The sequence below is a fragment of the Lepus europaeus genome, chromosome 8, assembly GCF_033115175.1.
Source record: "Lepus europaeus isolate LE1 chromosome 8, mLepTim1.pri, whole genome shotgun sequence".
In the NCBI taxonomy this organism is placed as follows: Eukaryota; Metazoa; Chordata; class Mammalia; order Lagomorpha; family Leporidae; genus Lepus; species Lepus europaeus.
This window is the reverse complement of record NC_084834.1, coordinates 65,157,182-65,229,270: the sequence shown is the minus strand read 5'-3', so window position 1 is coordinate 65,229,270 and position 72,089 is coordinate 65,157,182. Positions and strand designations below refer to the sequence as shown.

The following is a 72,089-nucleotide window of genomic DNA, read 5'->3' as shown; positions in this document are numbered from 1 at the left end:
TGAATTTTTATGTATTCTTTGAAGGAATTCTTTATCCACTTAACAACTTAAGCCTTCTAATTCTATACATACTTTGATTAGATTATTTCATTTCTCTGTACAGAGTTAAAATACAGGCAGCTAAAAAAAGCATGAGCTATTTCTGTCAGCCCTCCTCTAGGACTCTGTTCCCTAGTTAAGCAGTAATTCAAAATTGAGCAATTGTACTGTCTGTCTTTCTAATAGTTGTCATCTTCAAAGCCTATGCCACTTTTCTTTAAAAACAGAGTAAGATAAACTCCCTCTGACTGATCAATCTGTTACTTTCCAAAGCAGCAGATACTCTTCTAGTTGTCTATACTCGGACTTGAGTATATCTGGTCAGCACCTTCATCCTAGGAGCTGAGAACTTTGCCCTCTGAAAACATGTGTTCCTCTGTTATTCATAAAAGAAACGTACAGTCTTTCTTTCCCACTTCAAATAAAGGTATGGGGACTAAGAAAAATAAATAATTTGATTACAAACAGGAAGAGAGGATAAATAGTAAGAAAAATTTAATAATCACTGCAAGTTAAGTTCCTCAAGTCTGTTCTTTCCATCCATCTGCTCTTCACAGCCTAGAGAAACTTGCCCCAGCTTTTCTCTGCATAGCCATTCCAAGTTGCTCAATGCTTACCTTAATCTGCTGTGCGTTATGTTACTTAGCTAAATGTCTTCCCTATGAGAACTGTATTTCCTGGAGCTTTGGGTCAGGCTATCATTGAGTTACACTGAATACAAACCCAATCATTTCCAAATTTAAAACTCTCCAACTTCTAAAACAGGGAGTGGTATATGAAAATTTTTTTAAAGTTCACAAAAAATAGAATTAATACTTTAATTTGGTGAAAAACATGGAAATCTATCCATACAGGGATCTTCAAAAAGTTCATGAAAATGCATATCATAAAATCTGCATGGATTTCAAAATTTTTGCACCATAATGAACTTTTATTTCCATTTCCCAAGAACTTACTGAAATTCCTTCTTATTCCCTTATATCTCTTTGAATAATGATTCATAAAGTGGATTCTCAATATAGTTTGCTGATTCCCCTGTGAAATCATTCAGCTAAACCATAGGAAATAGTTATTTCCTCAGGTTAAGTATTGGCAGGAAATATGTTACTCTGGCTGAAAGGAATTTCAGAAACACACTGTGTAGTGTTACCATTTTCCCTTCCTGTAAATGAGCTTTCCTATCAAGTACTTAACATCTAAGAATTTTGTCAATATTTCATATGGCTTAATTTGTTAACTTTCATTGAAGAGTTTTAAATTTAGAGGAGTCTATTAATTATAAAAATACTACTTGAAACTAGTTTTCTCCTGTCTTATAGATTTGATTAATAAAGAGCATAATAGGGCCAGCAGGGATCAGGAATTTATGAATGGACATATGGTGGGTCAATGATTCTTAGTCTTTTAGAGAGTTACAAATATGACAAGAAAATGTGGATACAATTCTCAGGGAAATGCACACACACACACACACTATTTTGCAGGTAATTCCAGATCAATAAATCTTTCTTTTGCTACCAATCCATCAATTAACATTTCCTCATCTAGAGAACCACATCCAGAAAAAATAAGAAAGTATTGAGCAATTGTCCAGCAGTTCCAACTATTTTCCTAATTTTAGAACAAGAATAAAATAATCTATTTTGGAATCTAACCAGTCTAAAATTTACCAGATCGCTGCTCCTCTGCCAGTATAAACACAATTAAACAGGAAGAACACATATTTCCCAAACTGAAACACTTTTGAAAGTGAAAGGGGCACCAATAATACATTGGGATCATGAGCTATATAAAGAAAGTATCATGAAATATTTGAAGAGCTTATTTTAAATATATATCAAATCTTTATTGTCCGGGTGGTTGTCTCATTTTTCCACTTTCCATAAAGGGGTAATGTCCACTACCATAAAAAAAATCAAATTCATGGATTTTTCTTCCTCTTATACTTCAAGTTGGAGTAAGCCAGCTAAATTCTACTGAGTTAGGGCTAACATTGTGGTGCAGCAGGATAAACCATGTCTGCAGCACCTTCATCCCATATGGGCACCGGTTCCAGTCCTGGCTGTTCAACTTCCAATCCAGCTCCCTGCTATGGACTGGGAAAGCAGTGGAGGACAGCCCAAGTCCCTGGGCCTTTGCACCCACATGTGAGACCCAGATGAAGCTCCTGGCTCCTGGCTTCAGTCTGCCCCAGCCCTGGTCATTGCAGCCATTTGGGGAGTGAACCAGTGGATTAAAGATCTCTCTTTGTCTCTCCCTCTCTCTGTAATTCTGCCTTTCAAATAAATAAATCAATCTTTAAAAAAAAAAAAAAAGAAAGAATCAAAGTTAAAACCCAATCTGACTGCTGAGTTTGAGCTCTTTACTACTGAACAGAAGTTCATGAATTTGCAAAGCATTATCTCAGCTTTGAACTTAGCCGTCATTCTGCCTGTGGCCCTGACATAGACAAAAATACATTTCCTAGACTTCACATCAGATATCCCCTGCATCCTAACTTAACTGCTTATTATCCCAATAAATGATAATATGAACTCTTGGCTTAGATGATGGGGTGATTAGACTTAGTGTTTGTTAGTACACATTTAAAACATCAAGGCTGTTGAGACCAGTATCTAATGGACAGTCATAATGAACTATGCCCTTGAATATAAAACAGCTGCAATTGGGAAGGCTCTGACACCACCTGAAATAATTTTTAAAGCAATCTAAATGCTACACCATATTTTTATGTATGACACTTAAAGCTAGATGCTATAAAGTTTTTTGTTTGTTTTAAATCGTTGAGGAGCCAGCATTATGGCAATGCACATTAACTCTCACTGCTCCACTTCCAAACCAGCTCTTTGCTAATAGCCTGGGAAAGCAGTGGAGGATGGACCAAGTGTTTGGAACACCACACCCACGTGAGAGACCCAGATGTAACTCCTGGCTCCTGTTTTCAGTCTGGCCCAGCTCTGGCCAGTACAGCCATCTTGGGAGTGAACCAGTGAATGTATTATCTCTGTCTCTCCCTCTCTCTCTGTAATGCTGCATTTTAAATACATAAATAAATAAATATTTCAAAGGGGAGGAGGGGCTCTCCGAATCCTGTGAAGGACAGGAAATGAATGCCATTATGGCACTGATACATTCTGGGGCTCCTTAACTCTATGGCTGTAAGGGGATAGAAGTGCCCAACATTGGTTTTTGCTGTTGTTGAAATGCTCACTCAGAAGCCAAAATCAGGAAAAATTTTAGCAGATTATGGTCTCCATGAGAGCTGCAGGAGGTATACTTATGGAAGCCAGAGCTGCCGACTAAGCCCAATAAAGATAACAGCCCCCCCAAAGCACAGAGACTTTGTGGCATAGTGCATGGAGGGGAAGGTCAGTGGGAATTCTAGTCAGGACTGGTATAGTCTTGTGCAAGAATCTGGGAGGAGTTCCTTTGACAAGCCTCATGAAGTCTCTTGGCCAGTTTCTGGTGCTAAAGAAAGCTGTAAACCTCTTCTGCAAAGGGCTGAAGGACATGATTCGGGTGTCTTCCCCAGTGGTGTGACATCTTCTTGTGATGCTCTCTGGGTAGCCCTCCATCCCCCGCCCCACCAGTGAGCTTTCACAGTTTGTGGCTGAAAGGATACTCCCACCTGTCGCCCACAAACGAAGTGATTTCTGTTGTCATACCTACCTCTGATATACTCCAAGCTCTTTGTGGAATTATCTTCCCTCACCATTTCAGTTTCCCTGGAATTCTTGCACTTGCAGGCTTATCCCTTCAGTTTTGCCTGCTAGTCACCAGCTTTCCTGAGTGTTTCCTGGTCTCTGTGCCATTCTCACTCTCACCTCTGCTCTGCTTAATGTCATTTGGCTCCTTTTTTGGCAGAACAGTCATCGTCATCCTGAGGTTTTTTTTTTTTTTTAAGATTTATTTATTTATTGAAAGTCAGAGTTACACAGAGAGAGAAGGAGAGGCAGAGAGAGAAAGAGAGAGAGAGGTCTTCCATCTGCTGGTTCACTCCCCAGTGGGCTGCAATGGCCGGAACTGCACCAATCCAAAGCCAGGAGCCAGGAGCTTCTTCTGGGTCTCCCATGCGATTACAGGGGCTCAAGGACTTGGGCCATCTTCTACTGCTTTCCCAGGCCATAGTAGAGAGCTGGATCACAAGAGACACAGCCAGGACTCAAACTGGAGCCCATATGGGATACCGGCACTGCAGGCGGAGGCTTTACCCAGTACACCACAGTGCCAACCCCTTCCTGAGGTTTTTTAGATCAATGAAGTCAGGGGCCTTCAAAAAAAAAACCTTACAATTTTAAATATGTGTATATAATAATAGTGTACTGCAAAAAGTTTGTGAAAGTGGCATTAAAAGAAAAGCTTATTTTGGTGCAAAACATTTTTTGAAGTCTAATTTGTGCATATGCATTTCCCATGAGCTTTTTGGAGACCCCCAATACGCTTGGATTTTAAAAATATTTACACCAAAGTAAATTTTTTTTGACAGGCAGAGTGGACAGTGAGAGAGAGAGAGACAGAGAGAAAGGTCTTCCTTTGCCGTTGGTTCACCCTCCAATGGCCCCCACGGCCGGCACACTGCGGCCTGCTCACCACACTGATCCGAAGCCAGGAGCCAAATGCTTCTCCTGGTCTCCCATGGGGTGCAGGGCCCAAGCACTTGGGCCATCCTCCACTGCACTCCCGGGCGATAGCAGAGAGCTGGCCTGGAAGAGGGGCAACCAGGACAGAATCCGATGTGCTGGCACTGCAAGGTGGAAGATTAGCCTGTTGAGTCACGGTGCTGGCCACCAAAGTAAATTTTTTTTAAAAATTAATTAGTTTGTTTGAAAGGCTGAGTGATGAGGAGGCGGAGGGGGTGATTAGAGACAGAGAGATAAAAAGGCATTCAATCCCTGATTCACTCCCCAAAATGGTTAATAGCTAGATCTGAGCCAGGCTAAATCCAGGATCCCAGAACTTTATCCAGGGCTGCCACACAGGTGGCAGGGACCCAAGCACTTAGGCCATCTTCTACTGCCATTCTATGCACATTAGCAAGTAGCTAGATCTGAAGTGGAGCAGCAGAGATTTGAGCAGACATTCAGATATGTGATGCCAGAGTCAGAAGCACTGGCTTAACCCTCTGTGCCATAATGCCAATCCCAAATTTATTTCTTAATTCCATTTTTTATAAACTTCTGGAAATATTCTTATATTTATACATACATTTATGTAAAATTGTCACTTTCAACTTTGAGAGCTACAGTATAGTAATAGTTACTGCTATTGCAACTTTTAAAAATATCACTTTATATTATCTACATATATTATAGAAAATCATAATCCTTGATGAATTTTTATGTTAACCAATATTAGACTTAAATGTTTGACCTTGAAACCTAGTATTTAAGTTAACATATGAGATTATTATGCAGAGCTTCCTGGAGGTCTATGGAAAAGTGAAGCAAAATTTGGTGTAGGATATTTCATTAACTAGCCCGAGGGAACCACCTCACTGACACTTAAACAAAAATTGCTAAAGACTGGGCCATTTTACAACCTTGAGACTATACAGTAGCCAGTTAACAAATGCAAATAATTGAACTTGCCCTCTTGCTCTTACATGAATCAGCCAGTTTAGACCTGGGTCAAGGCAGAACAAAGATATTCTTTGGGAATAGAAGTCTTTGAAGCCACTCAATTTGTTCCATTTATTTATTTTGACATTTTCCCAACTCCAAAACATTTCTTTGTGGTTGTGTAAATGCTTTACATTCTGTATTTCTTTTTTTAAAAAAAATTTATGTATTTATTTATTTATCTGTTTATTTAAAAGGCAGAATGACAGAGAGCGGGGGACAGACAGGCAGACAAATACCTCCTACCTGTTGGATCACTCCCCAGATAGCCACAATTTCCAGAGCTGGGACAAGTTGAAGCCAGGAGCCAACAACTCCACCCTGGATCTTCCAAGTTTGTGGCAGGGACCTAACCACTTGAGCCATCTTCTGCTGCTTTCCCAGGAGCATTAGCAGAAAACTGGATTGAAAGTAGAGCAGCCAGGACTCAAACTAGCACTTTAATATGGGATAATGGTGTTACAAGCAGTGGCTTAACCCACTGCAGCACAGTGCTGACCAAAAATTCTCCACTACATTTTAGTTAACTGAACACAAGAAGGATCTATTAAGCTAATACGTGTTGCTAGCTAGCAAAAAATAATGAGAGCAGAAAATGTAAATGTTGCATTAGTCCACATTCTCAATGACTTAAAAGCTATAAACTTCTGAAAATAATTGAGAAGGAATGTGTATTTCATGCCTTTCATCTATAATGTAACTGAAGATCACATAAGTCATAATAGTGATGTGAATTAAAACAAATGTATTTTCCCCCACAACTAAGGTGATGGTAGTATGAACTTCCATTGGGAAAATCATTGGATTTGTACCAAATTACATAATCAAAACTAAAAATAAGATATTTATACAACAAAGTATCTCATGGGAAAACCAAAGCTAGAGATAAATTATCTTGTAAAATACATCAAAATATAGGTCCAAAACCAAGGACAGTCTTTAACACAGGCCTGAAATATTAAATCAAAGGCAAAACTTGACAATTGTTTTCACACTATCATCCAGAAACTTAAAACCAGCTGGGTACAGGAAAAATACAGGGAGGTTTCTTCAAGACCACCCACACGATGGCTGTCTTCCTGCTCCCAGGTCTGCTAGTGGAGACCAGCTTCCTGCTGGAGCATGAGGAGCACACGGTGCATATGGAAAATGGTGGAGTCAGCCAAACCCCCACCCACGCCAGCTCCTCTCAGCAGCAGCACCCGACTGACTCAACGTGATGGCAAGAAGAAATGCAGGGCTCATTCTCCCACAAATGCAAACCGTTAGGTACCTTACAGAGTCTTAACGAACCCACAGAGCAGTCACATGAAGGATCATGAATTTTAAAATGCAGAAGCTGGAAAAGTGAGTATCATGAAGAAAGGAGACTTGAAAATGCAGTTTTCCTAATTGTAAATGGAGGAAGGAACAAAAGATACGAAAAAGTAGTCAGACACAAAACCAATGTGAAGAATGAAAGCCATTCCAGAGTAGTTAAGAAAGAAGAAAAGTAAATGAGTGATCTGAGTAAAAAGTAAGACCTTATCTCTCCAGAATCATTACTGAATGAATTACTGTAGTGTATTCAGTTTCCTGTTTGCATTTGAAACAAATTTAACCATCTTGAATGTAGATCTCTCTAAAATTTATTACATATTGTTTTCGCTTCCTAAACATGATTGTTCTTAAAGGCTCATGAAAGGAAATGTTTTGCAATGATTTACAAACTCCAACATGAGAACAGGTGCTGTTGACTTACAAAAATCACCTGGGAAATGTCATAAAAATACAGAGAAAATATGCTGATTTTTCTAGTACAGGCATGAAGCCCAGAAATCTTGTTTTTTGTTGTTGTTGTTTTGTTTTGTTTTTTGACAGGCAGAGTGGACAGTGAGAGAGAGAGAGAGACAGAGAGAAAGGTCTTCCTTTGCCGTTGGTTCACCCTCCAATGGTCGCCGCGGCTGCCACGCTGCAGCCGGCGCACCGCGCTGATCCAATGGCAGGAGCCAGGTGCTTCTCCTGGTCTCCCATGGGGTGCAGGGCCCAAGCACTTGGGCCATCCTCCACTGCACTCCTGGGCCACAGCAGAGAGCTGGCCTGGAAGAGGGGCAACCGGGACAGAATCCGATGTCCCGACCGGGACTAGAACCCGGTGTGCCGGCACCGTTAGGCAGAGGATTAGCCTATTGAGCCGCGGCACCGGCGAAATCTTGCTTTTTAAACTTCTCAAGTAACTCTGATACATAGCCAGTTTCAAGAACCAAGAGCAAGAACGCTTGCCTGGCCATTGGTATTGTGTAGTATTGTCTCTGGTAGCTTGTCCATGCATGCAGCACTCATCTATTGAGCATCCAATATGTCCTAATACTGAGCACTGTCTTAGTCCATTCAAGCAGCTATGACAAGATCCCATAGACTAGGTGGCTCATAAGCAACAGAAAGTGATTTCTCACAGCTCTGGAGGCTTGGAAGTCTAACATCAAAGCCAAGGTAGATTCAGTGTCTAGTGAGGTTCCACTTCCTGGTTCTTTTCACTCTGTCCTCACTTGGCAAGAAGAGCAAGGGTGTTCTCTGCTATGGATTTTGTAAGGGAAGTAATCTCATTCAGGAGGACTTTGCCCTCATGACCCAATCACCCAAAGGCCTGACCTCCAAAAGCTATCACAATGGAGATTGAGTTTCAAAATATAAATTTCGGGCAGAGGGGTGGACATGAACATTAGTTCAGAGCAGGCACCTAAAACTGAATTCAGCAGATGAAGATGAATAAAACATGCTTTATCAAAGAGCTCACATTTCTGTAGGGGAGCCAAATACACAGTTGTAAGCAAATGAGATCACTCCAATAATAAGATACAATGAAAATCTATCCTGGACTGTGAAAGAGATTCTAACTTACCCTGGGATTCCTGGAGGAGATGACACTTGAGGTGAGTTTTAAAGGTTGAGATATTCCTATCAGCCAAGGGAATTTGGAGAGGCAATAAGAGGAAAGTGTTACAATCTCCCCAAAATTAAACACACAGTATCAATTGATATAGAATACAGTAAAAGGGTGGAGAGGAGTCTGAAGTTCAACCTGCTATATGAGTCCATAGTTTGTGTTTCAGTCAGAGGACCATGGGAATGTGGAATAGAGATTTAAGAAGGATCAGAAATTGAAAAGGGAAGATGAGTGGAATCTATGGAAGAATTTCAGGGAAAAAAAGCAGCGAAGGTCTGACAGAAGGCAGTGAATATCAACAAGGAAAAGAAAGACACATTTAAGGAAAATGAAGGCAAAAGAACAAAGTAATTGATTGCAAGAGAATGGGAGGGGGCAGCACTGTTAAACAGCAGGTTAAGCCACCAGCTGCAGCACTAGCATACCATATGGACAACTGTTCGAATCCTGGCTGTTCCGCTTCCAATCCAGCTCCCTGCTAGTGTTCCAGGAAAAGCAGTGGAGGGTGACCCAAGTCCTTGGGCCCCTGTACTTGCATGGGAGACCCAGAAGAAGCTTCTGGCTCCTGACTTTGGACTGGCCCAGCTCTAGCCATTGCAGCCATTTGGAGAGTGAACCTGTGATGGAAGATCTCTATCTATCTATCATCTCTGCCTCTACTTCTCCCTCTCTGTAATTATGCTTTTCGAGTAAAATAAATAAATCTAAGAGAGAGATAGAGAGAGAGATAGAGAGAGAGAGAGAGACCGGGATGTGGGAAACCTGGAAAAGATGAGAGGAAAGAAAAAGGTAGTCAAAGATGACCATCTTGCCTAGACCATCTTAGCTAGGCAAGTCATTACCCTTTCTTACTACCATTAATAAGATGTATGTAGGGACAGTTGTGGCACAGCAGGTTAAGCCACAAATTGAAAAGCCCCCATCCAATATCTTTGGGATTGAGGCCTGCCTCCACTTTCAATCTTTGTGTCAATGCACCAGGGAGGCAGCAAATGATACCCTAAGTACTATTGTTCCCACCACCCATGTGGAAGACCCAGATGGAGTTCTTGGCTCCTGGCTTCAACCTGACCCGGCCGCAGCTACTTGTGGGCATTTGGGGAGTGAATCAGTGAATGGGAGATCTCTGTCTCTCTATCTTTCCCTCTCTCTGTCACTCTACCTTTCAAATAAATAAGTAAAGGTTTTAAAATTGTATGCAGAAAGTCACTAAGGGAACTTCTAATTCTAAAACTGTATGAATCATCCTGATATTGATTTCTGTATGATTCAATCATGTCCTCAAAGCCTTTCAAAATGTACCCTTATATTAACTGGCTTCTGAACATTAAGTTCAGGTCCTGCTTTCAGTGTATCGAGTTCTCACTTGATGTTAACTCATCAGCTATACTACAAGTTGAATATCCCTTATCTCAACTGCTTGAGATGAGAAGTGCTTTAGAATTTGAATTGTTTGGGATTTGGGAATATTTATCTTGGGGATAGGATCCGAGTCTAAAGAGGAAGTTAATTTTTGTTTCATATATGCCTTATCCATGTAGTTTAAATGTAATTTTATATAAGATTTTTAGCACACCTGCATTGCGACCCATCCTGTGAGGTCAGGTGTGGAATTTTCCAGTTGTGATCTTATGTTGCTGCTCAGCAGTTTTCAGATTTTGGAGCATTTTAAGTTTGGGGTTTTAGATTAGGGATGACCAACCTGTGGCAACTGCTGACAGCATGCATGATTATAATGGTTGTTCTATCTTCTAAGTTTGCTATTTCGGATGTACCCTCTAGGTATGGAAGTTAGGTAATTACGTGAACACCCTGCCTACTGAACAGAACAGCACTTTACATGTAATTGTGAGATGTTCCTCACTCTACACTGCTTTACTCTTAGATGTGTAGATGCTGTATATGTTCTGTTAAGGTTTAAGTGCTTGGGAACAAGAAGGGTTTCTATATTCTTTGTGCTCCTTTACTTGAATTGAACCCTATGGTGCCTTGGATATAGAACTTAAACTATACATAGGTGTCATTTTTGCATGAAGTGTGTTATATTACTGAGTAGATTGTGACTAAACAGCCTCTGAGTGAAGATGAGAGAACTATGTTTTTCCTGAATAAATGAGCTACAATGCTCAGGCAAGTTCAGCAGTCACTCAGAAGGCATTCTTCTCAGTTCCTTGTTCTTAACTGTGTTCTGGATAGATTTGTTTATTAAAGGTAAAGATATGAACAGTAAGACATCATTAAAGCAGAAAAAATGGAATATAACCCAAGTACAATTTCAGAAAAGATACAACTACAAAGAAATAAATATAAACAGTCACATACTTTTTCATAAAATATATTTTGGAAAATCTATGTGACAGTCAGGTGTATACATTGTAATATAGCTAAAACTATAAAATCCTTTGGATAATCTTATAGTAATAATTTTGGAGGTATGTACCTCGCAAGTCACATCAATTTTTTAAAGATTTATTTTTTCATTTATTTGAAAGGCAGATGTAGAGATAGAGAAAGAGAGAGGTGTCTTCCCTCAGCTGGTTCATTCCCCAGATGGTCATAAAAGATGGAGCTGGGTTGATCTGAAGCCAGGAGCTAGGAGCCTCTTCCAAATCTCCCATACTGGTGCAGGGGCCCAAGAACTTAGACCATCTTCCTCAGCTTTCCCAGGTGCATTAGCAGGGTGCTGGATGGGAAGTGGAGCAGCCAGGACTTGAACCAGTGCCCATATGTCATGCTGGCATGGCAGGCAATGGTTTTACCTCCTCTACCAAAGCAGTGGTCCCAATCTGTATCAATTTTTAAACTTCATTATCTTCCCTGATATTTAACCACATAGATAAGCAAGTTAAAGCAAAACAGCATACATATTGTTGATGGCAAATTGGCTGTTATGGACATCCACAACAATTTTGATCTTTGCTCAACTGCTATTAAGTTTATGAGACCTGTAACAGAATTTTTACTTTCCTGGGACATTGCCCTTTATATCTATAAAATTTTATGACATAATTAAATTAAATTATGAGAATGTCATAATTATTCAGAAAAAAAGGAAAGGAAAAAAATGATCTCTTTCTTCTACTGACTCAGAGTAATTGTTACCAGCTTCCAAATGCAACAGTACACATTTTATTTAGCACTTAGTGTCAATTAATGATGTGGAAAGAGAAAGCTGGACAAAATTTCAGAAATTAAGAGCTAAGGGCTGCCTCTAATTTAGACATTGAAGAATACAAAGAATCATAGAATTTTGATTTTTTTGCTCTTTTTAATAGATACCATATTACCTAATGAGTTGCAGAAGAAAGGAGCTGGTTAGTTTTCACAATATATACACTAAAATGCATATTTCCAGGAACCTCATGTCTTCTATTTGCTACGTAAGTTCTGTCCTGTGTTAGTTCTGAAAAAAGTCTTAGCAATCATGGACATACTGCTCCTTCTATATATTGATTAAAATCTGGCAATCACCTTTTTGCTCTTTGTTTACTGGAGACAATACTGGACTTTTCCAAATATATTTTAATAAGAAATTAAGGAGATAAAGAGGCACCAACCTAGGCAAAAAATGAGGTGAGTTAGGGGCAGGCATTTTGTTCAGTGGTTAAGTCTCTGGCCACTTGGCACACTTGCATCCCATATCAGAGGACCTATTTCAGGTCATTGGTTCAAATCATGGATATTTCACTGCCAATCCAGCTTCCTGACAACGTGCACCCTTGGAGGCAGTATATGATGGCTCGAGTACTTGGATCTCTGCCGCCCACATGAGAGACCTGGTTGAGTTCCCAGGCTCTTGGCTTCATCCTGACCCAGCTCTGGCTGTTCTGGGCATTTGGCAAGTGAAATAGTAAATGAAAGATTTGAAAGATACCTCTCTATTTCTCTCTCTCTCTCTCTCTGCCTTTCAAAAGAAATAAATAAATAAATACATTTTAAAAAAGAAATTGGGTGAGTTTTGGAAGGTAAGGACTTTTAACCCAAAATAATATAAATGTAGATATAGCTGAATTAGCTCCATTGTCAGTTATGGCTTACTACATATCTGGCACTTTGTAAACCACAGGGCTAATAGTGGGTCTTCCTTCCAGAATCTTTTACTGTAATTGGAGAAAGAAATATATAGACAAAGGCATTACTATGATGTAGTAAATGCTAAGATAGACGCATACACATATTACTGCTTTATTAACAGACTTGCTTGAATATTTTATTTCAACCAACTAATATTTTTCTCCATTCTGCCTCAACAGTGTCAACTTCAACTCCACATTTCTGAATCTTACCTTCTTTGTTTTTCATACCTAGACCAGAATTAGCAAATCCATGTGTCGTAGTCCATTTTTGCTGCTATAACAAAATCCACGAAATGGGAGCATTCATAAATGATAGAAATGTATTTCTCATAGTTCTGATGGCTGAGAAGTCCAAGATCAAGGCCCAGCAGCACCTTGAACTCTGTGTTTTAACATAGCAGAAGGAATAGAGGGAACAATGGCGGTGAATGCTGTGTCCTCACGTGCCTGAAGAGCAGAAAAGAATGAACTTGTTCCCTCAAGCCCTTTAGTTAGGGCCCTAATCTCAGCCATGCAGGCTTCATTATCTGTTGTTGGTCCCACATCTGAATATTTTAGCATGTGGACTGGGGAGGTGGGGCACGCACAGACCATCACATGTGTGCCATCACTCCTATCTCGTATGCCATGGCAGTTGCTCCTTCTTGACTGGTTCTCTCAAGCCTTTTTGTACAGTGTACCAGACAGTCACTTCCAGTAATTGGCACATGAGATGAAACCCATCTGCCTCCCTGCATCTAAGCTTACTTCCTCTAGAACCATATTGGCAGATGCTATTTGGGGACTGGTTCCCAGCCCAGCTAGAAATGCATATTATTTAATTTCTGTTTTAGCTTTCTGCATTCGTTTTAAGCCAACCACTGAGTTATTTCTTATGTGAGCAAATAAGTTCATTTGCAGAGCAGAAATAACTAACTTTTCCCTATGCAATGTAGAACTCTTATCTTATCAGTTGTACTCACATAATAGTAATGCAAACTAACATATTTGAGTATGAAGGCTCATGTTAATAATGCTTGTTTATTACAAATAAGAAAACTGAGGATTTACAGAAAGCCAGGATTGGAATTAAGGCAGAGTCAAAGCATAGAATTGTCTATCTCTATACTTCGTCACCTCTGCTTCTCAAGAGCCTTCTTTATTTATTTATTTATTTATTTTTTTTTTTTTGACAGGCAGAGTGGACAGTGAGAGAGAGAGAGAGACAGAGAGAAAGGTCTTCCTTTGCTGTTGGTTCACCCTCCAATGGCCGCCGCGGCCACCACGCTGCAGCCGGCGCACCGCGCTGATCCAATGGCAGGAGCCAGGTGCTTCTCCTGGTCTCCCATGGGGTGCAGGGCCCAAGCACTTGGGCCATCCTCCACTGCACTCCTGGGCCACAGCAGAGAGCTGGCCTGGAAGAGGGGCAACCGGGACAGAATCCGATGTCCCGACCGGGACTAGAACCCGGTGTGCCGGCGCCGTGGCTCACTAGGCTAATCCTCAAGAGCCTTCTAACTGTTCCTAGGAAAAGCAGCGTTCTTCTCAGAAGTCCTAAATTGTCTTCATATATATAAGACATCTCTAAAATGTCTTGAGACTAACAGACTTAGGAAAGCACACACAGGGAAAGGCTCTATATGTGTTCACTGGACTATTTTCACAGATTTTCTGAAAATGTGATATTTTTCAATACAAGACTTAAGCAGTAAAAGAGTGTTACATCTAGGTTGTGGAGTAAAGGGGAGCTATTTCTTTGTAGAGTCTCAAAATTACAGATGTCTTAGAATTATAATAAGACTTCTTATATGTACCTCAAAACATGTTAAAAGATCTTTGTTGAAGAGGTATGGTGGGAAATAGCCTTAGGTCACTTAATTATAAGTGAAAAAGGAACAGACAGCATAAAAAGCTGCTTCTATCCTTTGGTTTTTTTTCAATGTCCCCAATCCAGAACAACTTGATTAACTGAAGTTCAAAGAACAGAATCCAAGGCACTCAGATTAGTTCTGCAATCAAAGTCATACAGGAACAGTAGAATTGGAAAGCAGAAGAGGGTGTTTAAATTGTCCAGCTCAACCTGCTTGTTTTGCTGATGATGAAATTCAGTACCAGAGACAAATGAACTGCCCAAATGTTTGCAACCAGATAGTAGCAGAACTATGCACTTCTACATCCCAATTTGGAGCCGGAACCATTCTGACTTTCTTAGTAAGTAGTGAAATCCAACCCAACATAGTTTATGAGAAAAAAATGTGGGAGGCAGCATTTTGATAATAAATTTATTAGCTTTTATGTGACTGAAAAGGGCATTCAGGGGTAGCTTTAACTTTTGGAGTAGCTAACTATAAACATCCATCTCTCAATCATGTGTTCTACTAGATCAGCTTAGTTCCTATAAGGTGGTCCTCCTGCCATTCCAGTCTTATATAATCACATACCAATCCTGTAGACAAGACTTTGTTTTTGTTATTATATAAACTAAAGTGTTACAATTGGATTTGCTCTGTGCTGATGGGGCTGATGGCTCATGTAGCCGCGGAAGGTGGCAGGGTGAAATGCAGTTTACTTAGCAAAGTTCACATTCTCCATAACTGGATCCAGACACAGATTCATCTTTACTGAAATCACAGATGAGAGTGAGAGACAAATGGGTAAATATAAAAAGCCTGGGTACTGTTAACACAAGATGTAGGTATACCTTGCTGTTTATCTGTAATAAATGTATTTTGCCTTGAAAAATCAAGTAGGTATCAATAACAAAGGCAAAATCCAATGTCTATTAATAAGTAACAATTGAAAGAATAAAGTCTAAGAAAAGACAAAATCAGTTGTTTTAAGACCAAATCACTTTAAAAAATTTTTTATTTAGGGGCCAGGGTTGTGGCACAGAAAATTAAGCCGCTGCCTGTGATACTGCATCCCATATGAACACTGGTTGGAGTCCCAGCTGCTCCACTTCTAATCCAGTTCCCTGCTACTGTGCCTGGGAAAGCAGAGGAAGATGCCCCAAGTTCTTGGGCCCCTGCAGCCATGTGGGAGACCCAGATGAAATTCCCATCTCCTGACTTCAGCCTGGCACAGCCCTGGCCACTACAGTTGTTTAGAGAGTGAATGAGCAGATGGAAGGTCTCTCTCTCTGCCTCTGCCTCTCCCTCTCTGTAACTCTACTTTTCAAATAAATAAATGAATCTTTAATTTTTTTTATTTACCCATTTTCAGTTTATTTGAAAGGCAGAGAGATGAAAGGCCCCCATACACTGGTTCACGCCTCACTGTACACAACAGCCAGGGCAGGGTCAAGTCAAACCCAGGAGACCAGAACTCTACTTGTCCCAAGTGGGTGGCAGGGAACCAAAGACTTGAACCATCACCTGCTGCCTCCCAGGGTGCACTTCTGAAAAAACTGGATAGGATGTAAAGGAACCTGGACTAGAACCACACATGCTGATATTGGAAGCGGGCATCCCAAGTGATGTCTTAATTCCTGTGCCAAACACATGCTCCACAAAAATCATTTTTTAAAAAAATTTCTGGGGCCAATGCTGTGGTATGGTAGACTGAGTCTTTGCCTGTGGCACCAGCATCCCATATCAGCACCAGTTCAAGTCTGCTGCCCTCTACTGATCCAGCTCTCTGCTTATGGCCTGGGAAAGCAGTGGACGATGGCCATGTGAGAGACCTGGAAGAAGCTCCTGGCTTCAAATCGGCACAGATCCACCCATTGGGCCATTTGGGAAGCGAACCAGCAGACAGAAGACCTTTGTCTCTGTCTCTCCCTCTCTCTGACTGTAACTCTACCTCTCAAATAAAGATAAATAAATTTTTTAAAGTTTACAAATGACTATCTTGAAGGAGGGAAAATAGATTAATTTGTTCTCATACTTCAGGAATGAATTAGGACCAATAGTAAGAGGGGATAAGGCTACAGATTCAATTGGATAGACAGAAAAAACTTTCTAACAAGTAAAGTTACCACCGCACAGGAGGTATTACGAAGTAATGAGTTGCACATAGTTGGAAGTCTTCAAGTGGAAGGAGGGTGACAATCTATCATAAATGTTATAGAAGGGGTCCCTATACTGGGTGGGAGTTCACTCAAAATGGCCTCAGATTCCTTGCAACTCTGATTCTAAATTATTAAGAACACCATGAATAAAAGATCCAAACCCATTCAAGAACTAAATTATTCAACAAAAGGTAATAGAACTTTCAGCTATGAAGTTGAAACAACCAGACTTTGGGTGGCAGCAATCCCACTTTACATGGAAAACAGATAAAGAGCTTGAAAAATAATTTATTTTTAAATCTTAACATTAAAATTAATCTTACAGGGAAACACATTATCCATGGTTATATCATCCAAAAAGCCTTTTTAAAATTTTCCCTTCCAAATTTGGCCTACATGCACACACAGTTTCACTTCCATTAAGACTTACTCCCTATGCTGGGCAAAACTCAGTCCCATGTTATTTTACATATCTACCCCTGGAATATGGGATAATTGAAGTGCTATGCCTTCATCAGTCTGTATTTTTTCCAATTAATATTATTTGAAACTTTATCATATTGACACAAAATCTTCATCTTTACCATTTTAAAAAAAAAAAGATTAATGTATTTGAAAGTAGAGTAATAGAGGAAGGGGGGAGACAGAGAGATCTTCCATCTGCTGATTCCCTCCACAGATGGCTACAACAACCAGAGCTGGGCTGGGCCGAAAACAGGAGCCAGGAGCTTCATCTAGGTGTCACATGTGGGCGGCAGGGGCCCAAACATTTGAGCCATCCTCTGCTGATTTTCCCTGGCCTTAGGCAGGGAGCTGGATTAGAAGTGGAACAGGCCGCAGCCGCAGCTCAATAAGCTAATCCTCTGCCTGCGGCGCCGGCACCCGGGGTTCTAGTCCTGGTTGGGGCGCCGGGTTCTGTCCCAGGTGCTCCTCTTCCAGTGCAGCTCTCTGCTGTGGCCAGGAAGGCAGTGGAGGATGGCCCAAGTGCTTGGGCCCTGCACCTGCTTGGCAGACCAGGAGAAGCACTTGGCTTCTGGCTTCAGATCAGCGCCGTGTGCCAGCCACAGTGGCCACTGGGGGGTGAACCAAGGGAAAAAGGAAGACCTTTCTCTCTGTCTCTTTCTCTCACTGTCCACTCTGCCTGTCCAAAAAAAAAAAAAAAAAAAGTGGAACAGCTGTGACTAGAATTGGCACCCACCACAGGTGGTAGCTTTACTGGCTACAACATCAGTCCCATCTTTACCACTGAAAGATCATGGATACATGTGTCAATACATCATTGTTTATTCAGCCATTTCCCTACTGGAAAACACAAGGTGATGTTTTGATAAATGTTTATATTGTGGAATGATCATCAAACTAATGAATATACTTATCACTTTGTATGTCAATCTGTTTTTGTAGTGACAACCTTTAAAATCTACTCCTAGCAATTTTGAAATAAACAGTACATAATGATTGAGTAGGGTTATAGCAAGTAACAGGTTGAACACCGATTGCCCTCCTTGGACCCGCGTCTCCCTGTTTCCTGGCATGCCCTTTTTTGAATGATCTTGAATTTCCCAGGTCTGAGTTTGGTGGGATCCAAGCCATAGATATCTTTCTGCTTCAGAATATGTATGGCCAAAAGAATGCTAGTAAAGTGCAATGACTGAGTTTAACTATTTTCCTGTAGTATTGCCCAAGCTAAGGTTTAGTCAACATTTTAGAATTGCCAACAGCTATTTATAATACTTCACAATCGTTTGCTATTCCATTTTCCCTCTCCTAGTGAGTTTTAATAACCTTCTTAAAGCTTTTTTTTTTTTTTTAATAAATACTACTCTTAACCTATATCCCTACTGGTGGGAGAGAACTGAGCAATGCGACTGGAAGCGAAGGAGCCACAACAGACAAAGGGAATAAAGCAGAGAAACTAGAAGCTAATTCCACAAGGAAAGGCAAATTTCTCCTTCTCCCAGTCACAATGGAGAAAGCTAGAGAACACTGAGGGAGCACTGGTTCAGCATCTCCCTGATGCAACTTCCTTACATCAAAGGAACACTGAAGGAAATGCAGGTTCACCAATAAATTCCTCTTCCTTTAAATTCACATAAAATGTCCAGAAGCCACAATTTCCTGGAATTTTGGTTAAGATTTCTAACTTCTCAAAAATAGCTCCTCATTCCGAAATCTCTCTGAATAGGAAGAAAGCTGATGAAAATTTTATGAGAGGCAAAAATTGAAACAGGATGCTAATAATAAAATATCATAGCATGTCAAAAATCAAACTGAAAAATGACAACTATTTTTTTCTAACAATGTATTACCAAGTAAATACAGATCACTCTGATTTGTTCTTTTGTCTCTCTGGAAAGATGTATAATTGAAATAAGTGTGGAAGTATACTAAAGATATCGGGGTGGGCATTTGGCTTAGTGATTAAGACGTTGGTTGAAATGTCCATGTCCCGTATCAGAAGGTTTGAGTCCAATTCCCAAGTCTGACTCACAATTCCAACTTTTTCCCAGTGCAGACTCTGGAAGGCAGCAAGTGATGCTGAAGTAGTTGGGTGCCTGCCACCCACATGGGAGAAACAGATTGAGCGCCAAGCTCCTGGACATTTGAGGAATGAACAAGCAGAAGGGAGCTCTGTCTGTCAGTCTCTCAAAAATAATAAAAAATAAGATATGAAAGGTATAAATGTTAAGAATTAAAAGTCCTTTTCACAACAGCAACTATACAAAGCACATTTGTACCACACGGGCCATTCCTTCAGTATGCATACATTTCTTGCGACTTATTAATTCCTGGGAAAACACAAGGTAAATACCCTAATAAAACCACAGCTAAACTATACACGATTTGAGACCTATGTGTTATGGTTGCCTAGGTAATAACAACCTTATATTTCCTATGGGAGACTGGCAGTGACAGCTTTATGTGTGTGTTATTCATACTGTGCAGCAAAGTAAAAACAACAGCCCACCACTCCCATAAGATGTGCCTGAGTTATCTAGGATGTAATCACAATAATGTCTCATGTGTAAAATGCCATTAGATTTGTTTAAAGGGTTGGTTCTGTAGATCTCCAGGAAAAAAAAAAAAACAACTCTGAACAAAGAAACAAGTGTTCTAAAAGAATTTCATTCATCAATTCAAAGATAAACAATACTAAGAAAGGGTTCTGACTGGAGTCCTCGGTGGGGCTCAGAGGACTCTGGCCACTCCTTGATGCAAGATCTTGGCATTTGTCAAGAGAAGCAACATCAAATCCAAAAGATATTGAAATGAACGCTGTTTGAGAGTGAGGCTCTCGACTTGGGCCTACTGTCTAGTGGTGTGCAGTAAATACCTGTTAACATGCCGAGCGAATACATTTCTCGAAGAATCGAGAAGCAGCCTGAATCTACAGAAGATCAGGTACTGTATTCTCGAACAAAGGACTTCTGTAGGACTCGTCACCTGAGAGGAGCCAGGCTAAGCTCTGCGTTACTCTTTTTACCTTGCGCCTCTCTCTGTATTCTGCGCCGTCTGCACTCCCACATACACAGCAGTTTCTCTTCACTCTTTAGCCTGATTGAAGAGTGACTAACTGACTTATCAACAGACACAATCCAAAAAGGGGGAGAACTTCGAAGGCTGCCTTAATGCACAGAATAGGCAGTGAAGGACTAGCATTCTCTTGTCTACTGCACGTACCCCTAAAGTTTGATAAGCAACGACACTACTAACATAGTCAAATCAAAATTTTGTCATCAGAGAAAAGGAATGAGTTCCCTCAGGAATGTTTCTGAGTTCCTACATGACACTGGCTTCTGATTATACACATATAATCTTAAATACTCTCCTCTGACATTTGAAACACTTTTAAGGAAGGAATTAAATCCCACTAATTGCCTCTCTAACTTGAGATCAAAAAGCATATGTTCTAGTCCCTAGAGAGATTGTGTGTGAGAGCAAGACATGTACTTAACAGACTTGAGAGTTTGCATATGAGAGATTGCATGTGTACCACACAAATCATGTGTACAAGAGAGCTTGTGTGTGTACAGGACACTCTGGGCTCCTCCTGATCAAACCCAGGAAACATTTCTTTAAATTAAGCCTAGGAATTCCTGCCTATTTTAATTCCTTCTCTGGGCCTGAACACACTTTAATGGAAATCTCAAATAACTCATTCTTTTTCATACCTACAGATGTTTGCTTTCCACTGACACCCCAATATTTTATCTGTAGAATAAATCATCATTTTTTCTATATGCAGGTAGGAGATACAGAAAAATTTGGCCTTTTATTTAAGCATCCCTCAATTTCCCTTTAACAAATGGACAGCGTAGTAAGAAAAAGTCATGAACTGGATATTCCTCCCCTACCCCCTACTGAGACACGTTTTTGCTCATTTATAGAAATATACAGGGCTGGCACCGTGGCTCATTTGGTTAATCCTCCCCCTGCGGCGCCGGCATCCCTTATGGGCACCAGGTTCTAGTCCCGGTTGCTCCTCTTCCAGTCCAGCTCTCTGCTGTGGCCTGGGAGTGCAGTGGAGGATGGCCCAAGTGCTTGGGGCCCTGCACCTGCATGGGAGACCAGGAGGAAGCACCTGGCTCCTGGCTTCGGGATCAGTGCAGCTCCTGCCGTGGAAGCCATCTGGGGGGTGAACCAGCAGAAGGAAGACCTTTTTCTCTGTCTCTCTCTCTCACTGTCTATAACGCTACCTGTCAAAGGCCAGCACACCGGGTTCTAGTCCCGGTTGGGGCGCCGGATTCTATCCTGGTTGCCCCTCTTCCAGGCCAGCTCCCTGCTATGGCCCAGGAAGGCAGTGGAGGATGGCCCAAGTCCTTGGGCCCTGCACCCGCATGGGAGACCAGGAGAAGCACCTGGCTCCTGGCTTCGGATCAGCGAGATGCGCTGGCCGCAGTGGTCATTGGAGGGTGAACCAACGGCAAAAAGGAAGACCTTCCTCTCTCTCTCTCACTCACTATCCACTCTGCCTGTCCAAAAAAAAAAAAAAAAATATATATATATATATATATACACACACACACACACACAAAGGCAGATACACCACCACATGATTCCTAGGCTCCAAAAGAGAGAACTGTGTATTCCTGGCAAACGATGGGCCGCTTCAGGACAGGCAGCCAGCAGCAAACTGGCACACTCCAAGGCCAGGCAAGCACAGAGAGCAGTGGAGAGTGTGTGTGTGTGCTCGTGCACGTGTTTCTCCTGCTTCTTTCACACACACCCACACACTCTTCTTCCTAACTCACAAACGCAGTCTCACATACACAGTCTCACGAGTGTAGCTTTAGCTCTCACACTTGTGTCTCGATGTCTCACGCACACAGGAGCTCACGTGCACTACCCTATACCTTCTTCCTGTGTTATGTATAGTCTCTCTCTCTCTCTCTCTCTCTCTCTCTCACACACACACACACACACAGCCTCTCTCACCGTCCACAGTCTCCGTCAGACATCTGTTCTGTGCCCGCACGCTGCAGACTTTCTCTCTCCTCCGCCCCACACGCCCCCGTGGGCTCCGCCCCCACCCTGGCCCCGCCCACCGCAGGCTCCGCCCCGGCGGCCGCGGGCGGGGCGAGCCGGTGACAGGAGGGGCCGGGCTGGTTCTGTACTTCAAGCGCGCAGGCCGGCCGGGCGCGTTTCGGAGACTCCTGTCAGCCGCCTGCGCCGCGGATCCCGGGGTGACGGCGGCTGCCGGCGGCGTCGCGGCGTGGCCCCCGGGGCGGCAGGAGTGGACGGCAGGATGTGCTCGGCCGGGGAGCTGCTGCGGGGCGGCGGCGGCGGCGGCGGCGGCGGCGGGGAGCGCGACGAGGACGGGGACGCCCTGGCGGAGCGGGCGGCGGCGGCGGCGGCGGGGACCGAGCGGGAGCCCGGGGCGAGCCCGCGGCGGCTCGGGCGGCGGCCGCAGGCGGAGAGCGAGCAGGTGAGGCGGGGAGGGGCGGCGACGGCGCTGCCGGGCCGGGTCAGGAGCCCCACCCGGCGACGGAGGGAAGTGGCCGGGCCGCCTCTCTGCCCCGCGTGGGGCGCTGGTGGCCTCGGCGTTCGGGCGGCCATCGGGAGGAGCGGTTGGACGGCGCGGCCGGGCGGGGTCGGGGGCCCGCCGCCGTCGGACCGCGGGGGCCGGGCTGGCGCCGGGCTGTGTGGAAATGCCCTCCGTGCGGCGGCGGCTTTCAAAGCCTCTCCCGCAAACACTTCTTTTCCGACTTGGAGTCCGCTCCCCCGAGCTGTGAGAGGGCCCGCTGCTGCGGTCCCGCCCTCCATCTTGCGGTGGGGACGCACGCCTCGCGGGGCCCTAAGGTGCGGGCGTTTCTCCCGCGGGCGGCCGCGCTGTGCCGCGTGCGCTGCAGCTGGCCCAACAGCACACGGCCCGACGGGGACTGTCCCCGAGCAGGCGCTTCGCCGGAACCCAGATGACACCTGAACTTCATTTACACAGTGAGAAAGCAAGAAATTGCTTTCTGTTAGCACCAAAGGGAAAGAAGTTTAAGGGGCCAGCCCCAGTAGGGGAAAAAGGGAATTGGTTTTTGTTTTGTTTTTTTAACTCTCCGAGTTTGATCTCTTGAATTCTAGTGTGACAGTGGGCAGCTTATTTTAAAAATTGAGCTACACAGAGAGTGGATTTTCACCAGCAAAGACTGTAATTAGATCTCCAAAAATACTCAAGATAACTCATCTTTAGGATCACGCGAAATGATTGTTGGCCTTTCCTCCAGCCTGTATTGCTAAGACAATAATACCTGTCCCTTCTGGTCCTTCTCCATCTGTCCTTTTTTGTCACGTTTCACAGGCTCCAGTATCATCACCAAACGCCTTAATAATTAAGATAAAGCATAACTTCCATTGGCGCAGTGTTACTTAGGAAGCAGAAATTGCTGTGTTGGGTACACAAAGTAGACCTTCCTTAGCATTAGGTGTGATGGCCATGTGGAGCGTGTTTTTTGAAAATATATGTGTGGCAGTATAAAAGATGGTGACTGAAGCAAATAATTGGTAACTGAGAGATCTTCCGGATTCCCTTCCTGATGGTTTTCCCGCTAACTGTACCGTGACTCAATAACTAAAGGGCTTGGTTTCCTCTTACTTTAGTTGCTCAACTGGAAAAGAGAAGAAAACTGCTACAGGAACTCCCTTGAGGGCAGGGGATGCATTTGTGCCCAAGTTTCCACAGTAAATTTTCAGATGGTTGTAAGGGAGCAGGTACAATTCTTTATTTACACTTCTGTGAACCTCATCATCATGATGATGGGGACTTCATCAGTAGTTCTGGTCTTACCAAAGTTGCTCACGGTACACAGGAAAAAGGATGAAACAAAAGAGTGTACCATGTTTCCTAGGAAATGGACTAAACTTTTGCATACCTGCTTCCGTCATTGCATGTCGTGGAAATTCCTTTTCCTGGACTCCATTAGAAGAGTTATTTTTATAATTTTGGTTTTTACCTTGTGGTTTATTTATGTACTGTAAACCTACATACAGTCATTGACAATCACACCTGAGATATGCATTGCTTAATGCATCAACACCAAAGAAGAACTTCTTACCAAGAAGCCAAAAACAAGCAAAAATATTGCTTTTTAGATATATCATTTCTTTGCATTATTATCATGAAGTACTGCTTTCTAGCTTTTTGGTGGCCCTGTGAATGAAATTTGAAATTTTTGTGCTGCCATTGACAATGGTGGAAATAACTTGAGATGTACAGATATTTGAGGCAGTGGTAAATGAAATTCACAACTACAAAACAGATTCCAAGGAGTTGTTTCAGTTAGTTTTTCTTTGGGGAGATTTTTTTGGTGATTCATTTTGTTTGTTTTGTTGGTTGTTTCAAGGACAAGGGCTACAAATTACAAACTGAGTATTTTTGAAAAATTGGTTCTTGAGCTAGTGATTTAGAACTTACAGTGATTGTTTCTTTAGAAAAAATGATAGAATCAGCAACAGAACCAAAACTAATTAGCTGGAAATGAGGTAGACTGTCTTCCTGCTGTCCTTTCTGTTTAGCATGCTCGCCTGGAATTCCAGAGTCTTCCACTGGCCTCAAGGATGTTAAGCTGAAATTGAAGGCAGCAGCTATCAGAGGCTCGCTCTTACCTGGATCAGGGCTGTGGTGATGTGGTCTTGAACAGTCACTCCAGAGGCACTTGCCTTCTGCTGCTCCAGTTCTTTAAATGATTTTGTCAGCACCGAATCTGTGTTAAACCCTTTTCTACTTCTATTTCCTTTGCAGTCTTTTGCCCTTTCTTGATATTTTAATGGAGCAGAATTTTTCCTTGGGCTGTTTCCAGGCCAAGGGCTCCTCCATATACATCCTTTTGCTGTATTTTCTTTCCATTCCTATTTTCTTTCCTATTCCTAATTCCCTTTCCTTAGCCTGGTCTTTTGCATAAGCTTTGATTATACAAAATCTATCTTTGGCTCACTGAAATTATAAAACCAGATCAAAATACATCCGTACTCTGGTATTTAATTCATGTAATACTAAAATACTAATATTAATATGTGTTTTATTGATAGCTAATATTTTATCAGCATCACTTTTTACTATTTGTCCTTAGGTACCACTATGCTTGAGAAAAAGCTACAGTTTCTCTATCCTTCTGTCCTGAATCTTTCCTGGTAGAATGACTGATAAAGGAGGCCGAGGTAAAATCAAGTATCCTAAGAAAGGAGGCCTTACAAGAAAGGAGCTGTGTTTGGTCTGAAGTAGGAGTCAGGCCCCTAAAGAAGATGAGCAGGGGGGAGAAGCAATTTCAGGGAATGCCCAGGGAACTGAAGGGACAGGACACAATCATTCCACAAAAGTGGGAGTAATTGTGTGCATGTGAGATGATCCTACATGTGCACAGGTGGCTTAGTATAAGAGTCCACCCTGCTGAATAGCTAGTTGGAAGCCTAAACACCACCAGGCTTTATTATTTGTCTATAATATCAGTGGCACCTGCTTAGATGTGAGACACAGTGTTTAGTTCACAACCTGAATAACCTTAAGATGGCACTGCTTACATGGAGCGTAATGAGGTCCCATTATCTTTAGACGGCCATTACATTAGCTTGATGATTATAAAAGTCATGTGTTCTTTTGAAAATTAGAAATAAAGATCAAAAGAAGAGAACAAAAACATTTAAAATCTCCTCCAATAATATTTGGATATCAAACATTTGGTATTTCCGTATTCATATATCCCTGGATGTGTTATACATGTATATATGGGCATGTATTTTAGCATGTTTTATTATAAATAAAATTTTGCATTTTCTTTTATCTACTTAGAAGGTTGTGTAATTTTCTCTTGTTAAAAAATTGTATGCAAAAAATATTTCTAGGGTTGTCTGATAGTTCATTCTCCTAACAGTGCACATAGAATATGCTTCAAATTTTCTTTTTTTAAAAAAAAAAAAGATTTATTTACTTATTTGAAAGTCAGAGTTACACAGAGAGAGAAGGAGAGGCAGAGAGAGAGAGAGAGAGGTCCTCCATCCGCTGGTTCACTCCCTAATTGGCCACAACCATCGGATCTCCGCTTATCCAAAACCAGGAACCAGGAGCTTCCTCCAGGTCTCCAGAACCGGTGCAGGGGCCCAAGAACTTGGGCCATCTTCCACTGCTTTCCCAGGCCATAGCAGAGAGCTGGATTGGAAGTGGAGCAGCCACGACTTGAATTGGCACTACGCCACAGCCCCGGCCCCAAATTTTCTTTTATAAGTAATGCTACATGAAAGTCTTTGCTTATAAATCCTCAGACTTTTACCTTGAAAGAGATTGCTAGAAGTGAAAGCTCTAGGTCAATGAGACAAACTCTTTGAAGCCTCTTGAACCACCCTAAAAAATAGTTTCACTCAAGAAAGGTATACCAATGTACACTTCCAGCATTGGTTTACACAGTGCCCATTCAAAACCATCCATGCCAACAATGAACAATATAATCTTTGTTAATCTTTGCCAATTTAGTTGGCAAAAATTTTAAGATATTGCTGGTATTTATTTTGCTAATCATTTAATAATCCACTTTCTCTCTTGCTTTAAAGTCCTTAATAAATGAGGAAGGGAGACAGCTTCTGCGTGCTTTTTTATATTTCATATATTTGTTTGTTGTTTCATAAATTATGTTTGTTGACTATTTTTCTTTAGGCATTATTTTAAATATATTAATCCACTATTACATATTGATTATAAATATCCTCCCTTCTCTTTTGCTTTATAATTTTAATTTAGATGTTTTTGATTTAGAAATGTCTTTAGTTTTTGTCAGTCAAAGGAATTTTTTTGGTAGTTTCATACACTCATCCCCACACACACAAACACAAGGTACTTCAAAAGTCTTGTGGAAAATTGGATTTTAAAAAAGTTTATTTTTGTACAACAAAAAAATCTTGAAATCCATACAGAAAATGGATCTTCAAAAAGTTCATAAAAAAATGTGCTTTATGGAAAAACTATGCATGTGTTTTTCCTCATGAACCTTTTGAAGTATCCTTTTATCTTATAGATATGCTTGTTCATGAGTTCTTTCTAATCCTACAGCCAGTTAAGTAACTCACCTATATTTTCCTTTTTGTACATATGCTTGTGATTTAATTTTTACTCTTTATATTTAAGCTCTTTATAATGATTTTATATACTATATGATATATGGAACTAATCACTTATTTTTATAATAATTTAATAGTCTGCTTTCTCTCTCACTTTGCAGTCCTTTATAAAACAGTGAGGGGAAGCAGCCTATGCATGCTTTTTTTTTTTTTTTTAACAATTTTTTTTTTTTTTTGACAGAGTGGATAGTGAGAGAGAGAGAAACAGAGAGAAAGGTCTTCCTTTTTTTTTGCCGTTGGTTCACCCTCCAGTGGCCGCTGTGGCCAGCGCATCATGCTGATCCGAAGCCAGGAGCCAGGTGCTTCTCCTGGTCTCCCATGCGGGTGTAGGGCCCAAGCACTTGGGCCATCCTCCACTGCCTTCCCGGGCCATAGCAGAGAGCTGGCCTGCAAGAGGGGCAACCGGGATAGAATCCGGCGCCCCAACCGGGACTAGAACCCAGTGTGCCGGCGCTGCAAGGCGGAGGATTAGCTTGTTAAGCCACGGCGCCGGCCTATGCATGCTTTTTGATCATTAGAAAACTTGTTTTTGTTTTCATTGTATTTGAAAGACAGAGAGAGACACAGATAGACCAAACTTTCCCATCCTTGGTTCACTCCCCAAAACCACACAACAGCCAGGCTGGCCAGACCAAAACCAGGAGCTGGTGGCTCAGTGCAGCAGAGCAGAAGCAGGGCAAGGGTTTAAAGCAGGCACCAGATACACGATGCAGACATTCCAAGTGGTTTCTGAACTGTTGGGCCCAAAGACCTGCCCCCATTTCAAGGTTTTTAAAAGCAGTTTGCAAGCAATATTATAACAAATGTTGAGTTTAGATGAATTCTACCTTAATTTAATTCTATCTTGTTCATAAGAACATGTGGTCACTGGAAAAACTCAGAGATTATTTTTGCATATTATTTTTGCATATCTAGCCATCTTTTGTTCGTGTTGTTGTTGTTGTTGTTTTATCTTTATCCAAAATGGAACTTCTGAATTAGTGGTTCTCAACTGGGGGCAGTTTTGTTCCTAGGGGACATTTGGCAGTGTCTGGACATTTTTGGTTGTTAAGGCTAGAAGGGGCACTGGTGACATCAAATAAGAAGAAATCAGGGTACTGCTAAACACCTGATGCACAACCCTAGAACAAAGTATTATATGACCAAACTGTCAACGGGGGCTGAAGATGAGAAGCTCTACTCAAAATGTGTACAGATTACAGTGCTTTGACTTGTCAAGGGTAATACCATGCTAATAGATATTCCAATAGACAGGTTAAAGTTGTTTGTTTTCTTGAAGCCTATATTCCAAACAGATAGTCTCCTAAATGACCCCTTCTGTATCTCTTCTTCCAGCAACCCTTCATATACATCATTCTCTAATTTGCTCTCCTTCTCACATTCCTTTGCTGCCTCTCTTTGCTCCTCCCATTTCCTTTCTATCCCTATTGAGTCTTATTCTCCCATTGTGTTTATTCTTCCCTACTCATCTCAGCCATTTTCTCTTTTTCTCCATCCATCCTCCCCTTTGTTACCCTACCTCTTCAACTTTTTCTGTAGTAGCTGAATTTCAGGGAACAATGAAAAAGGTTTTAGAATGTGATCTTTCTAAGTTTGTATCCTGGCTTTAATATCTTACCATCCCTGTTTTCCTGATTACTTAATCCCTTGGAGACTCAATTTCCCTATTTGCAATGGGTATAAACTTACCTTAAAAGTCCTATGAGGATTCAGTGAAATTTTGTATGCTAAATGCTTAGCACACAGAAAACCCCCAATATTAGCTCCCTATTTCTCCCTCATCACCTCGCTTTATCATCTTTCTCTTTGGTTCCCTTCTTAATATTCCCCACAGCTAACCACATCACAGAACTGTATTTTTAGTACATGTAATTCTTAGATTTATAGAATAAATGTTATTTAGTTTTGAATAAAGTATTAATATTTCCTTATGAAAGTCAAATAAATTGTTTGATTATTCTACAAGGAAAAATAACCTATCAACCTAAGTTATGTTGCTTTTAATGTAGATCTTTATTTGGTCTTATTTTCCCTTTTAGGCCAGTAATCTCTGATAGGAAAAAGAATACTCACCCTCCCCTGTATACAAGTTAACCTGCTATTAAAGAGAAGTGATACAGCAAGGTTAAAGGGAGAAACTGAAAGTATCTTGACATCAGTCTTGCCCCAAGAAACATAAGTTTAAACTCTGTATCTTTACTCAAGCTTTTTTTAAGCATTGGTTATGCCTTGGTCATACCATTTTCACTTTCTGTCTTCTATAGAGTCTCCATTTTATCCTGCAACAGCAGTCTCCTGTCATCAAAAAAATCTTTAAGTTCCTCCCAATTATGTTTTAGTTCATTAAATGTGTCCATGTGTGTTCAAAGGAGTTGATAAGACATTGGAGGAGTAGTTTCAATTGAGCAGAGACACTGAATTTCTAATTAACTTGAGGCAGAAGATATTTTCCATCTTCTGATCTAATAAATTCGTCCCATATCCAGTGTATTTTTTTTCCATTTAACTTCATTGGCAGCTGTGCCTTATCTTGGCATGGGAAGAGGAAATTATTGGCTTTATTTGCTGCTGTTTACTTAACAGCAACTGCAGCTTATTAGAGTTCTGACCATAGGGAAAGCATAGTGCATATATTTTTAACTTAATAATGAAGGATAAGATTATTATTAATACTTAACATCTAAACATTATATATTTAGAAAATTAAATAAATTTCCATTTGTCAGTTTACTGTATCTCCTTTGATTTAATTTTTCTAGTATCTATGTTTGAGAGTTTTTTCATTACCTCTTCCAAATAATCCAAAAAATTATTTGTGTTGTTTAGCGTCTTGATCAAAATTTTGCTTGGGTTGTGTGCAGACCATCTACAGAGGCAGAAAATTTAATTTTGATATATCTTGAAATGTAAATTCTATCAGTTTGATTTCAAATTCCCTATCCCATGCTCTTCAGAGATAATAACATATAGCAGAAAAGAAATTTTTACTGCTATAAAATGAGAATTGAGAAGAAAAATCATTTTTCAGAAATTTCATTTTGACTACTTTCAATAGACAATCCCTCCCGTCTTGTGTAGCATCTATCATATTGTACTGCACCCACAAGATACTCATGTCTCCAGAGATTTCATTTCTTAAAAAAGGTAGATTTTAGGGGAAGTACCAAATGTAGGACTTTCGTAAACTGCAACTTGAATTAAGAATCTTGTTAGTCACATTCTTCACTTCATGGATCATGGTTGTCTATCATTAGTTCATGGAAATCCCTTTGCTTAATTATTTTGTCACTGAGTAACCACTCCATTCCACTACGATGTGGATCTGTTTTAATATTTTGATAGATATAACTTAAATCAAGTGTGTCTTTTTGAACATCTGATAATTTTGCTCATGTATGTTTCCAGCTGTGACTTGTGATTTTTTTTTTAAAGAGTTATCTTATTTATTTGAAAGACTGAGTTACAGGAAGAGAGAGGTAGAGACAGAAAGAGAAAAGGAGGATCTTCCATCCACTGATTCACTCCCCAAATGGCCACAATGGCCGGGGCTGGGCCCGGCTGAAGCCACGAGCCAGGAGCTTCTTCCAGATCTCCCATGTGGGTGGCAGGGGCCAAAATACTTGGGCCATCTTCCTCTGCCTTCCCAGGTGCATTCACAGGGAGCTGGATCAGAAGTGGAGCAGCCGGGACTTGAACCAGTGCCCATATGGGATGCTGGCATTGCAGGAGGCAGCTCTACTTGCTATACCAGCGCCCATGACTTATGATTTTAAAAATACTAAATCCTATTAGTTAAAATGAAAATATAATACAGAGTTTTATATTTTTCAATTTATATTTATTTCCAAAGCTAAGCTCTAACCAGTAGTCTCATTTATTTTTATACATGCTCTCTAAAAGTTGTTTTCCCTTTATTGTTTCCATGTAGGTCATTGAGAAATAAGTATAAAGCTTTGCATTTAGTAAATTACAAATAAGTTTTTAATATAATAATAAACAAGTTACAAATTATGATATTTGTAATGCTAAGGTTAGATGAAGCTTTATGTAGCTAGTAAGTTCTTATATATAATTATATAATTTTTTATATTTTATAGGAAATGAAAGCTACAACTACATATAATGCCTAATGAATAGGGAAATGTGTCTAGCCTCACTAGAAGAAGAAGAAATGTAAATTAAAACAATTAAGAAAGACTTTTCCTTTATCAATATCAAAGATTACAAAGATGAGATAGTGTATAAAATAATAATACACTAAAAGTTGAAAGTATAAATGAATTCGCTCTTTCTGGAGGGAAATGTGTCATCAAACCTCATGAACGGATATGTTTTGTCTCCACTTCAATATGTACAAACTACACACAACACAAGGAGGTTAAGAAACATAGTAAAAATACAGGCTGAACATCTCTGATCTAAAATCTGAAATGTTACAAAATCTGAAACTTTTTAGCTCCAATGTGATGCTACAAGCGGAAAATTCCACACTTGACCTCATGTGATGGATTACTGTCAACAGGCAGATACAGACTATGTATATAAGGTATATATGAAACATAAATGAATTTCCTGTTTACATGTGAGTCCCATCCCCTAGATATCATATTACATATGTGCACTATTCCAAAGTTAAAAAAAATCCAGAATCTGAAAATCATCTACTGCTAAGCATTTCAAATAAGTGATACTCAGTCTGTATCATTGATAGTAAATTGCAGCATTGAGATTCAAACCCATGCTTAAAATCCCTTAACCATGAAGCCAGTGTTTGGCCTTTCAATCGATTGGACTGTGAACATTGTAAGATAAGACACAAATTATTAGGCTGCATCACAGATAGGGTGAGTGTCATTTTTTGGAACTTCGGTTTATATGTACTGGGTCAGGATATACTCATAAAATATATTTCATATTGTGGATTACAGTCAAGACCACTGCACTAGCACAGCTACCTCAATTCCATCTCAGGGCCTCTGCCCAGAACTCTCCCTGAGATTTTCCCCTGGCAAATGTTCATATCATCAGCGTATCTGTTACTCCTCAGATCCCAGCCCTGACTTACATGGCAAGAACCTCTCACCCATGTTCCTCTATTCCACTGCTTGTTTTCTTTTCCCCAAAGCTCTTTTTCCTATATGAAATTACCTTATGTTTTTGTTAACATGTTTATTCTCTACCACTCCCCACGCTGCCCTCGAAGGTATTCTAAAACAATCTCTGGGAGAACAGAGACAACATGATATGGCAAATGCTTCAGGAAATTAGTTTGGCATCTCTGAGCCAGTAAGGAGTCTGTCAGAATTGCTATCCAAAAAGACACTGCTGGTAAAAATTCAACAGATGTTTTTTTCAAAGCAGTGTGTGTTCCCAGGCAAAATTACCATGACAGATTAGTTCTGAAGAGGGAGAAGCTTGGACTTTGTGTGTAACAGAAACACACTCTCCTGTCAGAATCAACAAAAAAGAGATCAGTGGTGTTAGTTGCGTGGTAAGCTTAAAAAAAAAAATCCCTGTGAAGCACTTGTAAAAAAAAAATGTAGGCAAGAAGTATAGTTCTTGATGTGCTGTATTTAAAAACCACCACAGTAGAAAGATGAAAGGATAACAAACAGGAACTGGGAGTAGTAACTGGTATGTAGTTGATATAGTCTTGCACTTTTTTTTTTTTTTTATTTTTCTTGAACATAGGATAGCAAGAAACCCAGGTACCAAATGAAACTCAAAGGTAACATAAGGTATAATTCAGACCAACCACTTCATTTGTGGTTAAGGCATAACTTTCTTTCTTTCTTTCTTTCTTTTTTTTTTTTTAAAGATTTATTTATTCATTTGAAAGAGTTACAGAGAGAGAATCATCCATCCAACTGGTTCACTCCCCAAATGGCTGCCAGGGCCAGAGCTGGACCAGGCTGAAGCCAGAAGCCAGGAGCCAGGAGCTTCATCCGGGTCTCCCATGAGGGTACAGGGGCCCAAACACTTGGCCATCCTCTGATGCTTTCCTAGGCCATTAACAGGGTGCTAAATCGGAAGTGGAGCAGCCAGCATTTGGAGTAGATGAGATTCAAACCAGCACCCATATGGGATGCCCACACTGAAGATGGTGGCTTAACCTGCTGCGCCACAGTGCCAGCCCCAAATTGAAAGTCTGTATTATCTGTATATGGCTACAATTTTAGGACTTTGGTTGCTCTAATAACCTGGTTATATACTGAAAGTGTTCTATTTCTCCAATTTTATTATATTGAGTGAACATCAGTTGCCTTAAAAACTTATACTCTGTGTCTGTTATTTCTTCCCTTTTTTTCTGACTGGCATATACTTTCTTGATAGCTTTTCAAATATTCAAAAGAATTTATTGAGCTCCTGCTATTTTTCAGGCACTGTTCTAGACTGGAATACCAGGTAACAAAAACAAACGGGCCTAAATTGTACCCTTCATGAATCTTATAGTATGGAGAGAGGCCATGAATAAATCTGTACATCACTGGGTTATCAGTACTATGAAATAAAAAAAAAAAAAACAGAGAAGGTGGGAAAGGGAGAGTGGTTATGGGGTATGATTGCTGTTGTAAGTAAGGTGTTGCGGAGGTGATAGTTGAGCAGAGACCTAAAGGCAGCTGGGCTGTGTCCCTCCTTTTGTTTTGACACTCTAGGAAAGTAAAGCCAACTTTGCAGAATCTCAGTCTTAGTAATTGAGGTAACATATAGCTTCCCAATCTGGATTCCCAATTCATTCCTACCCATCCCCTCCTCCAGTTTTCTGTATTTTATTACTACTGTATGCTTTTGTTCCCATCATAACAAAATTTAAATCTTTTGTGGAAAGGTGAAAGAAAAAAGTCTTTAATTATGGACTTCAGGTAGAATACCTTTCTTAAGGAAGATAATCAGACCTTGTAATGAATTTGTTTAAATGTTTGATTTATTTTTAATGCATAGTTTAACTCCTTTGTATTACAGGATTTAAAGGCTTGATTAGTTGATATGAAGAGGTGAAGATGAGAAGGTGGATTTGTTATTCAGAGAAAAGTACATTTTCTGAGTGAGCTCAGAATTTGTTTTCAAAATACTCTTGATTTCCAGTCCTAGCTGACTGTTGATTCTGAGGACATTCTCTAGAGGCTGTGAGCCCTCTAGAGTCTAATAGCACCCACCGTATGGCATTTTTCTAGAGTAGGTGCTTGGAATGCATCTATTTAATATGTTTAATGAACAAACAAGTAATGAATGAAGATGGAGAAAAACAAATTAAAAATACAAGAAGTTTTTCTTCTAAAAAGATTAGAAACATTTCACTAACAGTTTTCTCTTGGCCAGGGAATCATTTAAAAAGTGAGTATCTTCAGCACGTAGAACTGTGTAAATATTAATAAAATCATTTGAGTAGATGACATCTCCATGGAAAGAAAATATGGTGTAAAAAAAATGATAAGATAGCCTTACCAGTAAGCCTCTGCAGAGTTCTAAGCCAAGAACTCAGAGGAGAATGAGCCAGGAGGAGAAGGAGCAAAGAAGACAAAGGAGTTGAAGGCATCTAGAATGACCAGTGGGCCTCTTAGCTACACTGCAGGTTTTTTGCAGTCACTGAGCTAAGGTTATCTGTAGGAAAGCCAATTTTAGGGTACGTGATTATGAGTTTCATAGTGGGTGTGTTGAATTTGAGGTTCCTGTAAGACATCTACCTGGAAACTTTGAATTTGCAATTGAGCATACAAGTCTAGGAACCTGAAGAGTTGTCTGAGCTAAGCAGTGATGCTCTCAAAGAAAACTACGAATCTGTTATAAAACTATGGCTCATTTTAATTAGTGAAGTTTTAATATGGTGATTTGTATGCATATCTTTCCTTAAATATTAAGCAGCTTAATGACAAGGGAGTATGGGTTATTTATTTGGCATATCCCACAGCACTCACCTTGCTCATGGAAGTCATGTATTTATTGCTTGCTGTCTTGATTTAAATTGACTAAAGAGTTAATTTTTGTGAAGCAGCATGTTCTGTAAAGCAAGGATTGTGAATTATCAGAGTTGAAATGTAGTAATAAAATATTAGTTGTACTCAGGGAGGATGTGACACACACCAAAATCTTGAGTGTGGTTTCCTGAAAGTCAGCAGCCATCAATCAGTCTGACAACTCATGTCTGCAGGCTTGCCACAAATACATGCACAGCATGTCTTGCATAAAGTGCAGGTGCAAAACTTGCTGAGAGGAAAAGAGCATAACTTTAGAATGTAACTACAGCAGAAAATTTAAATACAGCAGATAATTTCTAGTCATTTTCACTATGTCACTGCCCACTAAAAATACCTAATATAAAATTAGGTGGTTTTATGTAGATACACTGTTTGTCAAAGAAATTTCACAAACCCACATATTTTCCTTTATCTTCAAAACCAGATTCCTACAGATTCTTTAGTGCTATCATTAAAAGCTGTTATATTTTTCCCAGCTTAGTCCAAGTCATTGATAAGTAATCAAAATTTTACTTAGTAAGAACTACATGACAATGGTTATTTCAGAACTACAAAAAGAAAAACCAGCCAAGTCACTGGAATTTTTATAGCTTTTTGAAAAATTATCAGAGTCCTAAGTTCAGTTAACTTACTATAAGACAAAATATCATTATAATTCTTAATAAGAAATTAGTTATTTTATTTTTAAAGTTTTTATTTATTTATTTATTTATTTGAAAGTCAGAGTTATAGAGAGGAAGAGACAGAGAAAGATCTGTTCATCTGCTAGTTCACTCTACAGATGGCCGCAATGACCAGGACTGTGGCAGGCCGAAGTCAGGAGCCAGGAGCTTCATCCAATCCCTCACGTGGATGGCAAGAGCCCAAACACTTAGGCTATCTTCCACTGCTTTCCCCAGGCCTTTAGGAGGGAACTGGTTCAGAATTGAAGTAGTCAGGACATGAACCATCACCCATATGGGTTGCTTGCATTGCATGTAGCAGCTTCACTTGCTACACCACAATACCAGTCCGAATTAGTTAATTTTAAAAGAAATTTAATTCTAGCAAGGATAGTTCACATGTGTGCATACTTTTATTAGATATAATAACACATTTTTCTTTCTTCAAATCTAATATGGGAAAAACATACATGTATATATTACAGCATAATCAAATACAGTTTCAAACTTTCTTAAGGCTGTGTTTCCTTGGCCTCAGTACGAAGTTAAAACTCCTATCCCAAAGTTTAATTTAGAAAAAAAAGGTATTCACAAAGTCATAATGTTAGGGCTTCTTTCAATAAATTATTGTCAAACTGCCAGAGCAGCGGCATTAGTGGTAAACTTGGTGCTTTTAAAAAGCAGTTCTCTTCTAGTTAATGCTTCCAGTTCTGTCTGGTGCCACTGTTCTCATGGTACTTCTGCTTTGGTTTTTGTCCTAAAAGAAAGTGTGATTTGATTTGCCTAATACACAAGTGTTCTAGTTCCAACCAGGATCTCTGTTTAACAGTTTTCAGAATGGAAAGGTATATGTTACAGGGTAAAATCCATTTTTGTGCTTAGTAGTGTAAATAGTAGGATTTAGGCCTATGATTAAACTACCTTAAATATGCTATACTGTATAGTGAACCACATACAAAAACCACAAAACCACTTTTAAAAAATATTTATTATTTTTGCTGAATGTAAGTGAATAAAGAGAAGTGTAACTGTTTGAATTGCTATATAAAGCTGGTACATTAAAATAGAATATGAATGATCACAAATCTAGTTTTGTTGTAAAGAAGCATATAAGTCAATACTTCAAAAAGTCTGTGGTAACAGTGAATTAAATTTGAAATCTATGCATACTTTTCATAATTCACACTATTCATGAATTTTTTGAAAATCACTCATGGTATAGGACTTTAGGACATAGGCTTCAGAGCCAGATTGCCTAAATTTGTGTCTTCACTGTACTAGTAGTTAGATGAGCATGAGTAAATTATGCCATCTCTCTTCTTCAATTTTCTTTATGTAAAGATCAATGTACTTAACATTGCTTGTCAGATACTACATATTCAAGTGGTTAGTTATTTTTAATTAATAAATATGTTTTAAATGTGTTAAAATTTAATTTAAATGTTATTTACTTGTTAAGACTTACTTATTTCAGAGTATATCTTCATAGGACTAGCCTTTAGAATGAAGAGAAATAAAAAGCAAGAAATGAGTCTTTGCAAGTGACTCAATGCTGAAGTAAAGATGTTTTTGACAACCACAGAATCAGTTTGTGGTATACACAGCTGTCCTATTATATAACAATTCAAATGCAGTTAAGCATACTATATTAGGTTGTGTTTCTTTTCTTTCTTTCTTTTTTTTTTTTTTTGTCAGCTCTCATTATTTAATATTTTTGCAGTTGACCTTTTTGGAAACAAATGCCAAGATTTTACACTCTTAAGCACGCATCACAACCTGACTTAAAATACAATTATTTGTAAAGGAATGCTAACTTCCTCACTAGATCATTAGCTTTTGGAAGCAAAGAATGTAGTCTTGTATATTTAATACATTATTTGCACCATGAAAATGTTAATTGGACAGGATTGGTTCCATAAAATGATAACTTTTCTGGAAGATTATAAAGGCTGATAGAAATTATTTTAATTATGCTAAAAATTGGTTTTAAAAGACAAATTTGGCTGTGGTATTTAATGTACTGAAGGCAAGTAAAGAAAAACAGGACTATTCTAAGATTTAAATTTCCTTATTGACTTTCCTTAGGCTTAATGAAAAAATGAGTTAATTGCCAGCTAAAGTACTTGATAGACTCTGTTGAGCAAAGAAAGAAAATTGCCTATATAATAGTGGGTGAGAGAAGATAATGAGGAAAGAGAAAAAGTAAGCCATTTGTTTTATCCATTTAAACTTTAAGAATAAGCAAACATTTAAGGATTTTTTTTAACTGTGAAAGAACCATCTAATTAAATGGATCCTCAAAAGTCAGATTTTTTTTTTTTTTTACCCAGAGTTTGTCACACAGCTTATGAAGAATAATAGTGCTTAAAGCCCCAGGACTGAGAGGAACAAACTAGTTCCCAGCCATCTAACATCCTGTGGTGCAGCATTGAAGAAATTGCCCTTCAGTTCACTATCAAGAGTAATTCATGTCCAGTAACAACTCTAGTAGAACTTGCAGAAGAATGAAGAAAGAGATTTGTCAGATTCTCTCCCCAGCAAAGCAACAATTTGGCTGGTGAAGACTTTTTTTAAAAATTTATTTGAAAGGCTGAGTGCATAGGTGGTGATGGGGGACAGAGAGAGAGAATGCTTTCACACATTGGTTCATTCTCCCAAATGGCCGCATCAACCAGGGCTGGACCAGGCCAAATCTAGGAGCCCAGAACTCTATTAAGGTCTCCCATGTGGATGGCAGACATCCAGGCACTTGGGCCATTTTCCAATTCTTTCCCAGGCACATTGGAAGGAAGCTAGATAGTAAGCAGAGCACCTGGGATTCCAACTGGCTGTGATATGGGATGCATCCATCTCAACCAGCTGCTTAACCTGCTGTACCACAGTGCAGGACTCAACTGATAAAAACTATTAAGAAAAAACAAATAAAACAATCTTTTAAAGTATAGGAATTATCCTAAGGGCATATAGCAAATGGAGACATTCATTCAAGGAAACCTATTAAATCTTGGTAAGAACATGAGTATTTGTGGCATTTGAGGCAAAACCTACTCTGTCACCTCCACCTCACAGTGCTGTGTTACAGAAGCTCCACCTTAGCACATATGGCAAAGAAGATGGGGTTCACTCTCCCCCGACTTGCATCCTAGGGCCACAGTTTCACCCTAGAGAATTAGACCTCTGGTGTTCCTATCTATTCCCTCCATTCCCTTCTAGCTCCAGCAGAGCAATGATGGAAGAGGAGCTCTGCTCAGGAGAAGAAACAAACCGTAAAGGAAAAGAGCTTCATAATCTGCCTGAGAGCACTGACTTTGGTAAAGAGAGTAAAGAACTCCAACCTGATTTTGTTGTTGAAAACAATATATACAATTTCAAAATTTTTTGCGCCAAAATAAGCTTGATCTTTTAACTGAATTCTTCCATAAACTTTTTAAAGTATCCCTGTACATATCTGGTAAAGAGCAATTAAAAGAAAGTAAGTAGCTCTATTATCTGTCACATCAAAAGCAGCTAAAAGTTTTTAAGAGAGAACCAGGGAAAGAATCTGCTCTTAAGACCAGGAGAGGGGAGCTCATATGCTGGGCTGCAACCACTCAGGCGCAATCACATCAGGATGTGGGGTAGACTTGAAAGCATTCTGCATGCTACTCCATAGGCCCATGGACATAAGACAAAAGCCTCAATAGCACACAGGCTTTAAATACAAGCACTGACCAGACTCTGAAGTCAGCAGACTACAGTGAAGTTGTAAAACAATGAATGGAAGTTGTCAAGCAAATTAGTTAAAAGGAGAAGAAGTTGCAGCAAGAAAATGTAGAATTGTTACTCATCCACTGGTTCAATAAGCCTCAATTTGCAAACTACTCTGCTACCCAAAAATTGTTTCCCTTTTGCTTGTTATGCACCTTTACCTGTATTTTGTAATGGTTAACTTTCCTTAGTTATTTCCATAAGTTCACGTTGTTGAGGCTGGCATTACTTGATAGCTATGGAAAGCCAATCAAAAATGGCTAGGAGAGATCAACATCTCAGTTTTTACTTTGTGTTCTTTTATGTTCAAGTATTTGCAACAACCGTTTATCCATGTATTCTTTTGTAGTATTTAAAAATGATTTTTAGAAAGTTCCATTTAAAAGTTTCCACTTGGGCCCCACCTTGTGACACAGCAGGTTAAACTGCCACTTCGAACGCTGATATCCCGTATCTCAGTACCAGTTCAAGTTCCAGCTTCAGTGTTTCCAATCAGCTCCCTGCTAATGTATCTGGGAAAGCAGCAGATAATGGTCCAAATAATTGGACCTCTGCCACCCATGTGGGAGACCCATATGGAGTTCCAGGCTCTTGGTTCCTGACAAAACCCTGGCTGTGGTAGCCATTTGGGGAGTGAACCAGCAAATGGTAGATCTTTCTTTCTCTCCCTCCCTCTCTCTGTTTCTGTCTCATTCTGTCACTCTGCCTTTGAAATAAATAAATAAATCTTAACAAAATGTTTACGTTTTGCTGACACCCATTACTTTTTTTAAATATTAGTAATACATTCTACAGGTTAACAATTGTTAGTAACAATAAAATCAAAATAATGATGAAGTAGTAAGCACTATAGTTAAGAACACAGGCTTTGGGTAAAAATACTGGCTGAAATAAATGAAGATTAAATGGCATAATAAATGTGAAATGTTTTAAATAATATCTAGCTTATAGTAAACATTTGGTTAGTGGTAGCTTTTTTTAATCACCATAGCTAGCTCCTTAGTTCCAAGTGACAAAAATGCAAATCCTATTAGATTTTAAAACAATTTATTGGCTCATTTTATTAAAAAGAGATTGCCATAGTGACCATTTAGGTGGTGAACCAATGGAAGGAAAACCTTTCTCTCTGTCTCTCTCTCACTGTCTAACTCTGCCTGTCAAAAAAGCCACTCAAAAGAGCCGAGATCTACATGCTTACTGGCTTTAATAATATTCAAATGGTATCCGTGGAACTCTGTCTCTATCCATTTTGTGGCTTGGCTTTACAGCCTCATTCTTAAGCAAGCTTTCCCTTCATAGTAATAAGATGTTCTACATATTACCAGTTAACTAATAACTGTTTTGTTCTTTTTTAAGTGTTTCTTTTTCAGTAATTGCAACTAAAGTCTTGGATAGAGTCTGTCTTGTATTACATGCTCATTTCTTAATCAATAATGTTTCTAAGTAAATGAAATGTTCTGACTGCCATGAGATGGGGAAATTTGACATATTCAAATAACACATGAACTAACAGTGGATAGGTGATTATTTCCCCAAAGGAAATTCAAGGTGCTACTGGTCGAAGAAAGTAGAATAAATTGCCGGCAGGCAAAATGAGTATATTTCCAAGTACATATTTAAGAATATGCAGTAATACAACAGTAATACCATTGTAATACTGCACACAAGAAAACAGTTGATAGTGGGGTGGGCAGTTGGAGTATCAGTTAAGACATCACTTGGGACCTCTGTGTCCCATATCGGACGGAGTACCTGAATTTGAGTCGCAACTCCACCTCTGATCTCATCTTCCTGCTAATGTGCACCATGAAAGGCAGAGGTGATGGCTTAAGTAATTGGATCCCTGCCAGCCAAGTGGGGGACCTTGATTGAGTTCCCTATTCCTGAGCATTTGTTTCTCTATCTCATCAATTAAAATTTAATTAATTAAAAACTATTGACAGTGAATATTAAAGTGTCAGCCACTCAGGGAAAGTCTGTGTGTAGAATGTAAATTGTGCTTTTGCAGAAGAGAACACATAGAAGTTGTATCAAGACAATGTGCACAGGTCATTCCATGGATAAGGTTGTTATCTATGGTTGTTCCATAGAAAACATCCCACCTCAGTTTCTACATTATTAAATTGTCATAACACTTGAAGCAAAATACAACTGAATTTAATTATCATGAGAAAGATGATCACTAAGGTACATTAATTATCTCAGGCAACATGGTACAATAGAAAGAATAGAAGTACATAAGACATCAATTCTACTAAAACCGCAGTAATAATATTATCAACCTTGGGGGCATATTATGCATATTCAAAAAGCTTTTTGTATGCTTCCTCATATTCTTGTCACAACAGTTCTGTGAGATAGGAATTCTGATGTTTCTTTTGTAGATGGAGAAGCCAAGGATCAATGGTTAAATAACTTGCCCTGTATCACACAGCTGATATGTGATAGCAGAATTCGAATCTCTGCTATTTGTTTCTGAAGCCTGTATTTTTTTAATAGGCTATGTGACTTAAACTCTTTATTCCTTGATTCTAAGTAGGAGACTTTGGTTAGTTTAATTATTTATAAGGATCCTTCTAAGAAATCGTCTGATTGTTTAAGGTGCCACTTTTAATTTCTCATCATTAATTTTAGTATCTTTTAAGAACATGAATTAAAACACACACACATGCATATATACTTTTATTTACTGTGTTTGAGAGGTAGAGACAGAGAGCTCCATCCACTGGTTTACTTCTCTACCACATGGGTGGTGGGACCCAACTACTTGAGCCATCACCTGCTGCTTCCCAAGGTATGCATTAGAAGGAACCTGGAATTGGGAGCAGGGCTGTGACTCAAACCCAGGCAATCTAAATGGCATGCAGGCATCCCAACTGGTGACTTAACCACTAGGCTATTCCTTACACTGATAACACCTTTATTTTTATGTATGTCTTCAACCTTGGACAGAAAATGAATCATGTCACTATTTTGGTAAGAACATTTTTCAGTGTGCATGTTATATTATCTGTGTAACTCTGAAGGAAGCTGTGTGTTTGATAAATGTACTTCCATTGAAGTCATATATATAAGGAATAAAATTTGGCAAAGACACAAAGTGATGATCAAAGTCAGAACAGGGGAAATATCTCCCTCCCTCTGCATTTCTGAACTATGTACTATTTTCTGTATGCAGGCTGTTTTGGGGGAGGGACAGGGAAGGGTTGCTGTACTATGATTCTGCCAAGTATAACTCTTAATTTTTGCTTGGAGTTTTTTCTTTTTTCCAGATTTGAATCTGAATTCTAGTCACAACTTAAAAAGCTATGAAACTGTCCTAATCAGCTATAAATAGCTTTACCTTTCTTAAAAATTTTGGAAGATTTATTTATTTACTTATTTGAAAAGCAGAATTACAGAGAGAGGTAGGAAGATCTTCTTTCTGCTGTTTCATTCCCCAAATGGCAGCAAGAGCCAGGGCTGGACCAGGCCAAAGCCAGAAGCCAGGAGCCTGGAATTCCAAATGAGTCTCCCACATGGGTGCAGGGGCCAGAGTACTAGGACCCTCTTTAACTGCTTTCCCAAGTACATTAGCAAGGAGGATCTAAAGTGCAACAGCCTGGACTAGAACACAATGCCCATATGGGAAGCCAGCGTCACAAGCAATGGCTTAACCTGTGCCACAACACTGCCCCCATTGTTTAAATTTTTACACATGATAAAAATTAAGATTCAAACAGTTTTTCTGCACAATAAACTTATTTTTAAACTATGAGAAAAGGCAGAAAACCAAAAAGATACTGATGTTCATTTTGTTGTGTTAAAGGCACTCATTCTGTGGAAAATGAAAAATGTGTTTCCACAGCTCTTCTTTTCAGAAGTGAAATATGTAAAACATTTGAGCAGCATTAGATAGATGTTAGCTATTAAATAATATATTAATAATTGAAAGGAGGATAGTGGGAGGTTAAATGGTGTGGGGTTCTGGAGTGAGAACATCCAGGTTTGTTTCACAGATCCATTAATTACTAAGTACAGGACAATGTCTAGACGTTTAACTCTTCTGAAACTTTATGGTTTTCTTATCTGTAAATGAGAGAAATAATAGTGTCTCCCTGACAGATTGTCAGAAAAGTCAAAGATGGTGATGCATGTAAAGCCCAGTGCCTAGTATGTAGCAGGCACTCAGTGTCAGCTTTTCTACTATACCATTAGTGAGAATACCATTAATGAGAATACCTTACTACAAACATCAGAGAGATTCAGGGACCCAGATGAGTATCTGTACTTAGTAGTCTCTGCTCTTAAAATACAATGGCTTAGGAATTAAACTGAGCATGTAAATTTTAGCTAGCAGCTGTCATATCCTGTAATTTAGTCTAGAATTTATTTATAAATATCTAAAAATATATTTCACACTGTGCTCTTGGGAAAATAAAATGAATATAGATACTACATTTAAGTTTTGTTTTTATTGTTGATTTTTAATCTTAATTTGTTATTGTATGATATTTCTGTTGTTCAACAAATATTTAAACCTACAGAAAGCTAGGCATAGTACACTAAGTACTAAGGTTAAAATTTGTAAAACATGGCTCTTATCTTTAATGGCCTCATTAGTGAGTTGAAAGCTAGTGAAAGGAAATAGATACATAATTTACATATAAATAATTTATAAGTATATAAACAATTATAATAAAATACTGTGGTAGGCAGAATAAGAGTCTCCCCAAAAGTGACCACATCCTAGTCCTCAGAACCTGTGAATATGATAACTTACACAAGAAAAGGAGCTTTTCTGATGTGATTAACTTTAAGGGGAGAGTATCCTGGATTACCCAGAGGAGCTGAACCTAATCAAATGGGTTGTTCAAAGTAGAAAGCCTTTACCTAATGTGGTCAGAGGGAGATATTAACTATAGGAAAAATGCTCAGAGAGATCCACATTGCTAGCTTTAAAGATGGAAGAAGGAATCCAGGAGCCAAAAAAAAAAAAAAAAAAAAAAAAAAAAAAAAAAAACCTGGGCAGCCTATAATAGCTGGAAAAGATATAGATATATAGAAAAGAAATAGATTTCTCCCCTGGAACCTCCAGAAACATTCCTGCCAATGTTTCTAATATACAGATTTCTAATATACAGAACTATGACATTTGTGTCTTAAGCCACTAACTCTGTAATACTACACTGCTATACTGATATCAGAGGATATCAATACTCAGAAAAAATAGATATGCCCTGCATCATGGAGCCTGCGGTACAAATAAACATTAGACAAATGATCATATACCCACACTTATTGACTTAGAATGCATTAAAACTGCATTATTGATGCTATGAGACAGAACTAAGGCTTAAGCTCAGGCTAAAAGAAAAGCATGACTTATCTATACAAAGGAGAAAAGAAAGAGTGTTTTAGAAAAAACTGCATGTGCAAATACTTGTGGCAGGCAAGGGCATGACCCATTAGAAGAACTGAAAGAAGACCTTGTGTGACCAAACCATAGAAAGAAAAAGGCTGATGACAGAAAGAATGAGGCCAGAGACCTAGAAGGAAGCCAGAAACCCAGAGATCATGTTCAAGATTTTGGCCTTGATCCTAAAAGTAGGGTGGAAATGGCATGATTGGATTTGCAATTTGAAAGGATCACTGTGGCTACAGTGTGGTTATATAGATTATAGGGGAACTAACAGATGTGTGCTACAGTATTGCATAGATACTCTTGGAGGGCAGGTAAAGCTCCCACTTGTGATGACGGTATCCCATATGGGATCTTGGCTGCTCCACTTCCAATCCAGCTCCCTGCTGGTGCACCTGGGAAAACAACGGTAGGTGGCCCAAATCCTTGGGCCCCTGCCACCCACGTGGGAGATCCAGCAAAAGCTTCTGGCTCCTGGGTTTGGATTAGCCTAACTCCAGCTGTAGCAGCCATTTGGAGAGTGAACCAGCAGATGAAAGATCTCTCTGTCTCTCCCTCTCTCTCTCTCTCTAAATTCTGCCTTTCAAATAAATAAATAAATCTTAAGAAGGAGAAGAAGAAAAAGAAGAAAAGGAGGAGGAGGAGGAGGAGGGAAACTATTGGAATAGTCAAGGCAGGATATGTTAGTCACTTGCTTTAGGATTACAGCAATGGATGGAACAGTGTATAAGTATATTTAGAAGGCAAAAGAAAGGTAGGATGATAAGAGCTGGGTGTGGGTCATGGAAAAGAGCTAGAGGGTGAGAGTCAAAAAAGTGTCAGGTTTCTGGCCTTTGATCTGGTCTGTGTGACAATGGTGCCATTCGTTGAGCCTTAGAAGGAGCATTGAAAGAACACCTCTTCCTCACAGATCAACCAAGAAGTTTAAACTTTATTGTCAGTAGGAATTTCTACAAATTATTGAGTTGGATGCTTTTTGATATCTGCATGAGACAGACCAGAAAAACCAAAATGCTGTGACTTGTGGTAGTTCTGTTCCATTTGCATTTCCTTCTTTCCTGTCATGTCCTCTAGATCATCCTGTATTTTTTTTTAAGATTTTATTTATTTATTTGAGAGGTAGAGTTATAGACAGAGAGAGGGAGAGACAGAGAGAGAGGTCTTCCATCCTCTGGTTCACTCCCCAAATGGCCACAAGGGTTGGAGCTGGGCTGATCCAAAGCCAGGAGTGGGGAGCTTCTTCTGGATCTCCAACATGGGTGCAGGGACCCAAGCACTTGGACCATCTTCCTTTCCCACGTCATAAGTAGAGAGCTGAATCAGAAGAGGAGCAGCTGGGACTTGAACCAGCACCCTTATGAGATGCAGTACCACCAACTGATGGAAAGGAGGGATCAAACTCATTGATCATTATCATGCAAGTCTGTATCACAGCTTACCTCAACTACTATTCCTGCAGTGAAATGCTGGTGCTGGTTGCCACCAGACATTATAAGCCAACTGTTTTTTTTTTTTTTTCCAGCAACCTGCAAACTGGACTGGCAGTTAGTAACTTAAAATTGGCCACAATGATAGTTCTAACAATGCAAATTGAAAAACACTACAGTTTTGGTAAATGCTAGAAATAAGGATTTCCCCTCACTCCTCACAGAACCTATTGTTAAACATTTATCAGCACACCAGAGTTTGTACCCTTTAACACTGTGGGAGGCAGTTAGTCTAGTGGTTAAAGGTAGCAATGTGACTGGTTTCAGTACCCACTCTGGCTCCTGATTCTAGCTTCCTTCCCGTGTAAACCCTGGAAAGCCATGGTGATGGCTCAAGCAATTAGTTCCCTGCCACTCACTTAGGAGACCCAGGTTGAGTTTATGTTTCCTGGCTTTAGCAGGTTCTAGTCCCAGTTGTTGCAGGCACTTAGGGAGTAAACAAGTAAATGGGAACTAAAAAACAAACAAAAAATCTGTAGTATTTGAGGGACATCCTAGATACAGAATAATGTAATAAGATTGAAATCTCGCTGATAAAAGAATAGTGCCTTTTTTCTATGTCTTAAGTATCTTCCTTCAAGATTGTTTGAGCTTTCTATCCAATTAATTGTTGGATGTCTCAGATGTTTCTAGAGAACTTCATTTGTGAAAGCATGTTACTTTTTTAAAGGTATTCTTCTAGTTTTTTTTTTCCCTCTCCAGTAGGTTGACCACATTAAAGCATACTACAATAAAGTAGCAAAATTTTAGTAATTATTAATCCGGTTGATAGGCATAGAGGGACTCATTATACTGTTTTCTCTAATTGTGTGTGTACTTGAATTTTTTAATAATTAAAAAAGAGGAAAAAGCAGACCACAGATACCACAGCTTACCCAGCCCAGACCCGACCTTACTGGGTTTCCACTTCTAGTCCCGTCCCAGTTGTTCCCAGGGTCTGAGGCAATGTGATCATGCTGTCTCTTTACCTGGCTTCTGAAGGTTACCTAATTCTCCACCTTGATTTAAAAGTTATAACTACTTCTTCCGCTGAAAAAAATCTATAAATCTGCATTTGTAGATTTAATTCATTTCAGCAAGAATTTAAAATAAAATCTTCACAGCTTACTGTCATATCTTTTTATTTTTTTTTTATTTTAAACAAGAAGTTTATTTAAACAACAAGACGCTTGACTTGAAGGGAAAACTATCTAGGATTCATTTTTTTAAGAGTAATTTACCCCTACTTAAAGACAGATTGCCCTACATGTAACAGCTACGTACAAAAAAGTTATAAAATTGTCCTTGGTTTTACAATGATAAATGAAAAACATTAAAATTCTCCAATCAAACAAGGTATGCAAGGGTTTTTATGTGGTTAGTTTTTTTTGTTAAAACAGTGAGAGCAAAATAACTTACTGGAATATAAAGATAAGAGCTGAATGAGCATGCCACTCATGGAGAAAGGGGGTATTTTCACAGAACCAGGATTTTTCCCCATTCTATCTCCATTTGATGTCAATCAAAACATACCATTGGCCATTTAGTTAAAAAAAAAAAAAAGGAGAGAAAGAAAAGAAAAAATGCAATATGTTTGTGCACATACACCAGTTACTTTATGTACAATAAAGGAATGGGGAAGGGGAAATAAAAGAGTAGAGAAAACTATGCTGCAGTAGTCAGGATGTGATGGAACCAATCGCAGTTTTCAGATTGAGAATGTGTTCTTGGTCTGTAAGGACAGAGTTCTGGAGTAAAGCAGCGGGTTCCCTTTTCAGTAGACACCGCCCGTCTGCTGCTGGAACACATCAATCGTATCTTCGTCCTCCATTTCCAACTGTGCAGGTGTGTCTGATTCATTGATTGGCTGCCCGTCAAATCGGGATCTGATCTGCCTCATTGACAAACCCTGTCGTTCACAATAGGCTTTCATTAGTTTACTAAGTGGTGTATGCCTCTTAATCTTAAACTGCACCACAGAACCATCCTGCCCCGCCACCTTCAAATTAATATGATCGTTGTTCTCAGTCTTGACTCCTTCCTTGGGCTTTTCGTCGGCCATGGCGAGCGCCGGAGTCTCCTCAGCTGCCGCTTCACAAAAGAGGTAACAGGTCCGCACCGAACGAGCACACAAGCAGCACCAGGAGCGGCAGAAGAAGGAGGCGGCAACGGTGGACCACTGTCATATCAAATTGGAGAATTTCTCTCTTTCCTAAAATCACACAAATACTGAAAACAGTCTTAAGAATCTTCAGTAACAAGGAGAATATAGAATAATAAAAGAAATTGGGAAATTAAAAAAATTAGTTAAAAGTAAAAAACAAAGGCCAGAAACAATATTAACAATGCTAAATGCAGAAGTAGAAAGGTATAAGGTACCAGAAGAATTGCTAACTAAATCAAGAACTCTTCAAATTCAACCCTAAAGAAAAGTTTGCCATTAGGTACAAACAAGTCCTTTTTTTTTTAATGTATAATTCCATGGAACACCTAAAAGTACAGGAAGCTGAGAAATATAAAATTAATTCAGCCATAGCTCATCATCAGTAAAAGAAAAAAATACTTAAGAAATCAATTTTTAAAGGAAAGATAAGCAATTATAACAAGATGAAATTATCAGCATCAAAAATAATAATCATATAAATCCATTTATAATCACATAAATCCATTTCCAGGAAAGTGAATTTGGTAAAGTTCACTCTGCTGATTGAAGTGTTACAGCCTGAATTTAAACTCCCTAAATAGCTTTCAGTATATTGTTTTTCCCATTGTTTTTATGATAGAAATGAAAATCTAAAACTTTTAAATTATATATAAGTATACTTCAGAAGTTATTTTGACTCCAACACATAATAAAGACTTAACAATGATGCCCTACTGAGTTTCATTTTTCCAGTATTTCATCATTCCCAGTGGTACTGTGTTCTACATCAATTACTAGTATGTGGGAAAAGTCCACTTCTTAGAGTCATATTGAAAATCATTTTGTCTAATGACTTCAAACAAAAAATTAGAAAAGTTGTATATATATACAGAATAGAAAATAGCCCTTATTTTTAGAATGAGAAATATTTTTCATTATTGATTGAAGACTGAAATGATCAAGCTTTGGTTTCTACTAACGGAATGTAAATTTCATTCAGGTTTTTGACGAGTGCTTTAAAGCTTCCTCAGAATCATTGGCTCTTTGTGGCAGATGATTTTTGTAATGCTCCCTTTCTAAAATAGTTTTGCTTTCCTTTGGCCTAGAGAGCATATTTAATGGTAGTTAATATTTGTTATTCTATGAAACCACTTATGTAAATGCTTTTTTAACATATGAGTAATTCTCTGTCTTGTACCTACTATGAACAAGTGGATGTTCAATAATTATTTGAATCATCATTCCCCAAAAATAAATTTAATAAATTAGAATTAAAATTAATGTCACCTACATGACATAGTTTCGCCTTTGTGGTTGCACTAGGGTCTATTGAGAATAGAGAAACCACACCAGTGACTTTAACCAAGATGATTTAATATATGTAATTGCTAGTAGGTATTGAAAAATGGAAAAGGCAGAAAGAAGACACTAAGGCAGTGCTTTTCAAAGGGGGATCAATAAGCCAGCATCATAAACCTCACTTGTGAACTTGTTAGGTATATAGATTCTCAGACCACAAGCGTCACCCCTGCCACACAGGTCATGGGCCCAGCAGTCTTTGCTTTAACAACCCCTCCAAGGGATTCTAATGTATGTTAAAGTTTTAACAACAACAACAACAACAACAAAAAAAACAACATTATACTAAAATAGCAACAACCAGGAGCAGACACCACTCCTAAGACTGAGGCAGCAAAGAAAAGAAATAGAATTACTGAACCTAACAATATTGAGAAAAGGCCCTCCAGACCTGAAAACTCAGACTTCTGAGAATGAGTCAGTGTTCAACTGGTGCTGGTGTCTGGCATCAGAAGAGAGAACAACCAGATAACTCAGGAAGAGGTACCCACAGGTTGAAACTGGTATATCAAGAAGGCATGTTGAGATAGGTTCTACAAGTGTTGGGAAACTTGCAGATTGCAATCAGCTGCAGCTACTAGAAGATCCTACTGTAACCCAAGTGAAAAACAAGAGTAAGACTAACAGGATCAAGAAACTAATGGGTGTCTTTGGGATAGCAGACAAGATGCAGTGATCAAGATGTTGCTTGGTACTCTTGCATCCCATATCAGAGTAAGAGGGTTCCAGTCCTAGTTCTACTCCTCAGTTCCAGTTTCCTGCTAATGTGCAACCTGGGAAGCCACAGATGATAGGTAAATACTAAGTCCCTGCCACCCACCTGGAGACTTGGATTGATTTTGTGGCTCCTGACTTTGGACTGACCCAAGCCCTAGCTGTTGCATGCACTTGGGGGAATGAAGCAGAGGATGAAAGAGCTCTTTCTTTTCTGTCTCTGCCTTTCAAATTAATAAAAACATATTTAAAAAAGCAAAAGAGACTCATCTGAAGCAAACAAGAGCATGTCCCTTTGTCCTTCACATGTGCAGTGTCTTCCTGGCCCATTTATTGGCAGAGCCTAACAGGGAATCAGAAATGTTTGCAGAATTTCAAAGAGTAGGTTTGAAGCTGGGAGACAGTAGGTTAATAACAAGTTGATGGCCTTAATTGTAAGAATGGGAAACAATAGAAATAGTACTTTTTGGTAGGTATAGCTGAGTATACATGGTCATTTTCCTGTTCTCCTGATGAAAACTACTAAGTGGCATTTAAGACATTTGTAGAATTTCAGTAGGAAACTGTGCAAGAGCCTACATTGAAGTTTGCTCCACTGGAGCTAAGACTGAAAGATCACAGGCTGAGGATTGCTCAGCAGTTAACAACAAAACATGCTCCAGTCAGCTGAAGCTCAGTACCCTAAAGTCTTAGTGCTAAAGGAATGAACTAAAAAAAAAGCTTACTAGGCAGAGCTATAGAGTCCCTGTCTTATAAAGCAGGAGACTGGCAATCAAGTAACTACTTGTTAATACTAGCAGTTACTGAATAGTCATCTGTAGTTTGCCCAGTCCTTTGAGGAAAAGGGAAGACCTATGAGATAGTCATTTTTCTTAAGGACTTACATATTACTCATTCTATATTCGTATTTTGTTTTGTCTTTTTTTTTTTTTTTTTGGAAGGATATTGAGGAATCACGAAACCACACTGGCGAACCTGTCGGAGATGACTACAAAAAGATGGGAACGCTTTTTGGTGAACTGAACAAAAGCCTCCTCAACATGGGCTTCACAAGGATGTATTTTGGAGAACGAATTGTGGAACCAGTAATAGTCATTTTCTTTTGGGTTATGCTGTGGTTTCTTGGCCTACAAGCCCTTGGACTGGTTGCTGTTCTTTGTCTTGTCATTATTTATGTACAACAGTGAAACATGGCTGAATGAGTTGTTGTTTGACATTTGGTAGCCATATATATAATTGGCAAAGTTACACATTTCATTTTTGAAAGCTCGAAAAGTTTTCTTTGTTTTAATTTTTATGCTGGCTGTTTTATAATTAAATTTATATGTGGATATTGTTTAAAATTGAACTCTTGTTTATAACAGGGGCAAATGTAGATTTTGAATGTAGATTAGCTTATTTAAAATCCTGTTTCACTACTATGATCTATGCCTACTATTAGACACCTCTGTTTCCATGCAGAATCTTAAATAACACCACCAAACAGTGGGCAAGCAAAAATAATGGAATCTGGAATTCAAATCAAGCAGTATAATTCGTAAAGAGAATTCCAATAAAACATTTTAGAGGAAAAAGGAGGAGATGAGATAAAAATGAGTTTTACTTGGAAACCCGTTCCACACCTGCCATATTATTTGGGTAATATTTGCATTTCTGTTGTCCCTGCTCAGCCCAAACCAAGGAAAATGATAACCATACACTACCTTAATATCGTGGTGAAAATAAATAAAGCTAGCACATTTTCTAAACATTGAAAAGAATATATTTATTATTATTGGGGAAAGCTCCTAGATTAAATCATCTTTTCTATGATGTAACACTTGGGCCTGGAATGTCTTCAGAATATCTTTTGAAGTTTTAGACAATTTTGGTGCTACTTTTTGTGTGTTTTTTAAATCTCATAAGCCAAGTCCATGGTTGCCTGCACCCTGTGGTAATGCTATATTTCTTGTATCTAACAGGTTGCATATTTTTCCTAGAAAAACATTTTCAGTGTATTTTTTCAGGAATTTGTAATTTTATAGTTTTTTTATAACAGTTATTCTAATATCTAAAAAGAAAATATTTCCCACCTTGACACAGATTTTTTTCCCAAAAAACATTGACCAATATTTTACTGTTAAGAAAAAAATCAGATTTTTTAAATTATCTGTATTGGAAAGTACAGTAGTACTGTATAAAAAACCAAATGCTCAAATTTGGAGCTTAACAGCCAATAGTAATAATATTCTTCTAAGGCTAAAGCCAAGTCAATAACTGGCTAGCCATGCTACTAATATGTCTTAACTCAGCACGTTGGAGATTTATATTAGAATAAGCATTTCTTTAACTATACTCTGAAAATGGGAAATAGCTTCAGTGATATTTTGGGTTTTGTCAGAGGATCTAAAATTTTACACTTTTGACTCAAAGACTATTTAAACAAAGGAGAGGTAGTTAAAATTATTATCTTGGAATTCGAGTTAAATACAAGGAAAATGAGGTAGTGGAGGCATTTTTATCTTTGGTATGATGAGTAACTAAAACACATAGAGTGTTTTCCACTTTGTAAGGTTTTCTTACAATCCTGTTTTAAAAAATTTGTCCTCTGAGTTCTTCTATTGTAAAGCAGAAAATAATGAAAAATGTTAAATTTAGATGTCTAAAATAAGGTAATCCTAAACAAAAATACCAGTTAGGGGTCATTAAAAAGTATTGTGCATTTGTATAAATGCAAGTCTCTTAAAATTTGTACTTTGTCATTGTTTTATTGGGTTTACAATATTTTTATAGTAACCTTTATGAGCTCACATAAGTGCAAGTTGTTTGAAAAAGATGTTTTCATTTCTGCACAGTAAATTGGGAGGTTTTCAACAGAAGTTATGAAATTTTGTATATCTCCATAAAATAGTAATAAGTACATTTTTTCCAGTGCTACAAGAAATTGTAATTTCCCTTTGGGATGCATAAAAGGTATAGTGTACAAAATAACATCTCTGGTTTTACCAGTGTCTAAAGTTGAAAATATTTTACAAGTAAGTTTTAATAGTAATTACTTAGTCTTCTGTCAATACTATGCATCTGTGCACTGGTATTAATAAGGTGTGAATTAAATTATATGAAGAAATAAGGAGATAGCTTGCTATTCTTTCTATATGTACATATATGTATATATGTATATGTCAGTGCAGTATACCATCAAATCTTTTACTTTGATATGCAGGAAGAAAAGCTTTTCATATTTGATGGAGGTGAAACATTTCTTTTATGGAATATATTAGAATACATTTTTTGTAACACAAAATATATAAGGTAAATCTCTATCAACCGACCTGAAACTATTTGGATCTTTTACATGTGGGGATTGTGGACCATGGCTGTCTTCGGAAACATCTATATTTAATCATATGCTTTGATCAGAGAAAATCTGTTTGGGCTGTCAGTGAGCTATAAATCCATTAAAGATTATTTAATTGATCAGGAAAAGAGAAACTTAACAAACTGATGGAACACAAATTACAGCATAAGTAAAAGTTTTTGAAATATAGAAAACTTAAAATAGTCAAAGCTAGATTTGAGTACCAAAAGGCTGTTTTGTTTGTAGACTATATTTCAAGATATTTTACAAATATTTATTGATTTCAGATTATTTAAAATGCTTTCATTGCCAATTTATGTTGGTATAGGTGACAAAAGAAAGCAAATAAAACTCATACCTGTTAGTACCTCTAGTAATAAACTTGGCCAAGAAGAATATAAAATAATAAACACATTATGGCTTCAGGATTAACAATGGACTTGTGGTCTTTCATAACTCCTGTTTCTCTGTCCAACGCTTAATTTTTTGGTGTTTTTGGTATTTAGTCCAACAGCCTGCTCTCTGATTACTCTACATATCAGCTATAACAGTGTCACTATTCCCATGGCTTTTTTTACCATTTGCACACTAACACCTCCCCTAAGTGCCCAAAAAAGGATCTCAGCATCCTTCTCCCAAATCTTTTCTTCCTATATTTCCTGTCTCAGCAAATGACACAATCCTCTCCCCATCTGCTCAAGCAGGATATAGGTGACATCTCAGATTCCTGTCTCTCTTGCATTGCCCACATATAGCCAATTAGCAAGTTTTGTCTATTTGATTTCTAAAAATGTCTTTATTCTCTATTTTTCTTCGTTCCCAGAATCACTAACAGTCCATTCTGCAGTCACCTCACCTGGAATTCTATCTCAGAATCCCAGTTGTTTTCTTCACCTTCATTTTCTGCTTCATAGTTACAGTAATCTTTCTAAAGTTAATCGTTATAAAACTCTGATCCCCTTGGCCTAAATCTTTTCAGTGTTTACTATTGCCATTATGATAAAGTCCTTACTTCTTAATATGATTTTGCAAGGTCCTTCGTAGACCAGTGCTTGTGTTCCTCATCTCTCCATACTACCATAACACCCTTTCTTCCAAGATTTAGCCATACTGATTTTCTCTTTAGGTTCATTGAAGGAGAGATGTCTTTTCATTTCTAGAATTCTATACATTTTTACCATATTCCTTTAATCCCCCTCTGCAAAACTGGCCAACACCTACACACCATTAAGTTCTCAACTTAGATATTATGTCCCATGGGAAAACTTATCTGATTCCTGTAAATACAGTTTTGGTACCTAATTGCTTTGTTCCTTATTATATGGCACTCTGTACTTCCCTTTCGAAATTTCTCAGGCTATATTGTAATAGCTTATTTATCACCTCCTTCCATTAGAATATAGTCTTCACAAGAGTAGAGACTATGTCTCTCATGTCCATAATTGCATTGCCAGTGCCTGCCACGAAGCCTGGCACATAGTAGGTGCTCAAATAATTGTCAAGTGAATAAACCAAGTTCATTTATTAATGTTCTCTCTATATTAACAAAGATCTAGAGTTGATTGTACTGTAGTGTTCTTTGACTCCAAAAAGATACTCATTGTGCATAAAGAGAATGAATCAATGTATACATTATAATTTGTAAAGTCTGTTCACTTTTGATGGGGGAATATCGCTGTTATTTGCATACATATCTAGTATTTCTGCAATACATTGCATTTTTTAAGAGGAACTGTATCCTGTTTTGTGCTTGATTGATTAACTGTCTCTCCAGGAAAAAAGATTTTGCAATACACTGGGTCACTGATGCTACCAAAATTTCATGTTCAGTATTTTTCAATAGAACTCTACTAAATTTCACTTTTTTTCATAAACTCTGAAGCCATAAGTGGGAATTCTCAAGTATATAAGTTTTGTATTTTAGGCTCCAAAATAAATTCACTAGTAGAATATAGCCCAATAGCAAGACTATAAATGTTAAATAACACGCACATAATGTTCTTTGTTATTCTTTCTAATAAATAATACTTTTACAACTCTGAACTCTGAGTGGCACTTCTGAATTCCTGTAGCATGTTCTGCTTACCAATTAAGTGTTAACACATCAAGTGTGAAAATTGTCAAAGCAGCAACAAACCTGAGGTTGAATAGAGCTTGTCTGTGTTGCTCATCCTTATTGCTGGAACAGAAAATCAAGACCTGGTGAGTGCATACAGCTTCCCAGGCAGTAGAAACATAGGAAACAAGATCACAATCACTCTGTGCCTCTGAGCTGCATTTCATCTTTCTGTCACCTTGACTGTGCTGTGAGAATTAAGTCCTGCAGAAGCCTACTAAGATCCAAAGCATAGTCATTAATAAACTTATAAAATTGAGTTGTTATCTTTTCAGCAAAGTTTTATCATTTAACCTTTCATCAATTTAGTTGATGAAACTTCCCTGCCATTTTTCCAAAGCACCACAGAATAAAATGACTCCTATCACAAAACTGTAGACTTTTGTAGTTATTGATTTTCCACTGTATTTTGAGAAGCTAGTGGATGGTATATTTTTAAAACAAAAATTATATATCCATATATTTATTAATTTATTGATTTAAGGCAAAATCTTTATTATTTTTCTAGAAGGAAGGTAATATGTAAAAACTCTATCCAGGGACCAGCGCCGTGGCTCACTAGGATAGTCCTCCGCCTGCGGCGCCGGCATTCCATATGGGCACCAGGTTCTAGTCCCAGTTGCTCCTCTTCCAGTCCAGCTCTCTGCTGTGGCCCAGGAAGGCAGTGGAGGATGGCCCAAGTGCTTGGGTACCTGCACCCGCATGGAGACCAGGAGGAAGCACCTGGCTCCTGGCTTTGGATAGGTGTAGTTCCGGCCATAGCGGCCATTGGGGAGGTGAACCAACAGAAGGAAGACCTTTCTCTCTGTCTCTTTCTCTCTCACTGTCTATATATATATATATATTTGACATCTACCGAATGCCTTTCTCTGGTCCATAATGCTTGCTTTTGTTAGTAGATTTTCATGGTTTTAGGTATATAATATTAAAAATAGCCATAATTTTATATATAATGTATTTTCTGTTTTAAATGGGACAAGAGTACATGTGTAAAAGCAACATATAAAGGTTAAGGAGAAACTATTACAGAAGGAAAACATGTTATTTTGGAAAATGAGCACAAATAAGTTGCTCTTGCACAAAAAGATACTGATAATTTTTATGTAAGGTACAGTAGTTGTTTAATTTTCATACAAGTGACTTTCACAGTTTTTTTGGTGTGGTTTCCTTCATGTGAAATCTTACATGATTATCTGATATACAGATGCTGCTTGACTTACAGTGTGGTTACATTGCAATTACCCTGTTGTAAATTGAAAATATTGTTAAGCTGAAAATGCTTTAAGGGGCCAGCATTGTGGTGGTTTCTTTTATTTTTTAAATATTTATTTATTTATTTAAAAGGCAGAGAGAAAGAGAGATTTTCCATCCACTGGTTCACTCTCCAAATGGCCACAATGGCCAGAGCTGGTCCAGGCTGAAGCCAGGAGCCAGGAATTCCATGCTGGTATATTATGTGGGTGGCAGGGGCCCAAGAACGTAGGCCATCCTCTGATGACATCTCAGGAACATTAGTGGGGAGTTGGATCAGGAGCAGCTGGGACTCGAACTGACACTTCAATATGCGATGTCAGCATTGTAGGCAGCTTAGCTCAGTGTGCCACAGCAACCAGTCCTGCTGCAGTGGCTTAAGCCACAGCTTGCTATGATAACACCCCATATTGAAATGCTGGTTCAAGTCCCTACCACTCCACTACTGATCCAGCTCCCTGGATCTGGGAAAACAACCCATGATGACTCAAGTACTTGGGCCCTTGCCACCCATGTGGAAGACCAGGACAGGGTTCTGGGCTCCTGGCTTCAGCCTTGCCCAGCCCCAATGGTTGTGGCCATTTGGCAAATGAGCTAGAGGATGGAAGATCTTCTCCTCCTGTCTTTCCCTCCCTCTCTATCACTCTGCCTTTCAAATAAATAAATATAAAGGGGGGGGGTGCTTTTAATACACCTATCTTAAACATACTCAGAATAATTACATTAGCTGATACTTGGACAAAAGCCATCTAACACAAAGCTTATTTTATAAGAAACTGTTGAATGCTTCATATAATTTTATTGAAGATGTGTATCCAAAAACATCACTGGCAACACAGCACACTGTAAAGTGTGTATTGACCACATTGACCAGGGCTGACTGGTAGCTGTGGCTTATTGCCACTGCCCAGCGTCTCAAGATCAGAATTCCAAATTTAAAGTAGGGTCCCTAATGAATGCAGGTAGCTTTCATACCATCATAAGTCTGTATATATAAATGATGAAAAAAGCAATACAAGTTCCCTGGAAAGCTGACTCAGAGCATACAAGTTCAGTCAGGTTAGGGAATACTCTAGGATGAATACCTGTGAGGAAATAAAGATGCAGGACTGGCCAGTGGGAGACAGCAATATAATCACGTCGTCTTGGGGATCCTAAGGGTTTTCTGAATTAGTGTGGTCTAGAATTGTTCCATGCTGGGAGAAGGCATCTCTCTTCCAACAAAAGCAGAGAGTTGTCATCTAGCAGAACTCAATAGAGTTACAGAGAGGAGAGACACAGAGATCTTCCATTCGTGACTAACTACCCAGATGGCTGCAACTGGCTGAAACCAGGAGCCAGGAGCTTTTTCCATGTATCCTACAAGGCTGGCAGGGGCCCAAGCACTTGGGCTATTTTCCTCTGCTTTCCCCAGGTCATTAGCAAGGAGTTGGATCAGAAGTGGAGCATCCAGGACATGAACCGATATCCATATGGGATGCCTGCATTGTAGGCAGCAATTTTACACACTACTCCGTATCGCTGGCCCCAGTTCTTCAATTCTTAAAGGGAATTTCTTAGCAACACAGCATCCACTATCAACTCCATTCTTTTCTTAACCTTTGTAGTACCTGAGTCACCTCCCAAAAGGCTAAACTTTAGAGTATGGTATGAAGGCATAAACTCAGATGTCAAGATAACTAAAAATGGGTCGGTGCTGTGGTGCCGCTGTGTGCGGTGCCAGCATCCCATATGGGCACCAGTTTTGAGTCCCGGCTGCTCTGCTTCCATCCAGCTCCCTGCTAATGCCTCTGGGAAAAAGCAGAAGATGCTCCATCTGCTTGGACACCTGCATCAACATGATGGGGAGACCCAGATGATGCTCCTGGCTCAGCCTGGTCCAGCCCCAGGTGTTGAAACAATTTGGAAAGTGAACCAGTAGATGGAAGATTCTCTCTCTCTCTCTCTCTCTCTCTCTCTCTCTCCTCCCCCCCCCCCACTTCTCCTCTGTAACTCTGACTTTTAAAGAAATAAATCTTTTTTTAAAAATATGGCTAGAAATAGCTCAAGAGGTACAGCCTTTTGTTGTTTTACCTAGCTTCTGTTATGAGATTGAGGTCTTTAACTTTGCTAAAGCTTTAGTCAAGTCAAACACTATGTCCAGGATCCAACAAAGGCTTGATGGTATTAGCAATAATTGAACAAATGACTAACAGAAAAACCATTACTTCAAAAAGTAGTGAATCCATGAGATGTTGCACATATTAACTGCTTGGGCCGACATTTAAGCTACTAAGTCTGTCAGCCTCACAGGACACCAAGACAAACCATCATCAGGGCATATCCTCATAGCTGGATAGGTTCAAGCGCAGATGTATGTAAGTATTTCTAGAATTCTAGTTTGTGGTTGTTGACACCTTTCCCAAGTTTCCACAGCAGTTTTAATCCTCAAACTTTTGGAGCATGTTTAAGATTTTCAGTGGCCGAGCAGAACTCATCTAGAAAGAAAACCATATCCTGCATCCCCTCCTCCACCCCAATACACACAATTGCTGCTGACTTATGATTTGGGAATTTGGCCCTACTCATGACTTTCCTGTTTTATTTTTAGCACAGATGGCCTCAGCAGCCACATTTGGTAATCCAATGGGCACTTTAAAAGAGCTTTCTCCAGTCTTAGTCTAGAATATTTTAGGAGACCCTAAGAGTAATTTTAGGTGTTATTTTTATCCTTGGAATCTTAGGAGTGGGCAAGATCAAGCAAGACCATGGCCCCAAGCCAGTTATGAACTAAAACCATATCTGTTTAGACATGATTTCCCTCTTTGGTTATAGGAAAATATAGCAATGTTCAAACATACTTCCAGATAAAACAATCTCTTTATGTCGGACCTAAATTTAAGGCTTTGTTGTACCATTTACTAATGAAAATTTGTATAAATCACATATACATCTCTTTAAACTTGAATTCCTCATTGGTAAAACAGAGTCACTGTTATGACTGAATAAATTATTGTATATCTTATTATAGTGCCTTGGAAAGACCAAGCTTTCAACAAATACTAGACATTACTATTAAATATAAACATTCATATATAAAAAGATGAGCTTCTTCATTATTTATGCCAGGCTCAGATATTGAGCGCTACAAAGTATGACACATGACACATGACAGCTAAATACAAGAAAATTCCATTAGAATCTTCTGTTCCTAACTCCCTATGATTTAAATCTTTGTGGATTCTCATATTATTTTCAACTAAGTGCTTCATGCATTAAATGATCATAAAAATAAGGAATATTGATGAATAGAAATGAAATATGTCACATCTTCTTTAACAAAATGTATCGTTTTCTTTAAAATACCTACTTACGACAATACTATGCATTTCCTATTGTCCTTTTCCTTAGTAAACTTAATGAGCACACAATTCTGCTGTAGGTTTGAACAGATACAAAATTAAGTCATGTTTGAAAATGCTCGGTTGTAAGTTTTACTTCATTGTATCAGCCAACTGTTATGTGACATGTTTAGAGAACTCACAGCACCTTGCTTCAATTTCAAAATAAAATTTCAAACTAATTCATTGGTCTGTGTTATATTGTCAATACACATTTTAAAATGTTTGACCAAGATAAATACAATTGTACCTATAATAACCCTTACTCAAAATGCATAGTCTCTACTGGTACGCTTCCATAAGAAACTCAGGCCAAGGGAGCAGGCATTTGGCCCAGAGATTAGGATGCTTACATCTGGCATCAGAGTACCTGGATTCAAATTCCAATTCTAGCTCCTGACTCTAGATTCCTACCAGTGCAGAACCTGTGATGCAGCAGTGATGGCTTACATACTGGGGTTCTTACCACCCTTATGGGAGACCTGGATTGAGTTCCAGGCCCCTGACTCCAGCTCAACCCAGCTCTGGCCATTGTGGGCATATGAGGATTGAACCAGTAGATTACAGCTCCCCCTCTTTCCCTTCCTATTCTCCCCTCTCTCTGTTTCTCAAGTAAAAAATAAATCCAGCCAAGGCAAGTATACATGAATATATTCTGTATTCAGGAGATGACAGAAGGATAAAATTATTATGTAGTATTTAAAAGTGCATTGTCAATGTATTCATAAAGTCTAAGTGTCCATTAAGTCTGCAAAAACATGATAAATTCATGCTATAATCTTAATGTCTTTTTCTGTTTTAGCAGGATTTCTATTACATTGTTCCATCCTTGACTCCTGTTTTATATTTCCTTTCAAGTAATTGTCTTTATCTGAAAAGTGGAGGTTTCTTAAGTCAAGTATGTATGGATATTAGTTTTTTATGAAAAACTATGGCATATCTTTAATGCCATCTCTTAGTGCATTTCAAAACTGGTTCTCCCACATTTTCCTTAAATGTCAATTTATGCCTTCAGATATGTTTATAAGATGCCCTCGTGTTGGCCAAATATAGCTCCCCTCAGGTATTTCTTCCTCTTTCAAGTTGTAAGAAGCATTTCTTGAGAATTGCATGGCTGGCTACCCAATCTTTTCAGTCAGTTCCCTCTAGAATGGAAATATACTGAGCTTTTCCTTCCCTTACCATATTGCTGACATGCAAATCAATGATACAGCCGTTCTTCCCTGAACCTGGCTTGCAAAGGCCCTAGGCTGACAATGGAGCCATTGTTTTTGCAAAGACAAGAAGACTGGGAAACAAAATGACCTGAACTTTGATGCTTGCCTTAAATTAGAGGCGCTGTACTAGGGCCATTTACTGATGTTAGGTGGTGCTCCTTAGCTCTATCAAATCAGGTAGGACAAACTGCTACTAGAATTACTCTCCTTACCAGATGAGGCATGCCTCTTCATCAGTGACTGTCAGAAATGTTCATACCAAGACAGGGTTCTAGTGAATCCTCAAAGGATATTCGCACTTCACATTTTGTATCTGCATTGCTGTCTAGTCAACAGCAGCTTTGCTGCACCACCTGCCTGATTCAGCTGTTTCTCCTGATCCTTGCTGCTCGTGTAGTTTTCTGCAGGGCTCTGTTCCCAGTAGAACATTGTTTTTCAATGCAATATGATTTCTGAGGAGTTCTAGAGAACAGACTTAAGACAGTGATTTTTTTTTAGTAGATTTGGACACATAATCATAGCAAACTGAAATGAAACACATGTGAGAGACCATCTGCTGCCCAATTTTTTCTTTAAATACAAAGAAAAGGACATCAATATCAACTCATCTTAGTTTAATATAGATAGAGATGAGTAAATAACTATAGGTATGTATGTATACAAGGGCTTGGTATACACTGAAAACCTTCAATGTAGAGAGGGCGTAGAAGCAACAATATCCCAGTAGCCACCAGTATACAAGTATCTAGACTTTTGCTCCTCATACTGTTCTCCAATATAAGGAGAAATGGCTGATTCTGGGTCTAAGAAGAGAATATACAAGATGAACCTGAAATAACTTGTGGTGCAAGAGCGCAAAGAAGTGCTAAATTTATACACATACACATACACACACCTACAAAGAGAGAATATAAGAACCAATTGAGAGGCCAGTGCAGTGATGTAGCAGGTAAAGTCTCAGCCTGCGGTGCCAGAATTCCATATAGGTGCTAGTTTGTGTCTTGGATGTTCCACTTCTGATCCAGCTTGCTATTAATGTGCCTGGGAAATCAGAGAAAGATGACCCAAATGCTTGGGCTCCTGCACCCACGTGGGAGACCCAGAAGAAGCTACTGGTTCCTGGCTTCAGATTGCTCCATCTTCTGCCATTGTGGCAATTTAGGGAGTGAACCTGTGGATGCAAGATCTTTCACCCCACCTCCCTCTCTGTAACTCTGCCTTTCAAATAAATAAATAAATCTTAAAAAAATAAAAGGCCAATTGAAAGAGCTCCCAGGAACTAAAGCTGGACCAACTTGAGCAGCAAAATGTATAAAGTAATATTGAACATAAAGTATACAATAAAAAACCAAGAGGTTATCCTGTTAGAAATAAATGATTACATAAATAAATTACTGGGAAAGAATAGACAAGTGTCTTGTACAGAAGAATTCCAAATTCCCCGGAGATGAAACATGTAGGGATGTGTCCTGCAGCCTGGCAACCTCCACTTGTACTCATGCCCATCCACAGGGCATGCTCAGTAGACCTGCATATCACCCAGAGACCCTTCTCTGGGGAAAGTAACAGGTGCTGGGAACTCTCTCTAGAGTATAAGACTTTGCAAGGTTTGATAACTGCTTCTCACAGCAACACCTGTTCTTTTCTCATTAAAAGATCTGGTTCACGAGAATTTGAAAACATTATTATCTGAATATCTCCCATACACTCTTGGTAATTTTTTAAAATGGGAGCTACCATATCTGTTCGTGATTAACAAGCATACATATGCACTGACCAGGCAACATAGCAGAGGACAAAGGAATTCTACTTGAGTCTTGCCACCTAAGACCTCACACTGTGCCTTTTTTCCCTATTTCTTTTTTTTTAATTAAACTTTTATTTAATGAATATAAATTTCCAAAGTACAGCTTATGGGTTACAATGGCTTCCCCCCTCCCAAAACTTCCCTCCCACCCACAACCCTCCCCTTTCCCGCTCCCTCTCCCCTTCCAATCACATCAAGATTCATTTTCAATTCTCTTTATATACAGAAGATCAGTTTAGTATATATTAGGTAAAGATTTCAACAGTTTGCCCCCATATAGCAACACAAAGTGAAAAAAAATACTGTTGGAGTACTAGTTATAGCATTAAATAAAAGTGTACAGCACATTAAAGACAGAGAACTTACATAATATTTTTTTTTAAATTAATTAATTTTCTATGCCATTTCCAATTTAACACCAGGTTTGTTTGTTTTTTTTTCATTTCCAATTATCTTTATATACAGAAGATCGATTCAGTATATAATTAGTAAAGATCTCATCAGTTTGTACCCACGCAGAAACACAAAGTGTAAAAATACTGTTTCAATACTAGTTATAGCATCACTGCACATTAGACAACACATTAAGGACAGATCCCACATGGGATGTAAGTACACAGTGACTTCTGTTGCTGACTTAACAATTTGACACTCCTGTTCATGGCGTCAGTAATCTCCCTAGGCTCTAGTCATGAGTTGCCAGGGCAATTTCATCTGACTCTGAAAGAAGAAAAACATCATTGGCTAATGGTTAAAACACATCTCGATTTTGGTTAAAATACAAGGGATCTTTAAAAAGTTCATGGAAATGCATAATATGAAAACATCAGGCATGGATTTCAAAAATGTTTTGCATTGAAGTAAAGTTGTCTTGGGGCCGGTGCTGTGGTGCAGCAGGTTAAAGCCCTGGCCTAAAGTGCCAGCATCCCATATGGTGCCGGATCTAGTCTCAGCTGCTCCTCTTCTGATCCAGCTCTCTGCTATGGCCTGGAAAAGCAGTAGATGATGGCCCAAGTCCTTGGGCCCCTGCACCCATATGGGAGACCTGGAAGATCCTCTTGGCTCTTGGCTTTGGGGCGGCGCAGCTCTGTTGCGGCCATCTCTATCTCTCTAACTCTAACAATCTCTAACTCTGTCTTTCAAATAAATAAAAAAAAATAAAGTTGTCTTTTAATTCCATCTTTCCACAAGCTTTTTAAATTACCCTCATATTTATATATAGTTGTATGTATTTTACTATATTTACACGCTTATAACTTTATATGTTCATGTATTTTATGTACATTCTATATACATTTTCCAGGAGGTATAATATGATGTTAACTGTGTGATCTCTGGGCAGTGGACATGTTAGGTAGGAAGCCAGATATGAGCTTATGTGTGTGTGACAAAGGCCTAAGGAGTTGACATCTAGGTCCAGCATCCGCATCTCAAAGTCATCCTGATAACCTTCCAGGTGCAGCCCAGTACCTGCACTTCAAACGCCCTGCCCCTTCTACCCCATAACCATCCTTCCTCTAAGGCTCCTCTAAGGCGAGGCAACACCAGCCAGGCTTCCTTGTCTAATAACTTCAGGGGGAAAACTCAGATAGGAATTTTTCATATTTACATCCAAAGAGTCCTTTGTTCCAGGAGGAGTAGAAGTGAGGAGGCAAGACCGATCCCCTTAAAAACCCCTGGCCTCAACCAGACTGCACTCAGCCCTCTGCCTCTCTGCTGAGCCGCCCGCCTGGCCTGCCCAGGTGTATTTCCTCCACTCAACCAGGAAACCTCGCTCTCCCCTAGTCTGAGCAACTGGGCACTCTCTCTCAGGTTCTGTCTGGAGAGGTGCCCATCCATTCTTACAGATGTCCTCACCCTAATAAACCTTGCTATTTTGCTTTCCACTACTCTCCGTCTCACTCCCGAATTCTTTCTTGCACGAAGACAAGAACCCTTGCTTTCTCCAGTAACAAACATACATGTTTTTTTTAAAAAAGATTTATTTCTTTATTTGAAAGTCAGAGCTACAGAGAGGCAGAGAGAGAGAGAGAGAGAGAGAGAGAGAGAGAAAGAGAGAGAGAGTTCCTCCACCCTCTGGTTCATTCCCCAGGTGGCCACAATGGTCACAACTGTGACAATCCAAAGCCAGGAGCCAGGAGCTTCTTCTGAGTCTCCCATGCTGGTGCAGGGGTCCAAGGACTTAGGCCATTTTCCACTGCTTTCCCAGGCTATAGCAGAGAGCTAGTTTGGAAGTGGAGCACCCAGGACTCAAACCAGTATCCATATGGGTTGCCGGCACTGTAGGTGGCAGCTTTACCCACTACACCACAGCACCTGCCCCAAGGACATATGTTTTTATTCAGCATTTTTGCTTCATTTATTTTCTAGAATGTATGTAGTAAATGTGCACTGTAATAATGAATGATATGGGTTTTAATCCATGCTAATTAATACATTTGGTGCATTATATTTCTCTATCTTCTATTTGTTTTCTGCATGGCAGAAAAGGTTTCTTTTATATAAAATATAATTGTTTACTGAAATATAAAATATCTGCAAAAATAAACAGTAAGGATGTTAATAAACTGAGTTTCTGTTGATAGATAAAATGCTTGTCAAAGTTTTCCAGGAGGTGTTGGCCTTCAAGATGGAAATTTCCAAACTATTTTTATTTGCTACAATAAAAACTGCATGAGTGATCAGGCTTGATCACAGATGGGAAAACGTGGTGACGCCTGGATGACAAAAAGGATAATAAAGCCCAGATGCTGAGCTGTTTTCTTAAGATTATACCTGATCTGTGGGGGCCTGAAACACTCCAAGGACTGCGTCATAGCTGGTTATTAGGAAAATAAGATGAAGGTCACGGATAGGTCAGTTGTAACAATTTGAAGTGTAAATTTCTTATCACTGCCAATTGCTTCAAACCTAATTGCTCATCTAGCACCATAACAGAGCCAGGAAGTAGAACAATTTCCAAACCAAGGTCAAGACCAGTTCCTTCTGAAATCCTTGGAGGACATCTGCTGTGGCAGTCTGGTTTTTACCCCCTTAAGTTGGTTAAGATGCCTATTTTTTTTTTTAGATTTATTTTATTTATTTGAAATGCAGAGTTACAGAGAGGGGCAAGGAGGGGGAGAGTTAGAGAGATCTTCCATCTGCTGGTTCAATCCCCAAATGGCTATAATTGCCAAGACTGAGCCAAGCCAAAACCAGGAGCCAGGAGTTTCATCTGGTCTCCCACATGGGTATATTAGGTAGGAAGTTAAAAGTTAGCCTATATGTGTGAGAAAAGGGCCTGAAGAAACCAGCATCTGCTTTGGAAGCCCCAGAAGCCCCGCATTTTGCACCTCCAAGTCCTGCTCAGACCCTGATAACCTCCCAGGTGATCCCAGCCCTTCCCCCAAGGAAAGCTCCCAAGATAATTCTCTCTCCTGAGGACCAAATGGGTTTCCTGACCTTATAACCTGGGGCAATAAAACGTTCACAGATGCCCTAAGGGAGCCCCTCTGCCCAGCCCAACAAATCTGGGGAGGAATTTGTTAATTTTCACCCAACAAACCCTTTCACCAGGGCTCCCCATCCTTTGTCCTGGAGGAGAATGGGGAGGGAGTAAAGCGGACTCCCTTAAAAACTGGGAGTCCAAACAAAAACTGCAAGCTCAGCTCTCTGCTCTCTGCTGAGCCTCTCACCAGAGCTGCCCAAGTGTATTCCCTCCATTCAACCATGTAACCTGGCTCTCCCCCAGTCCGAGTGACTGCCCCTTCCATTCTGATGGATGCCTTATTCCTGATAAAACCTTAATACTTTGCTCTCTGTCTCATGCCTGAATTCCTTTCTTGTGTGAAGACAATAACCTCATAGCTTCCACGGCTCTTTTTCTCCAGTGACAGGTGCAGGGGCCCAAGCACTTGGGCCATCTTCTGCTGCTTTCCTAGGTGTGTTAGGTAGGAAGTCAGAAATGAGCTTATGTGTGTGTGACAAGGGCCTAAGGAATTGACATCTACAGTGGTCCAGCATCCGCATCTAAAAGTCATCCTGAAAACCTTCCAGGTGCAGCCCAGTACCTGCACTTCAAAGTCCGGGCGGATCCTAATGACCCTCCAGGGAGTCTGATGACCTTCCAGGGAGTCCTGACCCTTCCACCTGGCCTGATAACCATCCTTCCTCTAAGACTGGGTGAGGCCAGCCAGGCTTCCCCTGTCTGACAACTTCAGTGGGAAAAACTCAGAAAGGAATTTTTCGTATTTACACCCAACAAGTCATTTGTTCAGGAGGAGAAGAAGGAGAGGGGGAGAGAAAAGAAAGAAAAGGCAGGAAGGCAAGACGCATCCCCTTAAAAACCCCAGCCTAAATGTGAACTATGCACTCTCTCTCAGGTTCTGTCTGGAGAGGTGCCCATCCGTTCTTACAGATGTCCCTACCCTAATAATCCTTGCTATTCTGCTTTCCACTGCTCTCTTACGCCTGAATTCTTTCTTGCATGAAGACAAGGACCCTTTGTTTCTCCGGTAACAGGTGCATTAGCAGGGAGTTAGATTGGAAGTGGAGCAGCCAGGACCGGTGCCAGTATAGGATTCTGGCACTGCAGCCGGTGGCTTTGTTACTGGTGAATGGCAGGGTTCTTGTCTTCGCACAAGAAAGAATTCAGGAGTGAGACAGAGAGTAGTGGAAAGCAAAATAGCAAGGTTTATTAGGCTGGGGACATCCGTAAGAACGGATGGGCACCTCTCCAGACAGAACCTGAGAGGAGTACCCAGTCGCTCAGACTGGGGGAGAGTGAGGTTACATGGTTGAGTGGAGGGAATACACCTGAACAGGCCAGGTGGGCGGCTCAGCGTGGAGGCAGAGGACTGAGCATGCAGTCTGGTTGAGGCCGGGGGGTTTTAAGGGGATGGGTCTTTGTCTTCTCACATCTCCTCCTGAAACCAAAGACTTTATGGGTGTAAATACTAAAAACTATTTGAGTTTTCCTCCTGAAGTTATCAGACAGGAGGATACCTGGCTGGCGTTGCCCGTTGCCCCAGTTAGAGGAAGGATGGGCAGGACCCCCTGGAGGATCAAGATCTGGAGCAGGATATTTGAAATGCAGATATCAGGCAGAAAGGGCGGGGACCCCCACCTGGCAGGTTATTGGGTAGAAGGGGCAGGGCAGGATGCAAATACTGGGCTGCCCCTGAAACGTTAACGGGATGACTTTGAGATACATACATGCCTCCTTAGGCCTTTGTCACACACACATAAGCTCATATCTGACTTCCTACCTAACAGTTTAACCCCATTATGCCACAGTGCTGACCCCTATAAAGCCTGTTTTAATCCAACCAACCAACCAAACAGCAGGGCCCAAAGTCTTATTTCTTAAATTTTAAGTCTGCCTTCTGTGATAACTCAAAGTACCTTGCAGCCAGCTCAGTTGGCCTTTGCCACATTTTGGCTGGCCTGGGAACTGGATGTTGTAGCTGAAAGTCACTAATCTGCCTCGGCTTTCAAGTGATTTGCTCAAATGCAAGGGTAACTGTCCACCATGCCTGTCACTGCTTTCCTCACCTTCTCTCATGTAAACTTGCATAGAATTTAAACACTATGAGAGTAGAAATACAGAATTTATTAGTTTTTTATTGCCTCTTAAAAAATTTGCTCAGAATAATGGTGAAAGTAAAAATGTCCTGTGTTTCTTATCCAGATATTTGCATAGGGAAGAGAACCTTTGGGAAGCAATTTGTGACTTCACTAGCTTTTGTTTATTGTCCTGAGATTTTTGCATGTTTTTTTGTTTTGTTTCGTTTGTTTGTTTTGATTCACCCTTTTTGGGTTTTGGGCAAGGTTTTAAAAGTCTGATTTTCCTATTGAAGCACTCATTTCACAAACACTTATCAACACCTACTATCTGCAAAGCAGTGCAGACATTGCAAGCTCTAAGAAATACCAAAATAAGAGATGATTCTTATAATTTCACTGAAGAAATCAAAAATAAACGTGAAAATTTTAGTGGCAAATGCAAGAGATAAAAGTTGGTTATAAAACCTGTTTTGTGTTTGTACAGGATGAAACAAAAATTCTGTTAGACGTTAAATTATATAAGCATCAGGTGGTATAAAATTATTTATTCAAGAAGTATTGATTTTCTTCCAAAGGAAAATAAGATACATCTCTAGGGCTATCTCTCTTCCCCTGAGCCTGTAAGATGGCAATCTGTAACACTATGGCTTCCTTCCTCTCTACCTGACAGCACACAGACTCCCCTGAGTTAATTGTACTTTTAAGGAGAGCATGAGAAAGACTGGGTCACGGGGCCGGTGCCGTGGCTCACTTGGCTAATCCTCTGCCTGAGGTGCCAGCATCCCATATGGCGCCGGGTTCTAGTCCTGGCTGCTCCTCTTCCAGGCCAGCTCTCTGCTGTGGTCCAGGAAGGCAGTGGAGGATGGCCCAAGTGCTTGGGCACCTGCACCCGCATGGAGACCAGGAGGAAGCACCTGGCTCCTGGCTTCGGATAGGCGTAGTTCCGGCCATAGCAGCCATTTGGAGGGTGAACCAACGGAAGGAAGACCTTTCTCTCTGTCTCTCTCTCTCTCTCTCTCACTGTCTAACTCTATCTGTCAAATAAAAATAAAAAAAAAAAAGACTCGGTCACTTCCTTGTACCTTCCTGGGGCCCTAGGAACTCAGTGGAAGCCATTCTCCCTCCTACCATCAGCACAGCCCTCTCTAGTGTTCTATGTCCTGGGGCAAGGGACCACCTATGAAGATGGCATTGCCCAGAGTTCCAGACAGGAAATGGAAGCTTCCACATTCACCTCAGGAAGAGAACGGTCTCACAGCCTCCCATGGGAAACCCTGAGAGGAAGGCTTAGCAGGAGAAGACCATCCCTTGCCTCCCCAACTGAACTGCTACTGCCCAAAAAGAACATTTACTTCTCATGTGAGTGCCCCTGTTGTGGGCTAGATTGGGCCTAAATTAATTCGGGCTTTGTTTCAGGAAAGTGGGCCAAAGAAAGGGAGTTATCACACCCTGCTCTGCTCATCCTGAGTCCATGAGGAGGAGAGCGCAAGCTTCCTCTCTTCCTAGCTTTTTCTGAGCTTTATAAAAATGGAAGTGTTTATGTGGTACCACTCCCACATCCCAGATAAGAGGAGGTACTTCTTGGGGAAGGGTCTCCTGATTGACAGGTAGGTGAACATGGCAACACAGAGTGAAGGAGGTGTGGATTCCAGCTCCTGAACCTAAACTAATTCCTTGGCTAGTCCCATATCACCCTCATGTCCCTCTCTGTTTCCTTGAAAATGGCACCCAAGTCTCTGTCCAGGAGCTGTTTCTTCCCAAAGCAGCACAGGCAGAACAGCACGGAGCCTTACTCCCCAGGCTGTCAAACAGAGGCTTTAGAAACTGGGTGAGCTTGTGAGATCTCTCCACCAGGAGTTGTTTCTTAACCCTCTTGGAGACCCTAACCTTAGTTTCCTCTCCTAGCATTAAATATTGGTTTTAGCTTCTTTCTTCTGTGCTTTTGGAACCAAGAACATTGCTCTCCTCGCTTGGACTGGAGACAGCATGCAGAGTGCCACATCTGGTTTCTGTGAGCTCAGAACACTCACTGTCAGAGGGGTCTGCAATCAATGTAGATCACAGACTCTAGGACAAAGCAGACCTGATTTTTTTCAATTGTCTCAATTATAATATTTTGTTGAGATGATCTGAGAACTAATACTAATGAGCCTGGCTTATTAAAAATGCCCAATTATAATAGTTATGATTTTCCAAAATTTTGACTTAGTTGCTTCAGTCTGTATTACTGGACTTTAAAAACTTAGCTAAAACTTGGCTGTTTTCCTTTTCTTACCTATATAGCCACAGCCTCTTCTTCCTGTGCTCTGCCAAAGGTGAAACAGATTGTAGATGTCATTTTTCTTTGGAGGCACTTGTCATCCTTTGAAATTTATCTGTTTGCCTTGGCACCTCAGTTCCTTGATGGGCTTACTTGGAGTTATGCTTTTGTAAATTACCTGGCTTTTTCTGGCTCGGATAGAAGCAACGTGTTTGTTTGTTTGTTTGTTTTGACAGGCAGAGTTAGACAGACAGAGAGAGACAGAGAGAAAGGTCTTCCTTTTCCATTGGTTCACTCCCCAAATGGCTGCTACGGCTGGCGCGCTGTGCCAATCCGAAGCCAGGTGCTTCCTCCTGGTCTTCCATGAGGGTGTAGGGCCCAAGGACTTGGGACATCCTCCACTGCCTTCCCGGGCCACAGCAGAGAGCTGGACTGGAAGAAGAGCAACCGGGACAGAATCCAGCGCCCT

General features: G+C 39.7%; 2 protein-coding genes across 2 annotated transcripts; one reads left to right on the top strand and one right to left on the bottom strand.

The window, feature by feature from the left end:
• The first annotated feature begins 22,393 nt into the window (after positions 1-22,393).
• On the top strand, positions 22,394-56,088 carry FAM241A (family with sequence similarity 241 member A). Its single transcript, XM_062199735.1, has 2 exons — positions 22,394-22,573; positions 51,650-56,088. The coding sequence occupies exons 1-2, from the start codon at positions 22,394-22,396 to the stop codon at positions 51,893-51,895; spliced, it is 426 nt and encodes a 141-aa protein (XP_062055719.1). The 3' UTR covers positions 51,896-56,088.
• On the bottom strand, positions 47,711-48,667 carry LOC133766002 (small ubiquitin-related modifier 2-like). Its single transcript, XM_062199736.1, has one exon. The coding sequence runs from the start codon at positions 48,552-48,554 to the stop codon at positions 48,267-48,269; it is 288 nt and encodes a 95-aa protein (XP_062055720.1). The 5' UTR covers positions 48,555-48,667; the 3' UTR covers positions 47,711-48,266.
• Positions 56,089-72,089: the final 16,001 nt, after the last annotated feature.

Bases quoted from the DNA above. Each gene is read 5' to 3' on its own strand.
- FAM241A (XM_062199735.1), top strand. From the start codon at position 22,394: ATGTGCTCGGCCGGGGAGCTGCTGCGGGGCGGCGGCGGCGGCGGCGGC. The intron at 22,574-51,649 runs GTGAGGCGGGGA...TTTTTTTGGAAG, and splicing joins CGCAGGCGGAGAGCGAGCAG to GATATTGAGGAATCACGAAA.
- LOC133766002 (XM_062199736.1), bottom strand. From the start codon at position 48,554: ATGGCCGACGAAAAGCCCAAGGAAGGAGTCAAGACTGAGAACAACGAT.